At 42.2% G+C, this 72,089-nt stretch overlaps 2 protein-coding genes across 2 annotated transcripts; both read right to left on the bottom strand.

The window, feature by feature from the left end:
* Positions 1-41,660: 41,660 nt before the first annotated feature.
* LOC143363312 (uncharacterized) lies at positions 41,661-46,901 on the bottom strand. The gene has a single exon (XM_076803920.1). It carries the CDS (start codon positions 46,899-46,901, stop codon positions 41,661-41,663), a length of 5,241 nt encoding a protein of 1,746 aa, XP_076660035.1.
* Positions 46,902-47,808: 907 nt separating this feature from the next.
* LOC143363311 (uncharacterized) lies at positions 47,809-53,049 on the bottom strand. The gene has a single exon (XM_076803919.1). The coding sequence runs from the start codon at positions 53,047-53,049 to the stop codon at positions 47,809-47,811; it is 5,241 nt and encodes a 1,746-aa protein (XP_076660034.1).
* Positions 53,050-72,089: the final 19,040 nt, after the last annotated feature.

The following is a 72,089-nucleotide window of genomic DNA, read 5'->3' as shown; positions in this document are numbered from 1 at the left end:
ACTATCCTCTATCGTATCCTATCCTCTATCCGACCATATCCTCTATCCTATCCTATCCTCTATCCTATCCTATTCTCTATCCTATCCTCTACCCTATCCTATCGTCTATCCTATCGTATCCTCTATCCTATCCAATCCCCTATCCTATCCTCTATCCGAGCCTATTCTCTATCCTATCCTATCCTCTATCCTATCCAATCCCCTATCCTATCCTCTATCCTATCCTATCATCTATCCTATCCTATCCTCTATCCTATAATATCCTCTATCCTATCCAATCCTCTATCCTATCCTCTGCCCTATCCTATCCTCTATAATATCGTATCCTCTATCCTATCCTCTATCCTATACTATCATCGAACCTATCCTATTCTCTATCCAATCCTCTATCCGATCCTATCCTCTATCCTATCCTATCCTCTATCCTATCCTATTCTCTATCCTATCCTCTACCCTATCCTATCCTCTATCCTATCCAATTCCCTATCCTATCCTCTATCGTCTGTTCTATCCTATAATATCATCTATCCTATACTATTCTCTATCCTATCCTATCCTCTATCCTATACTATCCTCTATCGTATCCTATCCTCTATCCGACCATATCCTCTATAATATCGTATCCTCTATCCTATCCTATCCTCAATCCTATCCTATCCTCTACCCTATCCTATCCTCTATAATATCGTCTTCTCTATCCTATCCTCTATCCTATCCTATTCTGTATCCTATACTCTACCCTATCCTATCCTCTATCCGATCCTATCCTCTATCCTATCCTATCCTCTATCCTATCCTATCCTACATCCTATCCTATCTTCTATACTATCCAATCCCCTATCCTAACCTCTATCCGATCCTATCCACTATCCTATCCTATCCTCAATCCTCTCCTATCCTCTATCCTATTCTATCTTCTATCCTATCATATCCTCTATCCTATCCTATCCTACCCTCTACCCTATCCTATTCTCTATCCTATCCTATCCCCTATCCGATCCTATCCTCTATCCTATCCTATCCTCTATCCTATCCTATCCTACATCCTATCCTATCTTCTATACTATCCAATCCCCTATCCTAACCTCTATCCGATCCTATCCACTATCCTATCCTATCCTCAATCCTCTCCTATCCTCTATCCTATTCTATCTTCTATCCTATCATATCCTCTATCCTAACCTATCCTCTATCCTATCCTATCCTACATCCAATCCTATCTTCTATACTATCCAATCCCCTATCCTATCCGCTATCCTATCCTATCCTCTATCCTATCCAATCTTCTATCCTATCCTCTATCCTATCCTCTATCCTATCCAATCTTCTATCCTATCCTCTATCCTATCCTCTATCCTATCCTCTATCCTATCCTCTATCCTATCCTCTATCCTATCCTCTATCATATCCTATCCTGTGTCCTATCCTATCCTCTATCCTATCCAATCCCCTATCCTATCCTCTATCCAATCCTATCCTCTATCCGATCCTATCCTCTATCCTATCCTATCCTCTTCCCTATCCTATCCTCTATCCTATCCTATGCTCTATAATATCCAATCCCACATCCTATCCTCTATCCGATCCTATCCTCTATCCTATAATATCATCTATCCTATACTATTCTCTAACCTATGATATCCTCTATCCTATACTATCCTTCATCGTCTCCTATCGTCTCTCCTATCCAATCCCCTATATAATCCTCTATGCTATCCTATCCTCTATAATATCGTATTCTCTATCCTATCCTCTATCCTATACTATCATCTAACCTATCCTATTCTCTATCCTATCCTCTATCCTATACTATCATCTAACCTATCCTATTCTCTATCCTATCCTCTATCGTCTGTTCTATCCTATAATATCATCTATCCTATACTATTCTCTATCCTATCCTATCCTCTATCCTATACTATCCTCTATCGTATCCTATCCTCTATCCGACCATATCCTCTATCCTATCCTATCCTCTATCCTATCCTATTCTCTATCCTATCCTCTACCCTATCCTATCGTCTATCCTATCGTATCCTCTATCCTATCCAATCCCCTATCCTATCCTCTATCCGAGCCTATTCTCTATCCTATCCTATCCTCTATCCTATCCAATCCCCTATCCTATCCTCTATCCTATCCTATCATCTATCCTATCCTATCCTCTATCCTATAATATCCTCTATCCTATCCAATCCTCTATCCTATCCTCTGCCCTATCCTATCCTCTATAATATCGTATCCTCTATCCTATCCTCTATCCTATACTATCATCGAACCTATCCTATTCTCTATCCAATCCTCTATCCGATCCTATCCTCTATCCTCTCCTATGCTCTATCCTATCCTATTCTCTATCCTATCCTCTTCCCTATCCTATCCTCTATCCTATCCTATGCTCTATAATATCCAATCCCACATCCTATCCTCTATCCGATCCTATCCTCTATCCTATAATATCATCTATCCTATACTATTCTCTACCCTATGATATCCTCTATCCTATACTATCCTCTATCGTCTCCTATCGTCTCTCCTATCCAATCCCCTATATAATCCTCTATGCTATCCTATCCTCTATAATATCGTATTCTCTATCCTATCCTCTATCCTATACTATCATCTAACCTATCCTATTCTCTATCCTATCCTCTATCCTATACTATCATCTAACCTATCCTATTCTCTATCCTATCCTCTATCGTCTGTTCTATCCTATAATATCATCTATCCTATACTATTCCCTATCCTATCCTATCCTCTATCCTATACTATCCTCTATCGTATCCTATCCTCTATCCGATCCTATCCTCTATCCTATCCTATCCTCTATCCTATCCTATTCTCTATCCTATCCTCTACCCTATCCTATCGTCTATCCTATCGTATCCTCTATCCTATCCAATCCCCTATCCTATCGTCTATCCGAGCCTATTCTCTATCCTATCCTATCCTCTATCCTATCCTATTCTCTATCCTATCCTCTATCCTATCCTATCCTCCATCCTATACTATCATCTATCGTATCCTATTCTCTATCCTATCCTCTATCGTCTGCTGTGTCCTATCCTATCCACTATCCTATCCTATCCTCAATCCTATCCTATCCTCTATCCTATATTATCATCTATCCTATCCTATCCTATCCTCTATCCTATCCAATCCCCTATCCAATCCTCTATCCTATCCTATCCTCTATAATATCATGTCCTCTATCCTATCCTCTATCCTACAGTATCATCTAAACTATCCTATTCTCTATCCTATCCTCTACCCTATCCTATCCTCTATCCTATCCTATCCTCTACCTATAATATCATCTATCCTATACTATTCTCTATCCTATCCCATTCTCTATCCTATCCTCTACCCTATCCTATCCTCTATCCTATAATATCATTTATCCTATACTATTCTCTATCCTATCCTATCCTCTATCCTATCTTATCCTCTATCCGAGCCTATTCTCTATCCTATCCTATCCTCTATCCTATCCTATTCTCTATCCTATCCTCTATCCTATCCTATCCTCCATCCTATACTATCATCTATCGTATCCTATTCTCTATCCTATCCTCTATCGTCTGCTGTGTCCTATCCTATCCACTATCCTATCCTATCCTCAATCCTATCCTATCCTCTATCCTATATTATCATCTATCCTATCCTATCCTATCCTCTATCATATCCAATCCCCTATCCAATCCTCTATCCTATCCTATCCTCTATAATATCATGTCCTCTATCCTATCCTCTATCCTACAGTATCATCTAACCTATCCTATTCTCTATCCTATCCTCTATCGTATCCTATCCTCTATCCGATCCTATCCTCTATACTATCCTATCCTCTATCCTATCCTATTCTCTATCCTATCCTCTACCCTATCCTATCCTCTATCCTATCCTATCCTCTATCCTATAATATCATCTATCCTATACTATTCTCTATCCTATCCCATTCTCTATCCTATCCTCTACCCTATCCTATCCTCTATCCTATAATATCATTTATCCTATACTATTCTCTATCCTATCCTATCCTCTATCCTATCTTATCCTCTATCCTATCCTATTCTCTATCCTATCCTCTACCCTATCCTATCCTATTCTCTATCCTATCCCCTATCGTCTGCTCTATCCTATCCTATCCACTATCCCATCCTATCCTCAATCCTATCCTATCATCTATCCTATCCAATCACCTATCCTATCCTCTATACGATCCTATCCTCTATACTACCCAATCCTCTATCCGATCCTATCCTCTATCCCATCCTATCCTCTATCCCATCCTATTCTGTATCCTATACTCTACCCTATCCTATCCTCTATCCTATCCTATCCTCTATCGTATCCTATCCTCTACCCTATCCTATCCTCTATCCTATCCGATCCTCTATTCTATCCAATCCCCTATCCTATCCTCTATCCGAACCTATCCTCTATCCTATCCAATCACCTATTCTATCCTCTATACGATCCTATCCTCTATCGTATCCTATCCTCTATCCGATCGTATCCTCTATCGTATCCTATCCTCTTTCCTATCCTCTATCCGATCCTATCCTTTATCCTAACCTATCCTCTATCCTATAGTATCATATATCCTATACTATTCTCTATCCTATCCAATCTTCTATCCTATCCTCTATCCTATCCTCTATCCTATCCTCTATCCTATCCTCTATCCTATCCTCTATCCTATACTCTATCCTATCCTCTATCGTATCCTCTATCCTATCCAATCCCCTATTATATCCTCTATCCGATCCCATCCTCTATCCTATCCTATCCTCTATAATATCGTATCCTCTATCCTATCCAATCCTCAATCATATCCTCTATCCTATCCTATCCTATCCTCTATCCTATCCTCTATCCTATCCAATCCCCTATCCTATCCTCTATCCGATCCTATCCTCTATCCTATCCTATCCTCTATAATGTCGTATCCTCTATCCGATCCTATCCTCTATCCTATCCTATCCTCTATCCTATCCTATCATCTACCCTATCCAATCCCCTATCCTATCCTCTATCCGATCCTATCCTCTATCCTATCCTATCCTCAATGCTATCCTATCCTCTACCCTATCCTATCCTCTATCCTATCCTATCCTATCCTCTACCCTATCCTATCTTCTATCCTATCATATCCTCTATCCTATCCAATCCCCTATCCTATCCTCTATGCTATCCTATCCTCTATCCTATCCTATCCTCTACCCTATCCTATCCTCTACCCTATCCTATCCTCTATCCTATAATATCATCTATCCTATACTATTCTCTATCCTATCCTATCCTCTATCCTATACTATTCCTCTATCGTATCCTATCCTGTATCCTATCCTATCCTGAACCCTATCGTATCCTCAATCCTATCCTATACTCCATCCTATCCTATCCGCCATCCTATCCTATCCTCTATCCTATCCAATCTTCTATCCTATCCTCTATCCTATCCTCTATCCTATCCTCTATCCTATCCTCTATCCTATCCTCTATCCTATCCAATCCCCTATCCTATCCTCTATCCGATCCTATCCTCTATCCTATCCTATTCTCTATAATGTCGTATCCTCTATCCTATCCAATCCTCTATCCTATAATATCCTCTATCCTATCCTATCCTCTAACCTATCCAATCCCCTATCCTATCCTCTATCCGATCCTATCCTCTACCCTATCCTGTCGTCAATCCTTATCCTATCCTCTACCCTATCCTATCCTCTATCCTATCCTATCCTATCCTCTACCCTATCCTATCTTCTATCCTATCATATCCTCTATCCTATCCAATCCCCTATCCTATCCTCTATCCTATGCTATCCTCTATCCTATCCTATCCTCTATCCGATCCTATCCTCTATCCTATCCTATCCTCTATCCTGTCCTATTCTCTATCCTATCATCTACCCTATCCTATCATCTACCCTATCCTATCCTCTATCCTATCCAATCACCTATCCTATCCTCTATACGATCCTAGGCTCTACCCTATCCTATCCTCTATCCTATCCTATCCTCTTTCCTATCCTCTATCCGATCCTATCCTTTATCCTAACCTATCCTCTATCCTATAGTATCATCTATCCTATACTATTCTCTATCCTATCCAATCTTCTATCCTATCCTCTATCCTATCCTCTATCCTATCCTCTATCCTATCCTCTATCCTATCCTCTATCCTATCCTCTATCCTATCCTCCATCGTATCCTCTATCCTATCCAATCCCCTATTATATCCTCTATCCGATCCCATCCTCTATCCTATCCTATCCTCTATAATATCGTATCCTCTATCCTATCCAATCCTCAATCATATCCTCTATCCTATCCTATCCTATCCTCTATCCTATCCTCTATCCTATCCAATCCCCTATCCTATCCTCTATCCTATCCTATCCTCTATCCTGTCCTATTCTCTATCCTATCATCTACCCTATCCTATCATCTACCCTATCCTATCCTCTATCCTATCCAATCCCCTATCCTATCCTCTATCCGATCCTATCCTCTATCCTATCCTATTCTCTATAATGTCGTATCCTCTATCCTATCCAATCCTCTATCCTATAATATCCTCTATCCTATCCTATCCTCTAACCTATCCAATCCCCTATCCTATCCTCTATCCGATCCTATCCTCTATCCTATCCTGTCGTCAATCCTTATCCTATCCTCTACCCTATCCTATCCTCTATCCTATCCTATCCTATCCTCTACCCTATCCTATCTTCTATCCTATCATATCCTCTATCCTATCCAATCCCCTATCCTATCCTCTATCCTATGCTATCCTCTATCCTATCCTATCCTCTATCCGATCCTATCCTCTATCCTATCCTATCCTCTATCCTGTCCTATTCTCTATCCTATCATCTACCCTATCCTATCATCTACCCTATCCTATCCTCTATCCTATCCAATCACCTATCCTATCCTCTATACGATCCTAGGCTCTACCCTATCCTATCCTCTATCCTATCCTATCCTCTTTCCTATCCTCTATCCGATCCTATCCTTTATCCTAACCTATCCTCTATCCTATAGTATCATCTATCCTATACTATTCTCTATCCTATCCTCTATCCTATCCTCTATCCTATCCTCTATCCTATCCTCTATCCTATCCTCCATCGTATCCTCTATCCTATCCAATCCCCTATTATATCCTCTATCCGATCCCATCCTCTATCCTATCCTATCCTCTATAATATCGTATCCTCTATCCTATCCAATCCTCAATCATATCCTCTATCCTATCCTATCCTATCCTCTATCCTATCCTCTATCCTATCCAATCCCCTATCCTATCCTCTATCCGATCCTATCCTCTATCCTATCCTATCCTCTATAATGTCGTATCCTCTATCCGATCCTATCCTCTATCCTATCCTATCCTCTATCCTATCCTATCCTCTACCCTATCCAATCCCCTATCCTATCCTCTATCCGATCCTATCCTCTATCCTATCCTATCCTCAATGCTATCCTATCCTCTACCCTATCCTATCCTCTATCCTATCCTATCCTATCCTCTACCCTATCCTATCTTCTATCCTATCATATCCTCTATCCTATCCAATCCCCTATCCTATCCTCTATGCTATCCTATCCTCTATCCTATCCTATCCTCTACCCTATCCTATCCTCTACCCTATCCTATCCTCTATCCTATAATATCATCTATCCTATACTATTCTCTATCCTATCCTATCCTCTATCCTATACTATCCTCTATCGTATCCTATCCTCTATCCGATCCTATCCTCTATCCTATCCTATCCTCTATCCTATCCTATTCTGTATCCTATCCTCTACCCTATCCTATCCTCTATCCTATCCTATCCTATCCTATCCTCTACCCTATCCTATCCTCTATCCTATCCTATCCTCTATCCTATCCAATCCCCTATCCTATCCTCTATCCGATCCTATCCTCTATCCTATCCTAGTCTCTATCCTATCCTCTACCCTATCCTATCCTTTATCCTATCCTATCCCCTATACTACCCAATCACCTATCCTATCCTCTATCCGATCCTATCCTCTATCCTATCCTATCCTCTATCCTATCCTATCCTCTATCCGATCCTATCATCTACCCTATCCTATCCTCTATCCTATCCAATCACCTATCCTATCCTCTATACGATCCTATCCTCTATCCTATCCTATCCTCTATCCTATAATATCATCTATCCTATACTATTCTCTATCCTATCCTATCCTCTATCCTATACTATCCTCTATCCTATCCTACCCTCTATCCGATCCTATCCTCTATGCTATCCTATCCTCTATCCTCTACCCTATCCTATCCTCTATCCTATCCTATCCTACCCTCTACCCTATCCTATCCTCTATCCTATCCTATCCCGTATCCTATCCTATCCTCTATCGTATCCAATTCCCTATCCTATCCTCTATCCGTTCCTATCCTCTATCCTCTCCTATCCTCTATAATATCGTATCCTCTATCCTATCCTATCCTCAATCCTATCCTATCCTCTACCCTATCCTATCCTCTATCCTATCCTATCCTACCCTCTACCCTATCCTATCCCCTATCCTATCCTATCCTCTATCCTATCCTATCATCTATCCTATCCAATCCCCTATCCTAACCTCTATCCGATCCTATCCTCTATAATATCGTATCCTCTATCCTATCCTATCCTATATCCTATACTATTCTCTATCATATCCTATCCTCTATCCGATCCTATCCTCTATCCTATCCTATCCTATCCTGTATCCTATCCAATCCCCTATCCTATCCACTATCCTATCCTATCCTCAATCCTATCCTTTCCTCAACCCTATCCTATCCTCTATCCTATCCTATTCTATCCTCTATCCTATCCTATCCTCTATCCTATAATATCCTCTATCCTATCCTATCCTCTATAATATCGTATTCTCTATCCTATCCTCTATCCTATCCTATTCTGTATCCTATACTCTACCCTATCCTATCCTCTATCCGATCCTATCCTCTATCCTATCCTATCCTCTATTCTATACTATCCTACATCCTATCCTATCTTCTATACTATCCAATCCCCTATCCTAACCTCTATCCGATCCTATCCACTATCCTATCCTATCCTCAATCCTCTCCCATCCTCTATCCTATCCTATCTTCTATCCTATCATATCCTCTATCCTATCCAATCCCCTATCCTATCATCTATCCTATCCTATCCACTATCCTATAATATCCTCTATCCTATCCTATCCTGTATCCTATCCTATCCTCTATCCTAAAATATCCTCTATCCTATCCAATCCTCTATCCTATCCTTTTCTCTATCCTATCCTCTACCCTATCCTATCCTTTATCCTATAATATCATCTATCCTATACTATTCTCTATACTATCGTATCCTCTATCCTACACTATCCTCTATCGTATCCTATCCTCTATCCGATCCTATCCTCTATCCTATCCTATCCTCTACCCTATCATATCCTCTATCCTATCCTATCCTACCCTCTACCCTATCCTATCCTCTATCCTATCCTATCCTCTATGCTATCCTATCCTCTATCCTATCCTATTCTCTATCCTATCCTCTACCCTATCCTATCCTCTATCCTATAATATCATGTACCCTATACTAATCTCTATCCTATCCTATCCTCTATCCTATACTATCCTCTATCGTATCCTATCTTCTATCCGATCCTATCCTCTATCCTATACTATCCTCTATCCTATCCTATTCTTTATCCTACCCTGTACCCTATCCTATCCTCCATCCTATACTATCATCTATCGTATCCTATTCTCTATCCTATCCTCTATCGTCTGCTCTATCCTATCCTATCCACTATCCTATCCTATCCTCAATCCTATCCTATCCTCAACCCTACCCTATCCTCTATCCTATTCTATCCTATCCTCTATCCTATCCTATCCTCTATCCTATCCGTTCCTCTATCCTATCCTATCATCTATCCTATACTATCCTGTATCGTATCCTATCCTCTATCCTATACTATCCTGTATCGTATCCTATCCTCTATCCTATACTATCCTCTATCCTATACTATCCTGTATCGTATCCTATCCTCTATCCTATACTATCCTGTATCGTATCCTATCCTCTATCCTATACTATCCTCTATCGTATCCTATCCTCTATCCTATCCTATCCTCTATCCTATTCTATTCTCTATCCTATCCTCTACCCTATCCTATCCTCTATCCTATTCTATCCTCTATCCTATCCAATCCTCTATCCTATCCTCTATCCTATCCTCTATCGTATCCTATCCTCTATCCGATCCTATCCTCTATCCTATCCTATCCTCTATCCTATCCTATTCTCTATCCTACCCTGTACCCTATCCTATCCTCCATCCTATACTATCATCTATCGTATCCTATTCTCTATCCTATCCTCTATCGTCTGCTCTATCCTATCCTATCCACTATCCTATCCTATCCTCAATCCTATCCTATCCTCAACCCTACCCTATCCTCTATCCTATCCTATCCTATCCTCTATCCTATCCTATCCTCTAAAATATCGTATCCTCTATCCTATCCTATCCTCTATCCCATAATATCCTCTATCCTATCCAAGCCTCTATCCTATCCTCTATCCTATAATATCATTTATCCTATACTATTCTCTATCCTATCCTATTCTCTATTGTATCCTATCCTCTATCCTATCCTATTCTGTATCCTATACTCTACCCTATCCTATCCTCAATCCTATCCTATCCTCTATCCTATCCTATCCTCTACCCTATCCTATCCTCTATCCTATCCTATCCTCTATACTATCCAATCCCCTATCCTATAATCTATCCGATCCTATCCTCTATCCTATCCTATCCTCTATCCTATCCTATTCTCTATCCTATCCTCTACCCTATCCTATCGTCTATCCCATCCAATCACCTATCCTATCCTCTATACCATCCTATCCTCTATCCTATTCTATCCTCTATCCTATAATATCATCTATCCTATACTATTCTCTATCCTATCCTATCCTCTATCCTATACTATCCTGTATCGTATCCTATCCTCTATCCTATCCTATCCTCTATCCTATTCTATTCTCTATCCTATCCTCTACCCTATCCTATCCTCTATCCTATTCTATCCTCTATCCTATCCAATCCTCTATCCTATCCTCTATCCTATCCTCTATCGTATCCTATCCTCTATCCGATCCTATCCTCTATACTATCCTATCCTCTATCCTATCCTATTCTCTATCCTATCCTCTACCCTATCCTATCCTCCATCCTATAATATCATGTACCCTATACTAATCTCTATCCTATCCTATCCTCTATCCTATACTATCCTCTATCGTATCCTATCCTCTATCCGATCCTATCCTCTATCCTATCCTATCCTCTATCCTATCCTATTCTGTATCCTATACTCTACCCTATCCTATCCTCTATCCTATCCTATCCTCTATCCTATAATATCCTCTATCCTATCCTATCCTCTATCCTATCCGATCCCCTATCCTATCCTCTATCCTATCCGATCCCCTATCCTATCCTCTATCCGATCCTATCGTCTATCCTATCCTATCCTCTATCCTATCCTATTCTCTATCCTATCCTCTACCCTATCCTATCCTCCATCCTATACTATCATCTATCCTATCCAATTCTCTATCCTATCCTCTATCGTCTGCTCTATCCTATCCTATCCACTATCCTATCCTATCCTCAATAATATCCTATCCTATATCCTACCCCAACCACCTATCCTATCCTCCATCCTATCCTATCCTCTATCCTATCCTGTCCTCTATCCGATCCTATCCTCTATCCTATCCTATCCTCAATCCTATCCTATTATGTATCCTATACTCTACCCTATCCTATCCTCTATCCTATCCTATCCTCTATCCAATCCTATCCTCTACCCTATCCTATCCTCTATCCTATCCTATCCTCTATCCTATCCAATCCCCTATCCTATCCTCTATCCGATCCTATCCTCTATCCTATCCTATCCTCTATCCTATCCTATTCTCTATCCTATCCTATTCTCTATCCTATCCTCTATCGTCTGCTCTATCCTATCCTATCCACTATCCTATCCTATCCTCAAACCCATCCTATCCTCTATCGTATCCAATCACCTATCCTATCCTCTGTACGATCCTATCCTCTATGCTATCTTATCCTCTATCCGATCCTATCCTCTATCCTATCCTATCCTCTATCCTATCCTATTCTGTATCCTACACTCTACCCTATCCTGTCCTCTATCCTATCCAATCCCCTATCCTATCCTCTATCCTGTCCTATCCTCTATCCTATACTATTCTCTATCCTATCCTCTACTATATCCTATCCTCTATCCTATCCTCTCCTCTATACTACCCAATCCCCTATCCTATCCTCTATACGATCCCATCCTCTATGCTATCTTATCCTCTATCCGATCCTATCCTTTATCCTATCCTATCCTCTATCCTATCCTATTCTCTATCCTATCCTCTACCCTATCCTATCCTCTATCGTATCCTATTCTCTATCCTATCCTCTACCCTATCCTATCCTCTATCCTATAATATCATGTACCCTATACTAATCTCTATCCTATCCTATCCTCTATCCTATACTATCCTCTATCGTATCCTATCCTCTATCCGATCCTATCCTCTATCCTATACTATCCTCTATCCTATCCTATTCTCTATCCTACCCTGTACCCTATCCTATCCTCCATCCTATACTATCATCTATCGTATCCTATTCTCTATCCTATCCTCTATCGTGTGCTCTATCCTATCCTATCCACTATCCTATCCTATCCTCAATCCTATCCTATCCTCAACCCTACCCTATCCTCTATCCTATCCTATCCTATCCTCTATCCTATCCTATCCTCTATCCTATCCTATCCTCTATCCTATCCGATCCTCTATCCTATCCTATCATCTATCCTATCCTATCCTCTATACTATCCAATCCCCTATCCTATCCTCTATCCGATCCTATCCTCTATCCTATCCTATCCTCTATCCTATCGTATTCTCTATCCTATCCTCTACCCTATCCTATCGTCTATCCTATCCAATCACCTATCCTATCCTCTATACGATCCTATCCTCTATGCTATCTTATCCTCTATCCGATCCTATCCTCTATCCTATCCTATCCTCTATCCTATCCTATTCTGTATCCTACACTCTACCCTATCCTGTCCTCTATCCTATCCAGTCCCCTATCCTATCCTCTATCCTGTCCTATCCTCTATCCTATACTATTCTCTATCCTATCCTCTACTATATCCTATCCTCTATCCTATCCTCTCCTCTATACTACCCAATCCCCTATCCTATCCTCTATACGATCCTATCCTCTATGCTATCTTATCCTCAATCCTATCCTATCCTCAACCCTACCCTATCCTCTATCCTATCCTATCCTATCCTCTATCCTATCCTATCCTCTATCCTATCCTATCCTCTATCCTATCCGATCCTCTATCCTATCCTATCATCTATCCTATCCTATCCTCTATACTATCCAATCCCCTATCCTATCCTCTATCCGATCCTATCCTCTATCCTATCCTATCCTCTATCCTATCGTATTCTCTATCCTATCCTTTATCCTATCCTATCCCCTATACTACCCAATCACCTATCCTATCCTCTATCCGATCCTATCCTCTATCCTATCCTATCCTCTATCCTATCCTATCCTCTATCCGATCCTATCATCTACCCTATCCTATCCTCTATCCTATCCAATCACCTATCCTATCCTCTATACGATCCTATCCTCTATCCTATCCTATCCTCTATCCTATAATATCATCTATCCTATACTATTCTCTATCCTATCCTATCCTCTATCCTATACTATCCTCTATCCTATCCTACCCTCTATCCGATCCTATCCTCTATGCTATCCTATCCTCTATCCTCTACCCTATCCTATCCTCTATCCTATCCTATCCTACCCTCTACCCTATCCTATCCTCTATCCTATCCTATCCCGTATCCTATCCTATCCTCTATCGTATCCAATTCCCTATCCTATCCTCTATCCGTTCCTATCCTCTATCCTCTCCTATCCTCTATAATATCGTATCCTCTATCCTATCCTATCCTCAATCCTATCCTATCCTCTACCCTATCCTATCCTCTATCCTATCCTATCCTACCCTCTACCCTATCCTATCCCCTATCCTATCCTATCCTCTATCCTATCCTATCATCTATCCTATCCAATCCCCTATCCTAACCTCTATCCGATCCTATCCTCTATAATATCGTATCCTCTATCCTATCCTATCCTATATCCTATACTATTCTCTATCATATCCTATCCTCTATCCGATCCTATCCTCTATCCTATCCTATCCTATCCTGTATCCTATCCAATCCCCTATCCTATCCACTATCCTATCCTATCCTCAATCCTATCCTTTCCTCAACCCTATCCTATCCTCTATCCTATCCTATTCTATCCTCTATCCTATCCTATCCTCTATCCTATAATATCCTCTATCCTATCCTATCCTCTATAATATCGTATTCTCTATCCTATCCTCTATCCTATCCTATTCTGTATCCTATACTCTACCCTATCCTATCCTCTATCCGATCCTATCCTCTATCCTATCCTATCCTCTATTCTATACTATCCTACATCCTATCCTATCTTCTATACTATCCAATCCCCTATCCTAACCTCTATCCGATCCTATCCACTATCCTATCCTATCCTCAATCCTCTCCCATCCTCTATCCTATCCTATCTTCTATCCTATCATATCCTCTATCCTATCCAATCCCCTATCCTATCATCTATCCTATCCTATCCACTATCCTATAATATCCTCTATCCTATCCTATCCTGTATCCTATCCTATCCTGTATCCTATCCTATCCTCTATCCTAAAATATCCTCTATCCTATCCAATCCTCTATCCTATCCTTTTCTCTATCCTATCCTCTACCCTATCCTATCCTTTATCCTATAATATCATCTATCCTATACTATTCTCTATACTATCGTATCCTCTATCCTACACTATCCTCTATCGTATCCTATCCTCTATCCGATCCTATCCTCTATCCTATCCTATCCTCTACCCTATCATATCCTCTATCCTATCCTATCCTACCCTCTACCCCATCCTATCCTCTATCCTATCCTATCCTCTATGCTATCCTATCCTCTATCCTATCCTATTCTCTATCCTATCCTCTACCCTATCCTATCCTCTATCCTATAATATCATGTACCCTATACTAATCTCTATCCTATCCTATCCTCTATCCTATACTATCCTCTATCGTATCCTATCTTCTATCCGATCCTATCCTCTATCCTATACTATCCTCTATCCTATCCTATTCTTTATCCTACCCTGTACCCTATCCTATCCTCCATCCTATACTATCATCTATCGTATCCTATTCTCTATCCTATCCTCTATCGTCTGCTCTATCCTATCCTATCCACTATCCTATCCTATCCTCAATCCTATCCTATCCTCAACCCTACCCTATCCTCTATCCTATTCTATCCTATCCTCTATCCTATCCTATCCTCTATCCTATCCGTTCCTCTATCCTATCCTATCATCTATCCTATACTATCCTGTATCGTATCCTATCCTCTATCCTATACTATCCTGTATCGTATCCTATCCTCTATCCTATACTATCCTCTATCCTATACTATCCTGTATCGTATCCTATCCTCTATCCTATACTATCCTGTATCGTATCCTATCCTCTATCCTATACTATCCTCTATCGTATCCTATCCTCTATCCTATCCTATCCTCTATCCTATTCTATTCTCTATCCTATCCTCTACCCTATCCTATCCTCTATCCTATTCTATCCTCTATCCTATCCAATCCTCTATCCTATCCTCTATCCTATCCTCTATCGTATCCTATCCTCTATCCGATCCTATCCTCTATCCTATCCTATCCTCTATCCTATCCTATTCTCTATCCTACCCTGTACCCTATCCTATCCTCCATCCTATACTATCATCTATCGTATCCTATTCTCTATCCTATCCTCTATCGTCTGCTCTATCCTATCCTATCCACTATCCTATCCTATCCTCAATCCTATCCTATCCTCAACCCTACCCTATCCTCTATCCTATCCTATCCTATCCTCTATCCTATCCTATCCTCTAAAATATCGTATCCTCTATCCTATCCTATCCTCTATCCCATAATATCCTCTATCCTATCCAAGCCTCTATCCTATCCTCTATCCTATAATATCATTTATCCTATACTATTCTCTATCCTATCCTATTCTCTATTGTATCCTATCCTCTATCCTATCCTATTCTGTATCCTATACTCTACCCTATCCTATCCTCAATCCTATCCTATCCTCTATCCTATCCTATCCTCTACCCTATCCTATCCTCTATCCTATCCTATCCTCTATACTATCCAATCCCCTATCCTATAATCTATCCGATCCTATCCTCTATCCTATCCTATCCTCTATCCTATCCTATTCTCTATCCTATCCTCTACCCTATCCTATCGTCTATCCCATCCAATCACCTATCCTATCCTCTATACCATCCTATCCTCTATCCTATTCTATCCTCTATCCTATAATATCATCTATCCTATACTATTCTCTATCCTATCCTATCCTCTATCCTATACTATCCTGTATCGTATCCTATCCTCTATCCTATCCTATCCTCTATCCTATTCTATTCTCTATCCTATCCTCTACCCTATCCTATCCTCTATCCTATTCTATCCTCTATCCTATCCAATCCTCTATCCTATCCTCTATCCTATCCTCTATCGTATCCTATCCTCTATCCGATCCTATCCTCTATACTATCCTATCCTCTATCCTATCCTATTCTCTATCCTATCCTCTACCCTATCCTATCCTCCATCCTATAATATCATGTACCCTATACTAATCTCTATCCTATCCTATCCTCTATCCTATACTATCCTCTATCGTATCCTATCCTCTATCCGATCCTATCCTCTATCCTATCCTATCCTCTATCCTATCCTATTCTGTATCCTATACTCTACCCTATCCTATCCTCTATCCTATCCTATCCTCTATCCTATAATATCCTCTATCCTATCCTATCCTCTATCCTATCCGATCCCCTATCCTATCCTCTATCCTATCCGATCCCCTATCCTATCCTCTATCCGATCCTATCGTCTATCCTATCCTATCCTCTATCCTATCCTATTCTCTATCCTATCCTCTACCCTATCCTATCCTCCATCCTATACTATCATCTATCCTATCCAATTCTCTATCCTATCCTCTATCGTCTGCTCTATCCTATCCTATCCACTATCCTATCCTATCCTCAATAATATCCTATCCTATATCCTACCCCAACCACCTATCCTATCCTCCATCCTATCCTATCCTCTATCCTATCCTGTCCTCTATCCGATCCTATCCTCTATCCTATCCTATCCTCAATCCTATCCTATTATGTATCCTATACTCTACCCTATCCTATCCTCTATCCTATCCTATCCTCTATCCAATCCTATCCTCTACCCTATCCTATCCTCTATCCTATCCTATCCTCTATCCTATCCAATCCCCTATCCTATCCTCTATCCGATCCTATCCTCTATCCTATCCTATCCTCTATCCTATCCTATTCTCTATCCTATCCTATTCTCTATCCTATCCTCTATCGTCTGCTCTATCCTATCCTATCCACTATCCTATCCTATCCTCAAACCCATCCTATCCTCTATCGTATCCAATCACCTATCCTATCCTCTGTACGATCCTATCCTCTATGCTATCTTATCCTCTATCCGATCCTATCCTCTATCCTATCCTATCCTCTATCCTATCCTATTCTGTATCCTACACTCTACCCTATCCTGTCCTCTATCCTATCCAATCCCCTATCCTATCCTCTATCCTGTCCTATCCTCTATCCTATACTATTCTCTATCCTATCCTCTACTATATCCTATCCTCTATCCTATCCTCTCCTCTATACTACCCAATCCCCTATCCTATCCTCTATACGATCCCATCCTCTATGCTATCTTATCCTCTATCCGATCCTATCCTTTATCCTATCCTATCCTCTATCCTATCCTATTCTCTATCCTATCCTCTACCCTATCCTATCCTCTATCGTATCCTATTCTCTATCCTATCCTCTACCCTATCCTATCCTCTATCCTATAATATCATGTACCCTATACTAATCTCTATCCTATCCTATCCTCTATCCTATACTATCCTCTATCGTATCCTATCCTCTATCCGATCCTATCCTCTATCCTATACTATCCTCTATCCTATCCTATTCTCTATCCTACCCTGTACCCTATCCTATCCTCCATCCTATACTATCATCTATCGTATCCTATTCTCTATCCTATCCTCTATCGTGTGCTCTATCCTATCCTATCCACTATCCTATCCTATCCTCAATCCTATCCTATCCTCAACCCTACCCTATCCTCTATCCTATCCTATCCTATCCTCTATCCTATCCTATCCTCTATCCTATCCTATCCTCTATCCTATCCGATCCTCTATCCTATCCTATCATCTATCCTATCCTATCCTCTATACTATCCAATCCCCTATCCTATCCTCTATCCGATCCTATCCTCTATCCTATCCTATCCTCTATCCTATCGTATTCTCTATCCTATCCTCTACCCTATCCTATCGTCTATCCTATCCAATCACCTATCCTATCCTCTATACGATCCTATCCTCTATGCTATCTTATCCTCTATCCGATCCTATCCTCTATCCTATCCTATCCTCTATCCTATCCTATTCTGTATCCTACACTCTACCCTATCCTGTCAACTATCCTATCCAGTCCCCTATCCTATCCTCTATCCTGTCCTATCCTCTATCCTATACTATTCTCTATCCTATCCTCTACTATATCCTATCCTCTATCCTATCCTCTCCTCTATACTACCCAATCCCCTATCCTATCCTCTATACGATCCTATCCTCTATGCTATCTTATCCTCTATCCGATCCTATCCTTTATCCTATCCTATCCTCTATCCTATCCTATTCTGTATCCTATACTCTACCCTATCCTATCCTCTATCGTATCCTATCCTCTATCCGATCCTATCCTCTATCCTATCCTATCCTCTATCCTATCCTATTCTCTATCCTATCCTCTATCCTATCCTATCCTCTATCCTATCGTATTCTCTATCCTATCCTCTACCCTATCCTATCCTCTATCCTATCCTATCCTCTATCCTATCCTATCCTCTACCCTATCCTATCCTCCATCCTATACTATCATCTATCCTATCCTATCCTGTATCCTATCCTATTCTCTATCCTATCCTCTACCCTATCCTATCCTCCATCCTATACTATCATATATCCTATCATATTCTCTATCCTGTCCTCTATCGTCTGCTCTATCCTATCCTATCCACTATCCTATCCTATCCTCAAACCTATCCTATCCTCTATCCTATCCAATCACCTATCCTATCCTCTATACGATCCTATCCTCTATGCTATCTTATCCTCTATCCGATCATATCCGTTATCCTATCCTCTCCTCTACCCTATCCTATCCTCTATCCTATCCAATCACCTATACTATCCTCTATGCTATCTTATCCTCTATCCGATCCTATCCTCTATCCTATCCTATCCTCTATCCTATCCTATTCTGTATCCTACACTCTACCCTATCCTATCCTCTATCCTATCCAATCCCCTATCCTATCCTCTATCCTGTCCTATCCTCTATCCTATACTATTCTCTATCCTATCCGCTACTATATCCTATCCTCTATCCTATCCTCTCCTCTATACTACCCAATCCCCTATCCTATCCTCTATTCGATCCTATCCTCTATCCTATCCTATCCTCTATCCTATCCTATTCTCTATCCTATCCTCTACCCTATCCTATCCTCCATCCTATACTATCATCTATCCTATCCTATTCTCTATCCTATCCTCTATCGTCTGCTCTATCCTATCCTATCCACTATCCGATCCTATCCTCTATCCTATCCTATCCTCTATCCTATCCTATCATCTATCCTATACTATTCTCTATCCTATCCTATCCTCTATCCTATACTATCCTGTATCGTATCCTATCCTCTATCCTATCCTATCCTCTATCCAATTCTATTCTCTATCCTATCCTCTACCCTATCCTATCCTCTATCCTATAATATCATCTATCCTATCCCACTCTCTATCCTATCCTCTACCCTATCCTATCCTCTATCCTATAATATCATTTTTCCTATACTATCCTCTATCCTATCCTATCCTCTATCCTATACTATCCTCTACCCTATCCTATCCTCTATCCTATCCTATCCTCTATCGTATCCTATCCTCTATCCTATCCTATCCTGTATCCTATCCTATCCTCAATCCTATAATATCCTCTATCCTATCCTATCCTCTATCCTATACTATCCTCTATCGTATCCTATCCTCTATCCTATCCTACCCTCTATTCTATCCAATTCCCTATCCTATCATCTATCCGAACCTATCCTCGATCCTACCCTATCCTCTATCCTATACTATTCCCTATCCTATCCTCTACCCTATCCTATCCTCTATCCGATCCTATCCTCTATCCTATCCTATCGTCTATCCTATAATATCCTCTATCCTATAATATCATCTATCCTATACTATTCTCTATCCTATCCTATCGTCTATCCTATACTATCCTCTATCGTATCCTATCCTCTATCCTATCCTACCCTCTATTCTATCCAATCCCCTATCCTATCATCTATCCGAACCTATCCTCTATCCTATCCTATCCTCTATCCTATAATATCAGCTATCCTATACTATCCTATATCCTATCGTATCCTCTATCCTATACTATCCTCTACCCTATCCTATCCTCTATCATATCCTATCCTCTATCCTATCCAATCCCCTATCCTAACCTCTATCCTGTCCTATCCTCTATCGTATACTATTCTATATCCTATCCTCTACTATATCCTATCCTCTATCCTATCCTCTCCTCTATACTACCCAATCCCCTATCCTATCCTCTATACGATCCTATCCTCTATCCTATAATATCATTTACCCTATACTATTCTCTATCCTATCCTATCCTCTATCCTATACTATCCTCTATCGTATCCTATCCTCTATCCGATCCTATCCTCTATCCTATCCTATCCTCTATCCTATCCTATTCTGTATCCTATACTCTACCCTATCCTATCCTATATCCTATCCTATCCTCCATCCTATAATATCTTCTATCCTATCCTATCCTCTATCCTATCCAATCCCCTATCCTGTCCTCTATCCGATCCTATCCTCTATCCTATCCTCTCCTCAATCCTATCCTATTATGTATCCTATACTCTACCCTATCCTATCCTCTATCCTATCCTATCCTCTATCCTATCCAATCCTCTATCCTATCCTCTATCCTATCCTATCCTCTATCCTATCCTATTATGTATCCTACACTCTACCCTATCCTATCCTCTATCGTATCCTATCCTCTATCCGAACCTATCCTCTATCCTATCCTATCCTCTATCCTATCCTATTATGTATCCTACACTCTACCCTATCCTATCCTCTATCGTATCCTATCCTCTATCCGAACCTATCCTCTATCCTATCCTATCCTCTATCCTATCCTATTCTCTATCCTATCCTATCCTCTATCCTATCCTATTCTCTATCCTATCCGCTACCCTATCCTATCCTCTATCCTATCCTATCCTCTATCCTATCCAATCCTCTATCCTATCCTCTATCGTATCCTATCCTCTATCCGATCCTATCCTCTATACTATCCTATCCTCTACCCTATCCTATCCTCTATCCTATCCTATCCTCTATCCTATCCAATCCCCTAACCTATCCTCTATCCGATCCTATCCTCTACCCTATCCTGTCCTCTATCCTATCCGATCCTCTATCCTATCCTATCCTCTACCCTATCCTATCATCTATCCTATCCTATCCTCTATCCTATCCTATCCTCTATTCTATCCAATCCCCTATCCTATTATCTATCCGAGCCTATCCTCTATCCTATCCTATCCTCTATCCTATAATATCATCTATCCTATCCTATCCACTATCCTATCCGATCATCAATCCTATCCTATCATGAATCCTCTCCTATCCTCTATCCTATCCTATCCTGTATCCTATCCTATCCTCTATCCTATAATATCCTCTATCCTATCCTATCCTCTATCCTATCCTATCCTCTATCCTATCCAATCCCCTATCCTATCCTCTATCCTGTCCTATCCTCTATCCTATACTATTCTCTATCCTATCCTCTACCCTATCCTATCCTCTATCCTATCCTCTCCTCTATACTACCCAATCCCCTATCCTATCCTCTATCCGATCCTATCCTCTATCCTATCCTATCCTCTATCCTATACTATCCTCTGTCGTATCCTATCCTCTATCCTATCTACCCTCTATTCTATCCAATTCCCTATCCTATCATCTATCCGAACCTATCTTCAATCCTATCCTATCCTCTATCCTATACTATTCTCTATCCTATCCTCTACCCTATCCTATCCTCTATCCTATCCTCTGCTCTATACTACCCAATCCCCTATCCTATCCTCTATCCTATCCTACCCTCTATTCTATCCAATCCCCTATCCTATCATCTATCCGAACCTATCCTCTATCCTATCCTATCCTCTATCCTATAATATCAGCTATCCTATACTATTCTCTATCCTATCCTATCCTCTATCCTATACTATCCTCTATCGTATCTTATCCTCTATCCTATCCTATCCTCTATTCTATACAATCCCCTATCCTATCATCTATCCGAAACTATCCTCTATCCTATCCTATCCTCTATCCTATAATATCTTCTATTCTATACTATTCTCTATCCTATCCTATCCTCTATCCTATACTATCCTCTATCGTATCCTATCCTCTATCCTATCCAATCCTCTATCCTATCCTCTATCGTATCCTATCCTCTATCCGATCCTATCCTCTATCCTATCCTATCCTCCATCCTATCCTATTCTCTATCCTATCCTCTACCCTATCCTATCCTCTATCCTATAATATCATTTATCCTATACTATCCTCTATCCTATCCTATCCTCTATCCTATACTATCCTCTATCGTATCCTATCCTCTATCCGATCCTATCCTCTATCCTATCCTATCCTCTATCCTATCCTCTACCCTATCCTATCCTCTATCCTATAATATCATTTATCCTATACTATCCTCTATCCTATCCTATCCTCTATCCTATACTATCCTCTATCGTATCCTATCCTCTATCCGATCCTATCCTCTATCCTATCCTATCCTCTATCCTATCCTATTCTGTATCCTATACTCTACCCTATCCTATCCTCTATCCGATCCTATCCTCTATCCTATCCTATCCTCCATCCTATCCTATTCTCTATCCTATCCTCTACCCTATCCTATCCTGTATCCTATATCATTTATCCTATACTATTCTCTATCCTATCCTATCCTCTATCCTATACTATCCTCTATCGTATAATAACCTCTATCCGAACCTATCCTCTATCCTATCCTATCCTCTATGCTATCCAATCCTCTATCCTATCCTATCCTATCCTCTACCCTATCCTATCCTCTATCCTATCCTACCCTCTATTCTATCCAATTCCCTATCCTATCATCTATCCGAACCTATCTTCTATCCTATCCTATCCTCTATCCTATACTATTCTCTATCCTATCCTCTACCCTATCCTATCCTCTATCCTATCCTCTCCTCTATACTATCCAATCCCCTATCCTATCCTCTATCCTATCCTATTCTCTACCCTATCCTATCCTCATGTCCTATCGTATCATGTCCTCTATCCTATCCAATCGCCTAGCCTATCCTCTATTCTGTCCTATCCTCTATCCTATACTATTCTCTATCCTATCCTCTACCCTATCCTATCCTCTATCCTATCCTCTCCTCTATACCACCCAATCCCCTATCCTATCCTCTATCCGATCCTATCCTCTATCCTATCCTATCCTCTATCCTATAATATCCTCTATCCTATAATATCATCTATCCTATACTATTCTCTATCCTATCCTATCGTCTATCCTATACTATCCTCTATCGTATCCTATCCTCTATCCGATCCTATCCTCTATCCTATCCTGTCCTCTATCCTATCCTCTACCCTATCCTATCCTCTATCCTATAATATCATTTATCCTATACTATCCTCTATACTATCCTATCCTCTATCCTATACTATCCTCTATCGTATCCTATCCTCTATCCGATACTATCCTCTATCCTATCCTATTCTGTATCCTATACTCTACCCTATCCTATCCTCTATCCTATCCTATCCTCTATGCTATCCAATCCTCTATCCTATCCTATCCTATCCTCTACCCTATCCTATCCTCTATCCTATCCTACCCTCTATTCTATCCAATTCCCTATCCTATCATCTATCCGAACCTATCTTCTATCCTATCCTACCCTCTATTCTATCCAATCCCCTATCCTATCATCTATCCGAACCTATCCTCTATCCTATCCTATCCTCTATCCTATAATATCAGCTATCCTATGCTATTCTCTATCCTATCTTATCCTCTATCCTATACTATCCTCTATCGTATCTTATCCTCTATCCTATCCTATTCTCTATTCTATACAATCCCCTATCCTATCATCTATCCGAAACTATCCTCTATCCTATCCTATCCTCTATCCTATAATATCTTCTATTCTATACTATTCTCTATACTATCCTATCCTCTATCCTATACTATCCTCTATCGTATCCTATCCTCTATCCTATCCAATCCTCTATCCTATCCTCTATCGTATCCTATCCTCTATCCGATCCTATCCTCTATCCTATCCTATCCTCCATCCTATCCTATTCTCTATCCTATCCTCTACACTATCCTATCCTCTATCCTATAATATCATTTATCCTATACTATCCTCTATCCTATCCTATCCTCTATCCTATACTATCCTCTATCGTATCCTATCCTCTATCCGATCCTATCCTCTATCCTATCCTGTCCTCTATCCTATTCTCTATCCTATCCTATCCTCTATCCTATACTATCCTCTATCGTATAATAACCTCTATCCGAACCTATCCTCTATCCTATCCTATCCTCTATGCTATCCAATCCTCTATCCTATCCTATCCTATCCTCTACCCTATCCTATCCTCTATCCTATCCTATCCTCTATCCTATCCTATCCTCTATCCTATCCAATCCCCTATCCTGTCCTCTATCCGATCCTATCCTCTATCCTATCCTCTATCCTATCCTATTCTGTATCCTACACTCTACCCTATCCTATCCTCTATCGTATCCTATCCTCTATCCGAACCTATCCTCTATCCTATCCTATCCTCTATCCTATCCTATTCTCTATCCTATCCTATCCTCTATCCTATCCTATCCTCTATCCTATCCAATCCCCTATCCTATCCTCTATCCTGTCCTATCCTCTATCCTATACTACTCTCTATCCTATCCTCTACCCTATCCTATCCTCTATCCTATCCTCTCCTCTATACTACCAAATCCCCTATCCTATCCTCTATCCGATCCTATCCTGTATCCTATCCTATTCTGTATCCTACACTCTACCCTATCCTATCCTCTATCGTATCCTATCCTCTATCCGAACCTATCCTCTATCCTATCCTATCCTCTATCCTATCCTATTCTCTATCCTATCCTATCCTCTATCCTATCCTATCCTCTATCCTATCCAATCCCCTATCCTATCCTCTATCCTGTCCTATCCTCTATCCTATACTATTCTCTATCCTATCCTCTACCCTATCCTATCCTCTATCCTATCCTCTCCTCTATACTACCCAATCCCCTATCCTATCCTCTATCCGATCCTATCCTCTATCCTATCCTATCCTCTATGCTATCCAATCCTCTATCCTATCCTATCCTATCCTCTACCCTATCCTATCCTCTATCCTATCCTATCCTCTATCCTATCCTATCCTCTATCCTATCCAATCCCCTATCCTGTCCACTATCCGATCCTATCCTCTATCCTATTCTATTCTCTATCCTATCCTCTACCCTATCCTATCCTCTATCCGATCCTATCCTCTATCCTATCCTATTCTCTATCCTATCCTCTACCCTATCCTATCCTCTATCCTATAATATCATCTATCCTATACTATTCTCTATCCTATCCTATCCTCTATCCTATACTATCCTGTATCGTATCCTGTCCTCTATCCGATCCTATCCTCTATCCTATCCTATCCTCTATCCTATCCTATCCTCAATCCTATCCTATTATGTATCCTATACTCTACCCTATCCTATCCTCTATTCTATCCTACCCTCTATCCTATCCAATCCTCTATCCTATCCTCTATCCTATCCTATTCTGTATCCTACACTCTACCCTATCCTATCCTCTATCGTATCCTATCCTCTATCCGAACATATCCGCTATCCGATCCTATCCTCTATACTATCCTATCCTCTACCCTATCCTATCCTCTATCCTATCCTATCCTCTATCCTATCCTATCCTCTATCCTATCCTATCCTCTATCCTATCCAATCCCCTATCCTGTCCTCTATCCGATCCTATCCTCTATCCTATTCTATTCTCTATCCTATCCTCTACACTATCCTATCCTCTATCCGATCCTATCCTCTATCCTATCCTATTCTCTATCCTATCCTCTACCCTATCCTATCCTCTATCCTATAATATCATCTATCCTATACTATTCTCTATCCTATCCTATCCTCTATCCTATACTATCCTGTATCCTATCCTGTCCTCTATCCGATCCTATCCTCTATCCTATCCTATCCTCTATCCTATCCTATCCTCAATCCTATCCTATTATGTATCCTATACTCTACCATATCCTATCCTCTATTCTATCCTATCCTCTATCCTATCCAATCCTCTATCCTATCCTCTATCCTATCCTATTCTGTATCCTACACTCTACCCTATCCTATCCTCTATCGTATCCTATCCTCTATCCGAACCTATCCTCTATCCTATCCTATCCTCTATCCTATCCTATTCTCTATCCTATCCTATCCTCTATCCTATCCTATCCTCTATCCTATCCAATCCCCTATCCTATCCTCTATCCTGTCCTATCCTCTATCCTATACTACTCTCTATCCTATCCTCTACCCTATCCTATCCTCTATCCTATCCTCTCCTCTATACTACCCAATCCCCTATCCTATCCTCTATCCGATCCTATCCTCTATCCTATCCTATCCTCTATCCTATATAATCCTCTATCGTATCCTATCCTCTATCCTATCCTACCCTCTATTCTATCCAATTCATTATCCTATCATATATCCGAACCTATCTTCTATCCTATCCTATCCTCTATCCTATACTATTCTCTATCCTATACTATTCTCTATCCTATCCTATCCTCTATCCTATACTATCCTCTATCGTATCCTATCCTCTATCCGATCCTATCCTCTATCCTATCCTATCCTCCATCCTATCCTATTCTCTATCCTATCCTCTATCCTATAATATCATTTATCCTATACTATCCTCTATCCTATCCTATCCTCTATCCTATACTATCCTCTATCGTATCCTATCCTCTATCCGATCCTATCCTCTATCCTATCCTATCCTCTATCCTATCCTCTACCCTATCCTATCCTCTATCCTATTATATTCTCTATCCTATCCTATCCTCTATCCTATCCTATCCTCTATCCTATACTATCCTCTATCGTATCCTATCCTCTATCCTATCCTACCCTCTATTCTATCCAATTCCCTATCCTATCATATATCCGAACCTATCTTCTATCCTATCCTATCCTCTATCCTATACTATTCTCTATCCTATACTATTCTCTATCCTATCCTATCCTCTATCCTATACTATCCTCTATCGTATCCTATCCTCTATCCGATCCTATCCTCTATCCTATCCTATCCTCCATCCTATCCTATTCTCTATCCTATCCTCTATCCTATAATATCATTTATCCTATACTATCCTCTATCCTATCCTATCCTCTATCCTATACTATCCTCTATCGTATCCTATCCTCTATCCGATCCTATCCTCTATCCTATCCTATCCTCTATCCTATCCTATTCTGTATCCTATACTCTACCCTATCCTATCCTCTATCCGATCCTATCCTCTATCCTATCCTATCCTCCATCCTATCCTATTCTCTATCCTATCCTCTACCCTATCCTATCCTGTATCCTATAATATCATTTATCCTATACTATTCTCTATCCTATCCTATCCTCTATCCTATACTATCCTCTATCGTATCCTAACCTCTATCCGAACCTATCCTCTATCCTATCCTATTCTCTATCCTATCCTCTACCCTATCCTATCCTCTATCCTATAATATCATCTATCCTATACTATTCTCTATCCTATCCTATCCTCTATCCTATACTATCCTGTATCGTATCCTGTCCTCTATCCGATCCTATCCTCTATCCTATCCTATCCTCTATCCTATCCTATCCTCAATCCTATCCTATTATGTATCCTATACTCTACCATATCCTATCCTCTATTCTATCCTATCCTCTATCCTATCCAATCCTCTATCCTATCCGCTACCCTATCCTATCCTCTATCCTATCCTATCCTCTATCCTATCCAATCCTCTATCCTATCCTCTATCGTATCCTATCCTCTATCCGATCCTATCCTCTATACTATCCTATCCTCTACCCTATCCTATCCTCTATCCTATCCTATCCTCTATCCTATCCAATCCCCTAACCTATCCTCTATCCGATCCTATCCTCTACCCTATCCTGTCCTCTATCCTATCCGATCCTCTATCCTATCCTATCCTCTACCCTATCCTATCCTCTATCCTATCCTATCCTCTATCCTATCCTATCCTCTATTCTATCCAATCCCCTATCCTATTATCTATCCGAGCCTATCCTCTATCCTATCCTATCCTCTATCCTATAATATCATCTATCCTATCCTATCCACTATCCTATCCGATCATCAATCCTATCCTATCATGAATCCTCTCCTATCCTCTATCCTATCCTATCCTGTATCCTATCCTATCCTCTATCCTATAATATCCTTTATCCTATCCTATCCTCTATCCTATCCTATCCTCTATCCTATCCAATCCCCTATCCTATCCTCTATCCTGTCCTATCCTCTATCCTATACTATTCTCTATCCTATCCTCTACCCTATCCTATCCTCTATCCTATCCTCTCCTCTATACTACCCAATCCCCTATCCTATCCTCTATCCGATCCTATCCTCTATCCTATCCTATCCTCTATCCTATACTATCCTCTATCGTATCCTATCCTCTATCCTATCCTACCCTCTATTCTATCCAATTCCCTATCCTATCATCTATCCGAACCTATCTTCTATCCTATCCTATCCTCTATCCTATACTATTCTCTATCCTATCCTCTACCCTATCCTATCCTCTGTCCTATCCTCTCCTCTATACTACCCAATCCCCTATCCTATCCTCTATCCTATCCTATTCTCTACCGTATCCTATCCTCATGTCCTATCGTATCATGTCCTCTATCCTACCCAATCCCCTATCCTATCCTCTATCCGATCCTATCCTCTATCCTATCCTATCCTCTATCCTATAATATCCTCTATCCGATAATATCATCTATCCTATACTATTCTCTATCCTATCCTATCGTCTATCCTATACTATCCTCTATCGTATCCTATCCTCTATCCTATCCTACCCTCTATTCTATCCAATCCCCTATCCTATCATCTATCCGAACCTATCCTCTATCCTATCCTATCCTCTATCCTATAATATCAGCTATCCTATACTATTCTCTATCCTATCCTATCCTCTATCCTATACTATCCTCTATCGTATCTTATCCTCTATCCTATCCTATCCTCTATTCTATACAATCCCCTATCCTATCATCTATCCGAAACTATCCTCTATCCTATCCTATCCTCTATCCTATAATATCTTCTATTCTATACTATTCTCTATCCTATCCTATCCTCTATCCTATACTATCCTCTATCGTATCCTATCCTCTATCCTATCCAATCCTCTATCCTATCCTCTATCGTATCCTATCCTCTATCCGATCCTATCCTCTATCCTATCCTATCCTCCATCCTATCCTATTCTCTATCCTATCCTCTACCCTATCCTATCCTCTATCCTATAATATCATTTATCCTATACTATCCTCTATCCTATCCTATCCTCTATCCTATACTATCCTCTATCGTATCCTATCCTCTATCCGATCCTATCCTCTATCCTATCCTATCCTCTATCCTATCCTCTACCCTATCCTATCCTCTATCCTATAATATCATTTATCCTATACTATCCTCTATCCTATCCTATCCTCTATCCTATACTATCCGCTATCGTATCCTATCCTCTATCCGATCCTATCCTCTATCCTATCCTATCCTCTATCCTATCCTATTCTGTATCCTATACTCTACCCTATCCTATCCTCTATCCGATCCTATCCTCTATCCTATCCTATCCTCCATCCTATCCTATTCTCTATCCTATCCTCTACCCTATCCTATCCTGTATCCTATAATATCATTTATCCTATACTATTCTCTATCCTATCCTATCCTCTATCCTATACTATCCTCTATCGTATAATAACCTCTATCCGAACCTATCCTCTATCCTATCCTATCCTCTATGCTATCCAATCCTCTATCCTATCCTATCCTATCCTCTACCCTATCCTATCCTCTATCCTATCCTACCCTCTATTCTATCCAATTCCCTATCCTATCATCTATCCGAACCTATCTTCTATCCTATCCTATCCTCTATCCTATACTATTCTCTATCCTATCCTCTACCCTATCCTATCCTCTATCCTATCCTCTCCTCTATACTACCCAATCCCCTATCCTATCCTCTATCCTATCCTATTCTCTACCCTATCCTATCCTCATGTCCTATCGTATCATGTCCTCTATCCTGTCCAATCGCCTAGCCTATCCTCTATTCTGTCCTATCCTCTATCCTATACTATTCTCTATCCTATCCTCTACCCTATCCTATCCTCTATCCTATCCTCTCCTCTATACTACCCAATCCCCTATCCTATCCTCTATCCGATCCTATCCTCTATCCTATCCTATCCTCTATCCTATAATATCCTCTATCCTATAATATCATCTATCCTATACTATTCTCTATCCTATCCTATCGTCTATCCTATACTATCCTCTATCGTATCCTATCCTCTATCCGATACTATCCTCTATCCTATCCTATTCTGTATCCTATACTCTACCCTATCCTATCCTCTATCCTATCCTATCCTCTATGCTATCCAATCCTCTATCCTATCCTATCCTATCCTCTACCCTATCCTATCCTCTATCCTATCCTACCCTCTATTCTATCCAATTCCCTATCCTATCATCTATCCGAACCTATCTTCTATCCTATCCTATCCTCTATCCTATACTATTCTCTATCCTATCCTCTACCCTATCCTATCCTCTATCCTATCCTCTCCTCTATACTACCCAATCCCCTATCCTATCCTCTATCCTATCCTATTCTCTACCCTATCCTATCCTCATGTCCTATCGTATCATGTCCTCTATCCTGTCCAATCGCCTAGCCTATCCTCTATTCTGTCCTATCCTCTATCCTATACTATTCTCTATCCTATCCTCTACCCTATCCTATCCTCTATCCTATCCTCTCCTCTATACTACCCAATCCCCTATCCTATCCTCTATCCGATCCTATCCTCTATCCTATCCTATCCTCTATCCTATAATATCCTCTATCCTATAATATCATCTATCCTATACTATTCTCTATCCTATCCTATCGTCTATCCTATACTATCCTCTATCGTATCCTATCCTCTATCCGATCCTATCCTCTATCCTATCCTGTCCTCTATCCTAACCTCTACCCTATCCTATCCTCTATCCTATAATATCATTTATCCTATACTATCCTCTATACTATCCTATCCTCTATCCTATCCTATCCTCAATCCTATCCTATTATGTATCCTATACTCTACCATATCCTATCCTCTATTCTATCCTATCCTCTATCCTATCCAATCCTCTATCCTATCCTCTATCCTATCCTATTCTGTATCCTACACTCTACCCTATCCTATCCTCTATCGTATTCTATCCTCTATCCGAACCTATCCTCTATCCTATCCTATCCTCTATCCTATTATATTCTCTATCCTATCCTATCCTCTATCCTATCCTATCCTCTATCCTATACTATCCTCTATCGTATCCTATCCTCTATCCTATCCTACCCTCTATTCTATCCAATTCCCTATCCTATCATATATCCGAACCTATCTTCTATCCTATCCTATCCTCTATCCTATACTATTCTCTATCCTATACTATTCTCTATCCTATCCTATCCTCTATCCTATACTATCCTCTATCGTATCCTATCCTCTATCCGATCCTATCCTCTATCCTATCCTATCCTCCATCCTATCCTATTCTCTATCCTATCCTCTATCCTATAATATCATTTATCCTATACTATCCTCTATCCTATCCTATCCTCTATCCTATACTATCCTCTATCCTATACTATTCTCTATCCTATACTATTCTCTATCCTATCCTATCCTCTATCCTATACTATCCTCTATCGTATCCTATCCTCTATCCGATCCTATCCTCTATCCTATCCTATCCTCCATCCTATCCTATTCTCTATCCTATCCTCTATCCTATAATATCATTTATCCTATACTATCCTCTATCCTATCCTATCCTCTATCCTATACTATCCTCTATCGTATCCTATCCTCTATCCGATCCTATCCTCTATCCTATCCTATCCTCTATCCTATCCTCTACCCTATCCTATCCTCTATCCTATAATATCATTTATCCTATACTATCCTCTATCCTATCCTATCCTCTATCCTATACTATCCTCTATCGTATCCTATCCTCTATCCGATCCTATCCTCTATCCTATCCTATCCTCTATCCTATCCTATTCTGTATCCTATACTCTACCCTATCCTATCCTCTATCCGATCCTATCCTCTATCCTATCCTATCCTCCATCCTATCCTATTCTCTATCCTATCCTCTACCCTATCCTATCCTGTATCCTATAATATCATTTATCCTATACTATTCTCTATCATATCCTATCCTCTATCCTATACTATCCTCTATCGTATCCTAACCTCTATCCGAACCTATCCTCTATCCTATCCTATTCTCTATCCTATCCTCTACCCTATCCTATCCTCTATCCTATAATATCATCTATCCTATACTATTCTCTATCCTATCCTATCCTCTATCCTATACTATCCTGTATCGTATCCTGTCCTCTATCCGATCCTATCCTCTATCCTATCCTATCCTCTATCCTATCCTATCCTCAATCCTATCCTATTATGTATCCTATACTCTACCATATCCTATCCTCTATTCTATCCTATCCTCTATCCTATCCAATCCTCTATCCTATCCTCTATCCTATCCTATTCTGTATCCTACACTCTACCCTATCCTATCCTCTATCGTATTCTATCCTCTATCCGAACCTATCCTCTATCCTATCCTATCCTCTATCCTATTATATTCTCTATCCTATCCTATCCTCTATCCTATCCTATCCTCTATCCTATCCAATCCCCTATCCTATCCTCTATCCTGTCCTATCCTCTATCCTATACTATTCTCTATCCTATCCTCTACCCTATCCTATCCTCTATCCTATCCTCTCCTCTATACTACCCAATCCCCTATTATATCCTCTATCCGATCCTATCCTCTATCCTATCCTATCCTCTATCCTATACTATCCTCTATCGTATCCTATCCTCTATCCTATCCTACCCTCTATTCTATCCAATTCCCTATCCTATCATCTATCCGAACCTATCTTCTATCCTATCCTATCCTCTATCCTATACTATTCTCTATCCTATCCTCTACCCTATCCTATCCTCTATCCTATCCTCTCCTCTATACTACCCAATCCCCTATCCTATCCTCTATCCTATCCTATTCTCTACCCTATCCTATCCTCATGTCCTATCGTATCATGTCCTCTATCCTATCCAATCCCCTAGCCTATCCTCTATTCTGTCCTATCCTCTATCCTATACTATTCTCTATCCTATCCTCTACCCTATCCTATCCTCTATCCTATCCTCTCCTCTATACTACCCAATCCCCTATCCTATCCTCTATCCGATCCTATCCTCTATCCTATCCTATCCTCTATCCGATCCTATCCTCTATCCTATCCTATCCTCCATCCTATCCTATTCTCTATCCTATCCTCTACCCTATCCTATCCTGTATCCTATAATATCATTTATCCTATACTATTCTCTATCCTATCCTATCCTCTATCCTATACTATCCTCTATCGTATCCTAACCTCTATCCGAACCTATCCTCTATCCTATCCTATTCTCTATCCTATCCTCTACCCTATCCTATCCTCTATCCTATAATATCATCTATCCTATACTATTCTCTATCCTATCCTATCCTCTATCCTATACTATCCTGTATCGTATCCTGTCCTCTATCCGATCCTATCCTCTATCCTATCCTATCCTCTATCCTATCCTATCCTCAATCCTATCCTATTATGTATCCTATACTCTACCATATCCTATCCTCTATTCTATCCTATCCTCTATCCTATCCAATCCTCTATCCTATCCTCTATCCTATCCTATTCTGTATCCTACACTCTACCCTATCCTATCCTCTATCGTATTCTATCCTCTATCCGAACCTATCCTCTATCCTATCCTATCCTCTATCCTATTATATTCTCTATCCTATCCTATCCTCTATCCTATCCTATCCTCTATCCTATCCAATCCCCTATCCTATCCTCTATCCTGTCCTATCCTCTATCCTATACTATTCTCTATCCTATCCTCTACCCTATCCTATCCTCTATCCTATCCTCTCCTCTATACTACCCAATCCCCTATTATATCCTCTATCCGATCCTATCCTCTATCCTATCCTATCCTCTATCCTATACTATCCTCTATCGTATCCTATCCTCTATCCTATCCTACCCTCTATTCTATCCAATTCCCTATCCTATCATCTATCCGAACCTATCTTCTATCCTATCCTATCCTCTATCCTATACTATTCTCTATCCTATCCTCTACCCTATCCTATCCTCTATCCTATCCTCTCCTCTATACTACCCAATCCCCTATCCTATCCTCTATCCTATCCTATTCTCTACCCTATCCTATCCTCATGTCCTATCGTATCATGTCCTCTATCCTATCCAATCCCCTAGCCTATCCTCTATTCTGTCCTATCCTCTATCCTATACTATTCTCTATCCTATCCTCTACCCTATCCTATCCTCTATCCTATCCTCTCCTCTATACTACCCAATCCCCTATCCTATCCTCTATCCGATCCTATCCTCTATCCTATCCTATCCTCTATCCTATAATATCCTCTATCCTATAATATCATCTATCCTATACTATTCTCTATCCTATCCTATCGTCTATCCTATACTATCCTCTATCGTTTCCTATCCTCTATCCTATCCTACCCTCTATTCTATGCAATCCCCTATCCTATCATCTATCCGAACCTATCCTCTATCCTATCCTATCCTCTATCCTATAATATCAGCTATCCTATACTATTCTCTATCCTATCCTATCCTCTATCCTATACTATCCTCTATCGTATCTTATCCTCTATCCTATCCTATCCTCTATTCTATACAATCCCCTATCCTATCATCTATCCGAAACTATCCTCTATCCTATCCTATCCTCTATCCTATAATATCTTCTATTCTATACTATTCTCTATCCTATCCTATCCTCTATCCTATACTATCCTCTATCGTATCCTATCCTCTATCCTATCCAATCCTCTATCCTATCCTCTATCGTATCCTATCCTCTATCCGATCCTATCCTCTACCCTATCCTATCCTCCATCCTATCCTATTCTCTATCCTATCCTCTACCCTATCCTATCCTCTATCCTATAATATCATTTATCCTATACTATCCTCTATCCTATCCTATCCTCTATCCTATACTATCCTCTATCGTATCCTATCCTCTATCCTATACTATCCTCTATCGTATCCTATCCTCTATCCTATCCTATCCTCTATCCTATCCAATCCCCTATCCTATCATCTATCCGAAACTATCCTCTATCCTATTCTATTCTCTATCCTATCCTCTACCCTATCCTATCCTCTATCCGATCCTATCCTCTATCCTATCCTATTCTCTATCCTATCCTCTACCCTATCCTATCCTCTATCCTATAATATCATCTATCCTATACTATTCTCTATCCTATCCTATCCTCTATCCTATACTATCCTGTATCGTATCCTGTCCTCTACCCTATCCTATCCTCTATTCTATCCTATCCTCTATCCTATCCAATCCTCTATCCTATCCTCTATCCTATCCTATTCTGTATCCTACACTCTACCCTATCCTATCCTCTATCGTATCCTATCCTCTATCCGAACATATCCTCTATCCTATTCTAGCCTCTATCCTATCCTATTCTCTATCCTATCCTATCCTCTATCCTATCCTATTCTCTATCCTATCCGCTACCCTATCCTATCCTCTATCCTATCCTATCCTCTATCCTATCCAATCCTCTATCCTATCCTCTTTCGTATCCTATCCTCTATCCGATCCTATCATCTATACTATCCTATCCTCTACCCTATCCTATCCTCTATCCTATCCTATCCTCTACCCTATCCAATCCCCTATCCTATCCTCTATCTGATCCTATCCTCTATCCTATCCTATCCTCTATCCTATAATATCATCTATTCTATACTATTCTCTATCCTATCTTATCCTCTATTATATACTATCCTCTATCGTCTCCTATCTTCTATCCTATCCAATCCCCTATCCAATCCTGTATCCTATCCTATCAACTATAATATCGTATCCTCTTTCCTATCCTCTATCCTATACTATCATCTAACCTATCCTATTCTCTATCCTATCCTCTATCGTCTGTTCTATCCTATCCTATCCACTATCCTATCCTATCCTTAATCCTCTCCTACCCTCTATCCTATCCTATCCTGTATAGTATCCTATACTCTACCCTATCCTATCCTTTATCCTATCCTATCCTCTATACTACCCAATCCCCTATCCTATCCTCTATCCGATCCAATCCTCTATCCTATCCAATCCACTATCCGATCCTATCCTCTATCCTATCCTATCCTCTATAATATCGTATCCTCTATACTATCCTATCCTCTATCCTAAACTATTCTCTATCCTATCCTATCCTCTATCCTATACTATCCTCTATCGTATCCTATCCTCTATCCGATCCTATCCTCTACCCTATCCTATCCTTTATCCTATCCTATCCTCTATACTACCCAATCCCCTATCCTATCCTCTATCCGATCCTATCCTCTATCCTATCCTATCCTCTATCCGATCCTATCCTCTATCCGATCCTATCCTCTATAATATCGTATCCACTATCCTATCCTATCCTCTATCCTATACTATTCTCTATCCTATCCTATCCTCTATCCTATACTATCCTCTATCGTATCCTATCCTCTATCCGATCCTATCCTCTATCGTATCCTATCCTCTATCCTATCCTATTCTCTATCCTATCCTCTACCCTATCCTGTCCTCTATCCTATCCTATCCTCAATCCTCTCCTATCCTCTATCCTATCCTCTACCCTATCCTACCCTCTATCCTATAATATCATCTATCCTATACTATTCTCTATCCTATCCTATCCTCCATCCTATACTATCCTCTATCGTATCCTATCCTTTATCCGATCCTATCCTCTATAGTATCCTATCCTCTACCCTATCCTATCCTTTATCCTATCCTATCCTCTCTACTACCCAATCCCCTATCCTATCAACTATCCGATCCTATCCTCTATCCTATCCAATCCTCTACCCGATCCTATCCTCTATCCTATCCTATCCTCTATAATATCGTATCCTCTATCCTATCCTATCCTCTATCCTATACTATTCTCTATCCTATCCTATCCTCTATCCTATACTATCCTCTATCGTATCCTATCCTCTATCCGATCCTATCCTCTATCCTATCCTATCCTCTATCCTATCCTATCTTCTATCCTATCATATCCTCTATCCGATCCAATCCTCTATCCTATCTTATTCTCTATCCTATCCTCTACCCTATCCGATCCTCTATCCTATAATATCATCTATCCTATACTATTCTCTATCCTATCCTATCCTTTATCCTATACTATCCTCTATCGTATCCTATCCTCTATCCGATCCTATCCTCTATCCTATCCTATCCTCTATCCTATCCAATCCTCTATCCTATCTTATTCTCTATCCTATCCTCTACCCTTTCCTATCCTCTATCCTATAATATCATCTATCCTATACTATTCTCTATCCTATCATATCCTCTATCCTATACTATCCTCTATCGTATCCTATCCTCTATCCGATCCTATCCTCTATAATATCGTATCCACTATCGTATCCTATCCTCTATCCGATCCTATCCTGTATCCTATCCTATCCTCTATCCTATCCTATCCTCTACCCTACCCTATCCTATCCTCTATCCTATCCTATCCTCTATCCTATCTTATCCTCTATCCTATCCTATTCTCTATCCTATCCAATCCCCTATCCTATCCTCTATCCGATCCTATCCTCTATCCTATCCTATCCTCTATCCTATCCTATACATCTACCCTATCCTATCCTCCATCCTATAATATCATCTATCGTATCCTATTCTCTATCCTAACCTCTATCGTCTGCTCTATCCTATCCTATCCACTATCCTATCCTATCCTCAATCCTATCCTATCCTCCATCCTATAATATCATCTATCGTATCCTATTCTCTATCCTAACCTCTATCGTCTGCTCTATCCTATCCTATCCACTATCCTATCCTATCCTCAATCCTATCCTATCCTCTATCCTATACTATCATCTATCCTATCCTATCCTATCCTCTATCCTATCCAATCCCCTATCCTATCCACTATCCTATGCTATCCTCAATCCCATCATATCCTCAACCCTAACCTATCCTCTATCCTATCCTATCCTATCCTCTATCGAATCCTATCCTCTATCCTATCCTATCCTCTATCCTATCCTATCCTCTATCCTATCCTATCCTCTATCCTATCCTATCCTCTATCCTATCCTATCCTGTATCCTATACTATCCTCTATCGTATCCTATCCTCTATCCGATCCTATCCTGTATCGTATCCTGTCCTCTATCCGATCCTATCCTCTATCCTATCCTATCCTCTATCCTATCCTATCCTCAATCCTATCCTATTATGTATCCTATACTCTACCATATCCTATCCTCTATTCTATCCTATCCTCTATCCTATCCAATCCTCTATCCTATCCTCTATCCTATCCTATTCTGTATCCTACACTCTACCCTATCCTATCCTCTATCGTATCCTATCCTCCATCCGAACCTATCCTCTATCCTATCCTATCCTCTATCCTATCCTATTCTCTATCCTATCCTATCCTCTATCCTATCCTATCCTCTATCCTATCCAATCCCCTATCCTATCCTCTATCCTGTCCTATCCTCTATCCTATACTATTCTCTATCCTATCCTCTACCCTATCCTATCCTCTATCCTATCCTCTCCTCTATACTACCCAATCCCCTATCCTATCCTCTATCCGATCCTATCCTCTATCCTATCCTATCCTCTATGCTATCCAATCCTCTATCCTATCCTATCCTATCCTCTACCCTATCCTATCCTCTATCCTATCCTATCCTCTATCCTATCCTATCCTCTATCCTATCCAATCCCCTATCCTGTCCACTATCCGATCCTATCCTCTATCCTATTCTATTCTCTATCCTATCCTCTACCCTATCCTATCCTCTATCCGATCCTATCCTCTATCCTATCCTATTCTCTATCCTATCCTCTACCCTATCTTATCCTCTATCCTATAATATCATCTATCCTATACTATTCTCTATCCTATCCTATCCTCTATCCTATACTATCCTGTATCGTATCCTGTCCTCTATCCGATCCTATCCTCTATCCTATCCTATCCTCTATCCTATCCTATCCTCAATCCTATCCTATTATGTATCCTATACTCTACCCTATCCTATCCTCTATTCTATCCTATCCTCTATCCTATCCAATCCTCTATCCTATCCTCTATCCTATCCTATTCTGTATCCTACACTCTACCCTATCCTATCCTCTATCGTATCCTATCCTCTATCCGAACATATCCTCTATCGTATCCTATCCTCTATCCTATCCTATTCTCTATCCTATCCTATCCTCTATCCTATCCTATTCTCTATCCTATCCGCTACCCTATCCTATCCTCTATCCTATCCTATCCTCTATCCTATCCAATCCTCTATCCTATCCTCTATCGTATCCTATCCGCTATCCGATCCTATCCTCTATACTATCCTATCCTCTACCCTATCCTATCCTCTATCCTATCCTATCCTCTATCCTATCCTCTATCCGATCCTATCCTCTATCCTATCCTATTCTCTATCCTATCCTCTACCCTATCCTATCCTCTATCCTATAATATCATCTATCCTATACTATTCTCTATCATATCCTATCCTCTATCCTATACTATCCTGTATCGTATCCTGTCCTCTATCCGATCCTATCCTCTATCCTATCTGTTCGGCGAATTGCCGAGTGCCGGGACCGTCCAGCGGTGGACGCGGAATGAGAGCACCGGAAAGAAGGATGAAGTTCCGGAGGAGACGAATGGATTTCGCAAGAAACGAAAATGCACGGAACCAACGGTTATTTATTTTAAAAAGACAAAACTCATAGTACACTGACGTACACTGACGCTCGGACAAACACGGAGGAACGGCGAGAACGGAAATCTTGCTCGCGGCGCGACGGATGATCTTGACCGCGGAAGAACGGAAATCTTGCACGCGGGACGAGACGATTCGCGACGCGGATGAAAGAAGATTATAGAAAGGGACGAACAATAATGGTAGAAAACTGTGAACAGTCGTACTTGGACTTTCGAATGTACGGGAAGCTCGAGCTTGAATCCGTGCGGAGCGGCCGCGAAAACGTGATTGAAGCTAGAGTACCGAGAGCGTGAACGAGACGCGTACGAGCCGAAAGCGTATGGTCGAATGTCGATCAGACGAGAAACCGTTGTCTCCGTCGACGCGATCGGTGGATCTTGAAAAAACGGGTGGTTTGAAATTTGGGGAAACAATAGCAGAGAGACGAACGAAGGACGGAGAAGGAGCGACACAAAGAAAGGACGAAACAGAAGCGATCGCATCGACGAAGACAACATGTACGAGACCAGAACAACAACGGACTATTTATAGCTTGGTGTCGAACAGAAATCAGATCAAGCCGTTATCGTTCGAATCTCGAACATACCGCCAGCCCTGAAACCTCAGTTTCAGAAGTCTTAAAATTAACGCAGAAACTTAATTTTAATGCAAAACTTAGAACTAACTATATCGATATATGGACATTTTTTTTTTTTTTACATTGATGGAGAAGCGCTATCGATGGGAAGCGGACATAATTTTACAATCGGTCGCATCAATTCGGTAGACGAGGTCTTGACGGTGACCACGCGGACATGACCGTCGTCGCCGGGATGGAGTTGCTTGATCCGACCAAGCTCCCACTTGCACGGAGGGAGATTCGAGTTGCGCAGCAAAACTAATTGACCAGTCCGCAGAGGCGGTTGTTCACGACGCCATTTGCTTCGTTGTTGGAGGGTGTTTAGATAATCGCTCATCCAAATTTTCCAAAAGCGCTCCGTCGTATGCCGGACTAGCTGCCAACGAGCCAGACGATTTTCGGAAATCTCGAGAAGCGAAGGTTGTGGGGGGACCGAGAGCGCAGAGCCAATTAGAAAATGACCGGGGGTTAACACGTCAAAGTCATCGACAGAATCTCGCAGAGGCGCTATGGGTCGCGAATTTAAGCACGCCTCGATGGAGCACAGAAGGGTACTGAATTCTTCAAAGGTAAAGGTGCGAGGTCCGACGACTCGCTTTAAATGGTGTTTAAGACTCTTCACCCCGGCCTCCCACAACCCTCCGAAATGCGGAGCGGAAGGAGGAATAAAGTGCCAGGTGACACCATCGCTAGCGGCTTTGTTTAAGAACTCGGGATTTGTCAGGGACTCCCGAAACGCGCGCGTTAATTCCCGCGAAGCGCCGACGAACGTGGTCCCATTGTCCGAATAAATGGCAGAAGGGATTCCGCGTCGTGCACAAAATCGAACGTAGGCGTTAAGAAAGGCGCGGGTCGAATAGTCGGAAACCAACTCGAGGTGGATCGCTTTCGTAGCCAAGCAAACAAACAAGGAGATATAGGCTTTCCTTGATGTGATCCCACGACCGGCGGAAGCGCGAACTTGAATTGGTCCAGCATAGTCCACACCGCAGTGGGAAAAACATTTTGTTTGAGGAGAGACCCGGGATTCCGGTAGCCGTCCCATCAGCTGCTCGGGGACAGCAGCTCTTTCTCGCACGCATACAACACATGAATGAATTGCAGCTTTGACTAAACTGCGAGCGCGGAGAATCCAGAAAGTCTGACGTAGAGTGCTGAGAGTGAGTTGAAGGCCACCGTGCAACGAGCGCAAATGTGCCTGTTCAATTATCAACCGAACAAGCGGATGAGAAGATAAAATAATCGGATGCTTTGAATTGAACGGTAGTGGAGCGCGGTGTAGACGACCACCGACGCGAAGGAGCCCATCGCTATCGAGGAATGGGTCGAGAGATAAGATGGAACAGTTCCTTGAAAGATATCGTTTGCGGCGGAGTGCGTCTAGCTCTACAGGAAATAGAGTTGATTGGAGGTATTTGAGCCACCAAAGTTTCGCCGAATTACATTCCGCTGCGGTGAGAGCACGACCGACCGGAGATGGTCGAGGAGCCGACGGTCCTTTGCGACAAGCTTGAAGGAAGCGAAACATGTACGCGGTGACGCGGATGAGCTTCGGCCACGAAGAGAAGCGGCTCTCCAGATCCCACCGTGGAAAAGTGGTAACCACATGTGCCGACACGACTTTGGCTTCCGGTTGAACGTCGTCGGTGACCAAGAGTGGACGGTTCGGCCATTCGGAACGCTCGCGACGCAGCCAGGATGGACCATGCCACCAGAGATCGGAACCTAGAAGATCGTCGCTCAGGAGACCTCGAGAGGCACAATCGGCGGGATTGCATTCGGTGGGGACGTGCCGCCACTCAGCTTGAGGGAGGCGAGTCTGAATTGTAGCGACGCGGTTAGCGACGAAAGTCTTCCATCGCGAAGGATGCTGGGATATCCAGTTAAGCACGACCGTCGAGTCAGTCCAACACACGCAAGGTATTGGTCGAGAGTCGAATGACTCGAGAACAAATTCGATAAGGCGAATCATAAGACAAGCACCTTGCAGTTCTAACCGTGGTATCGTCAAAGGATTTAGCGGAGCGACCTTCGATTTGCCGGCGAGAAAGGAAATTGTGATTTCGCCGGAGGACGAGATGCATTTTGCATAAACCACGGCTGAATACGCAACTGTTGAGGCATCGGAGAAACCGTGAAGCTCCACTCGCGATGTAGTAGATATTAGACCAATCCATCGGGGAAGTTGCACTTTGTCAAGGTGAGCCAATTGAGAGTAAAGAGTTCGCCATTTGCTGAGTTTGTGAACCGGGATGGGTTCGTCCCAACCAACGCGGAGGCGCCAAAGTTCTTGAATGAAAACTTTCGCGAGAATAGTAGCAGGAGTGATCCATCCCAAAGGGTCATAAATTTTGGCAATGGTCGACAAAATAGAACGCTTGGTTGACGGACACGAGTCCGAGAGGGATGTCTTGAATTGAAAAGTATCCTGGGAAGGATTCCAGCAGATTCCAAGAACCTTTACTTGATCATCTTGAGCCAGATCTTTCGTGCATGCTAGACCATGATCGGAAGGGTCAATGTCAGAGAGGAGAGAAGGATGATTACTGGCCCATTTCCGGAGGTGAAATTTCCCACAATGGAGCAATTTGATGAGTTGATCTCGACAATGCCGAAGAGACGCGATATCATCGTGTCCGAAAAGAAGGTCGTCGATGTAAGTGTTTGATCGGAGAATCGGAGACGCTAAAAGGAAACGGTCGCCTTCATCCTCAACCAAACGTTGGAGTACCCGAAGAGCGAGATATGGGGCGCAAGTCATCCCATACGTGACGGTCAGCAATTCGTACTCTTGAATAGAGTCCGCCGAGTGAGGAGCCCACAGGATACGCTGGTAACTGACATCCCGAGGATCCACTAGGATCTGCCGGTACATCTTGGCAATATCCGCGGTGTACACAAAACGAAACGCGCGCCAGCGGAGAATGACCGAAGAGAGATTCGTTTGTAGTTTAGGACCAGGTAGAAGATGATCGTTTAACGATGATCCGTTCGTGGTAACACTCGAGGCGTTGAACACGACGCGCAGGTGCGTCGTGCTGCTACCTTCGCGGAGAACGGGATGATGAGGGATATAGACCGATTGAGAATCACTTGACGAAGACACAGCGGAGCGCATGTGGCCAAGCCGTTCATATTCTTGCATGAAGTCGCGATATTCTGAGGCAAGGTTCGGATTTGACTCAAATCTGCGGTTGAGATGGAGCATGATCCGTTCTGCAGTCGAACGCGAGTGCCCGATCCTCAGCGGAGGGTTTGAACGGAAGGGAAGACGAACAATATAACGACCGTTCGTTGTGCGAGTCGTAGAGTCTCGAAAATATTGCTCACACTGTTTCTCAGCGGGAGTTAGAAGAGAGGCATGTGGGATTTCCTCGATTTCCCAAAATCGGCGGAGGTCCGCATCGAGAGAATTATCGTGAACGCAGTGGTGCGTGGAGACCAGTTGCGTTGTATTTGAGACTGGTTCGGAACGACGGAAGAAACCGCGGTCCAATGAATTATGAAGGGGTCCAGAAATGACCCATCCAAAAATAGTATTTTGCGCGATCGGTTGCGCAGTTTGCCCTTTACGCAGCCCGTGTTGAATGATGCTAGGGTACACGTCGGCTCCGAGAATCATTTGTATGGGGTCAGAACTAGACGGGTCGTGATCAGCCCAAGAAAGATCGGCTAAATGCGCGAGAGTACGCCAATTTCGGACTCGCGAGGGTTTGTACGTGGACATTGACCCGAGCACCAACGCCGTGGTCGGAACACAAGGCGCGGAAGAAGTGCGATTCGACACCAGAAGATGGGTTGCGTGGCGTACAGTCCCAGCGTGAACGCCGCCGACGGCAGAAATCGACGCGACGACACGGTTACGTTTCGCTCGCAAAAGCTGGACAACCGACTCGGCCACAAAACTGGCTTCGGAGCCTTGGTCAATTAACGCACGAATTATCACGCTGCGACCGGAGGGAACGCTTACTTGAATTCGCGCGGTAGCTAAGAGTATGGACGACCCGGTAGCCGCTGAACCTGCGGTTGCTGAATGCGAATTGATTTCAGCGGAGACGGACTCGCGAGTACCGGACGACTCAGCGGAAGACCGAGCCCCAGGGGTCGACTCGTCGTGCAAGAGCGAGTGATGACGCTTCTGACACATGCGGCAAGTGTGTTTACTGGCACACGACGAAATCGCGTGATTATAACTGAGACAATTCGGGCAGCACGATAACCGCTTAACAATCTCAAGTCTTTGCCGGGGGCTCTTCGCGAGAAACGAGGAGCAATAGCCTAAATAATGATGAGCTTTACATAAGGGACAGGCTCCTTGCGAATTTTTCGACGCTGTCGCGAGGTGAGAGTGAGCGGGATTGCGCGAAGGGCGAGACGCAGAAAGTGACGAGGAGGCTCCTATCTTGCCGGACGCGCCGGAATCGAAGTCTTCGAGCGCGCGCACCCGCGTATCGATAAACGTCTGGAACTCTTCGAAGGAGGGAAACTTCGTGTCGTCGCCTGCCCGAAGAGTCCAGGCCTTTCGCGTCGCGGGATCGAGCTTTTGTACCGCAAGATGAAGAAGGAAGTCGTCCCAAAGCTCGGCAGCGCTTCTACCAAGATTTCGGAGCGACGAGACGGTCATAGCGAGGCGATCGCGCAAGTTTTGCAAGTCCGATGCAGATTCGCGATTGAGCGCATGTAGATCTAACAATGTGGTTAGGTATTTCGCGAGAAGGCGCCGAGGGTTATCGTACCGCGACGTGAGCGTTTTCCAAGCGATCGCAAAATTATCCTGAGTAACGGAAAGGTTACTGATGCACCCGAGTGCGCGTCCGGCGAGCGACGAAACGAGGTAATGCATACGCGAAAAATTATTTAAAGAAGAGTTAGCGATTATAAGCGACTGAAAGCGGTCCCGAAAGGCTTCCCATTCCTCGCACCGGCCATCGAACGGCTGGAGAGGAATCGGAGGAAGATGCGCGACGGGCGGAGCGAACGCACCTGGAGTGTCGGTCGACGCGGTGTGACTCACTTCTTTCGGAGTAAGATCGGCGAGGGCAGAGTTCATGAAGGTGAGAGTCTGCAGGAACGTCTCCTCCGTGGTCTCGAGATAGTTGTCCTTGAAGTAGGCCATGGAGGGTCGATCCTCTGGTGGGATGGCAGCGGAGATCTTCACATCGTTGGCTTCGAAAGTCGCCCACTGGGTTTTGAGATGGTTCATACGCGTGTGTATCCCAGCCACTGTCCAGTTCGTCTTGCCCAGCTTCTTCAGGTTGGAAAGAGACCGCTCGATGGCTCGTTTAAGAGTTTCTTGCGTGGCGATGAGTTCCGCCATAGTCACGTTCGTGTCCTTTCCACTCACTCACGATCCGGCTCGAAGGACCAAATTTATGTTCGGCGAATTGCCGAGTGCCGGGACCGTCCAGCGGTGGACGCGGAATGAGAGCACCGGAAAGAAGGATGAAGTTCCGGAGGAGACGAATGGATTTCGCAAGAAACGAAAATGCACGGAACCAACGGTTATTTATTTTAAAAAGACAAAACTCATAGTACACTGACGTACACTGACGCTCGGACAAACACGGAGGAACGGCGAGAACGGAAATCTTGCTCGCGGCGCGACGGATGATCTTGACCGCGGAAGAACGGAAATCTTGCACGCGGGACGAGACGATTCGCGACGCGGATGAAAGAAGATTATAGAAAGGGACGAACAATAATGGTAGAAAACTGTGAACAGTCGTACTTGGACTTTCGAATGTACGGGAAGCTCGAGCTTGAATCCGTGCGGAGCGGCCGCGAAAACGTGATTGAAGCTAGAGTACCGAGAGCGTGAACGAGACGCGTACGAGCCGAAAGCGTATGGTCGAATGTCGATCAGACGAGAAACCGTTGTCTCCGTCGACGCGATCGGTGGATCTTGAAAAAACGGGTGGTTTGAAATTTGGGGAAACAATAGCAGAGAGACGAACGAAGGACGGAGAAGGAGCGACACAAAGAAAGGACGAAACAGAAGCGATCGCATCGACGAAGACAACATGTACGAGACCAGAACAACAACGGACTATTTATAGCTTGGTGTCGAACAGAAATCAGATCAAGCCGTTATCGTTCGAATCTCGAACATACCGCCAGCCCTGAAACCTCAGTTTCAGAAGTCTTAAAATTAACGCAGAAACTTAATTTTAATGCAAAACTTAGAACTAACTATATCGATATATGGACATTTTTTTTTTTTTTTTTTACATTGATGGAGAAGCGCTATCGATGGGAAGCGGACATAATTTTACAATCGGTCGCATCAATTCGGTAGACGAGGTCTTGACGGTGACCACGCGGACATGACCGTCGTCGCCGGGATGGAGTTGCTTGATCCGACCAAGCTCCCACTTGCACGGAGGGAGATTCGAGTTGCGCAGCAAAACTAATTGACCAGTCCGCAGAGGCGGTTGTTCACGACGCCATTTGCTTCGTTGTTGGAGGGTGTTTAGATAATCGCTCATCCAAATTTTCCAAAAGCGCTCCGTCGTATGCCGGACTAGCTGCCAACGAGCCAGACGATTTTCGGAAATCTCGAGAAGCGAAGGTTGTGGGGGGACCGAGAGCGCAGAGCCAATTAGAAAATGACCGGGGGTTAACACGTCAAAGTCATCGACAGAATCTCGCAGAGGCGCTATGGGTCGCGAATTTAAGCACGCCTCGATGGAGCACAGAAGGGTACTGAATTCTTCAAAGGTAAAGGTGCGAGGTCCGACGACTCGCTTTAAATGGTGTTTAAGACTCTTCACCCCGGCCTCCCACAACCCTCCGAAATGCGGAGCGGAAGGAGGAATAAAGTGCCAGGTGACACCATCGCTAGCGGCTTTGTTTAAGAACTCGGGATTTGTCAGGGACTCCCGAAACGCGCGCGTTAATTCCCGCGAAGCGCCGACGAACGTGGTCCCATTGTCCGAATAAATGGCAGAAGGGATTCCGCGTCGTGCACAAAATCGAACGTAGGCGTTAAGAAAGGCGCGGGTCGAATAGTCGGAAACCAACTCGAGGTGGATCGCTTTCGTAGCCAAGCAAACAAACAAGGAGATATAGGCTTTCCTTGATGTGATCCCACGACCGGCGGAAGCGCGAACTTGAATTGGTCCAGCATAGTCCACACCGCAGTGGGAAAAACATTTTGTTTGAGGAGAGACCCGGGATTCCGGTAGCCGTCCCATCAGCTGCTCGGGGACAGCAGCTCTTTCTCGCACGCATACAACACATGAATGAATTGCAGCTTTGACTAAACTGCGAGCGCGGAGAATCCAGAAAGTCTGACGTAGAGTGCTGAGAGTGAGTTGAAGGCCACCGTGCAACGAGCGCAAATGTGCCTGTTCAATTATCAACCGAACAAGCGGATGAGAAGATAAAATAATCGGATGCTTTGAATTGAACGGTAGTGGAGCGCGGTGTAGACGACCACCGACGCGAAGGAGCCCATCGCTATCGAGGAATGGGTCGAGAGATAAGATGGAACAGTTCCTTGAAAGATATCGTTTGCGGCGGAGTGCGTCTAGCTCTACAGGAAATAGAGTTGATTGGAGGTATTTGAGCCACCAAAGTTTCGCCGAATTACATTCCGCTGCGGTGAGAGCACGACCGACCGGAGATGGTCGAGGAGCCGACGGTCCTTTGCGACAAGCTTGAAGGAAGCGAAACATGTACGCGGTGACGCGGATGAGCTTCGGCCACGAAGAGAAGCGGCTCTCCAGATCCCACCGTGGAAAAGTGGTAACCACATGTGCCGACACGACTTTGGCTTCCGGTTGAACGTCGTCGGTGACCAAGAGTGGACGGTTCGGCCATTCGGAACGCTCGCGACGCAGCCAGGATGGACCATGCCACCAGAGATCGGAACCTAGAAGATCGTCGCTCAGGAGACCTCGAGAGGCACAATCGGCGGGATTGCATTCGGTGGGGACGTGCCGCCACTCAGCTTGAGGGAGGCGAGTCTGAATTGTAGCGACGCGGTTAGCGACGAAAGTCTTCCATCGCGAAGGATGCTGGGATATCCAGTTAAGCACGACCGTCGAGTCAGTCCAACACACGCAAGGTATTGGTCGAGAGTCGAATGACTCGAGAACAAATTCGATAAGGCGAATCATAAGACAAGCACCTTGCAGTTCTAACCGTGGTATCGTCAAAGGATTTAGCGGAGCGACCTTCGATTTGCCGGCGAGAAAGGAAATTGTGATTTCGCCGGAGGACGAGATGCATTTTGCATAAACCACGGCTGAATACGCAACTGTTGAGGCATCGGAGAAACCGTGAAGCTCCACTCGCGATGTAGTAGATATTAGACCAATCCATCGGGGAAGTTGCACTTTGTCAAGGTGAGCCATTTGAGAGTAAAGAGTTCGCCATTTGCTGAGTTTGTGAACCGGGATGGGTTCGTCCCAACCAACGCGGAGGCGCCAAAGTTCTTGAATGAAAACTTTCGCGAGAATAGTAGCAGGAGTGATCCATCCCAAAGGGTCATAAATTTTGGCAATGGTCGACAAAATAGAACGCTTGGTTGACGGACACGAGTCCGAGAGGGATGTCTTGAATTGAAAAGTATCCTGGGAAGGATTCCAGCAGATTCCAAGAACCTTTACTTGATCATCTTGAGCCAGATCTTTCGTGCATGCTAGACCATGATCGGAAGGGTCAATGTCAGAGAGGAGAGAAGGATGATTACTGGCCCATTTCCGGAGGTGAAATTTCCCACAATGGAGCAATTTGATGAGTTGATCTCGACAATGCCGAAGAGACGCGATATCATCGTGTCCGAAAAGAAGGTCGTCGATGTAAGTGTTTGATCGGAGAATCGGAGACGCTAAAAGGAAACGGTCGCCTTCATCCTCAACCAAACGTTGGAGTACCCGAAGAGCGAGATATGGGGCGCAAGTCATCCCATACGTGACGGTCAGCAATTCGTACTCTTGAATAGAGTCCGCCGAGTGAGGAGCCCACAGGATACGCTGGTAACTGACATCCCGAGGATCCACTAGGATCTGCCGGTACATCTTGGCAATATCCGCGGTGTACACAAAACGAAACGCGCGCCAGCGGAGAATGACCGAAGAGAGATTCGTTTGTAGTTTAGGACCAGGTAGAAGATGATCGTTTAACGATGATCCGTTCGTGGTAACACTCGAGGCGTTGAACACGACGCGCAGGTGCGTCGTGCTGCTACCTTCGCGGAGAACGGGATGATGAGGGATATAGACCGATTGAGAATCACTTGACGAAGACACAGCGGAGCGCATGTGGCCAAGCCGTTCATATTCTTGCATGAAGTCGCGATATTCTGAGGCAAGGTTCGGATTTGACTCAAATCTGCGGTTGAGATGGAGCATGATCCGTTCTGCAGTCGAACGCGAGTGCCCGATCCTCAGCGGAGGGTTTGAACGGAAGGGAAGACGAACAATATAACGACCGTTCGTTGTGCGAGTCGTAGAGTCTCGAAAATATTGCTCACACTGTTTCTCAGCGGGAGTTAGAAGAGAGGCATGTGGGATTTCCTCGATTTCCCAAAATCGGCGGAGGTCCGCATCGAGAGAATTATCGTGAACGCAGTGGTGCGTGGAGACCAGTTGCGTTGTATTTGAGACTGGTTCGGAACGACGGAAGAAACCGCGGTCCAATGAATTATGAAGGGGTCCAGAAATGACCCATCCAAAAATAGTATTTTGCGCGATCGGTTGCGCAGTTTGCCCTTTACGCAGCCCGTGTTGAATGATGCTAGGGTACACGTCGGCTCCGAGAATCATTTGTATGGGGTCAGAACTAGACGGGTCGTGATCAGCCCAAGAAAGATCGGCTAAATGCGCGAGAGTACGCCAATTTCGGACTCGCGAGGGTTTGTACGTGGACATTGACCCGAGCACCAACGCCGTGGTCGGAACACAAGGCGCGGAAGAAGTGCGATTCGACACCAGAAGATGGGTTGCGTGGCGTACAGTCCCAGCGTGAACGCCGCCGACGGCAGAAATCGACGCGACGACACGGTTACGTTTCGCTCGCAAAAGCTGGACAACCGACTCGGCCACAAAACTGGCTTCGGAGCCTTGGTCAATTAACGCACGAATTATCACGCTGCGACCGGAGGGAACGCTTACTTGAATTCGCGCGGTAGCTAAGAGTATGGACGACCCGGTAGCCGCTGAACCTGCGGTTGCTGAATGCGAATTGATTTCAGCGGAGACGGACTCGCGAGTACCGGACGACTCAGCGGAAGACCGAGCCCCAGGGGTCGACTCGTCGTGCAAGAGCGAGTGATGACGCTTCTGACACATGCGGCAAGTGTGTTTACTGGCACACGACGAAATCGCGTGATTATAACTGAGACAATTCGGGCAGCACGATAACCGCTTAACAATCTCAAGTCTTTGCCGGGGGCTCTTCGCGAGAAACGAGGAGCAATAGCCTAAATAATGATGAGCTTTACATAAGGGACAGGCTCCTTGCGAATTTTTCGACGCTGTCGCGAGGTGAGAGTGAGCGGGATTGCGCGAAGGGCGAGACGCAGAAAGTGACGAGGAGGCTCCTATCTTGCCGGACGCGCCGGAATCGAAGTCTTCGAGCGCGCGCACCCGCGTATCGATAAACGTCTGGAACTCTTCGAAGGAGGGAAACTTCGTGTCGTCGCCTGCCCGAAGAGTCCAGGCCTTTCGCGTCGCGGGATCGAGCTTTTGTACCGCAAGATGAAGAAGGAAGTCGTCCCAAAGCTCGGCAGCGCTTCTACCAAGATTTCGGAGCGACGAGACGGTCATAGCGAGGCGATCGCGCAAGTTTTGCAAGTCCGATGCAGATTCGCGATTGAGCGCATGTAGATCTAACAATGTGGTTAGGTATTTCGCGAGAAGGCGCCGAGGGTTATCGTACCGCGACGTGAGCGTTTTCCAAGCGATCGCAAAATTATCCTGAGTAACGGAAAGGTTACTGATGCACCCGAGTGCGCGTCCGGCGAGCGACGAAACGAGGTAATGCATACGCGAAAAATTATTTAAAGAAGAGTTAGCGATTATAAGCGACTGAAAGCGGTCCCGAAAGGCTTCCCATTCCTCGCACCGGCCATCGAACGGCTGGAGAGGAATCGGAGGAAGATGCGCGACGGGCGGAGCGAACGCACCTGGAGTGTCGGTCGACGCGGTGTGACTCACTTCTTTCGGAGTAAGATCGGCGAGGGCAGAGTTCATGAAGGTGAGAGTCTGCAGGAACGTCTCCTCCGTGGTCTCGAGATAGTTGTCCTTGAAGTAGGCCATGGAGGGTCGATCCTCTGGTGGGATGGCAGCGGAGATCTTCACATCGTTGGCTTCGAAAGTCGCCCACTGGGTTTTGAGATGGTTCATACGCGTGTGTATCCCAGCCACTGTCCAGTTCGTCTTGCCCAGCTTCTTCAGGTTGGAAAGAGACCGCTCGATGGCTCGTTTAAGAGTTTCTTGCGTGGCGATGAGTTCCGCCATAGTCACGTTCGTGTCCTTTCCACTCACTCACGATCCGGCTCGAAGGACCAAATTTATGTTCGGCGAATTGCCGAGTGCCGGGACCGTCCAGCGGTGGACGCGGAATGAGAGCACCGGAAAGAAGGATGAAGTTCCGGAGGAGACGAATGGATTTCGCAAGAAACGAAAATGCACGGAACCAACGGTTATTTATTTTAAAAAGACAAAACTCATAGTACACTGACGTACACTGACGCTCGGACAAACACGGAGGAACGGCGAGAACGGAAATCTTGCTCGCGGCGCGACGGATGATCTTGACCGCGGAAGAACGGAAATCTTGCACGCGGGACGAGACGATTCGCGACGCGGATGAAAGAAGATTATAGAAAGGGACGAACAATAATGGTAGAAAACTGTGAACAGTCGTACTTGGACTTTCGAATGTACGGGAAGCTCGAGCTTGAATCCGTGCGGAGCGGCCGCGAAAACGTGATTGAAGCTAGAGTACCGAGAGCGTGAACGAGACGCGTACGAGCCGAAAGCGTATGGTCGAATGTCGATCAGACGAGAAACCGTTGTCTCCGTCGACGCGATCGGTGGATCTTGAAAAAACGGGTGGTTTGAAATTTGGGGAAACAATAGCAGAGAGACGAACGAAGGACGGAGAAGGAGCGACACAAAGAAAGGACGAAACAGAAGCGATCGCATCGACGAAGACAACATGTACGAGACCAGAACAACAACGGACTATTTATAGCTTGGTGTCGAACAGAAATCAGATCAAGCCGTTATCGTTCGAATCTCGAACACTATCCTATCCTCTATCCTATCCTATCCTCAATCCTATCATATTATGTATCCTATACTCTACCATATCCTATCCTATATTCTATCCTATCCTCTATCCTATCCAATCCTCTATCCTATCCTCTATCCTATCCTATTCTGTATCCTACACTCTACCCTATCCTATCCTCTATCGTATCCTATCCTCTATCCGAACCTATCCTCTATCCTATCCTATCCTCTATCCTATCCTATTCTCTATCCTATCCTATCCTCTATCCTATCCTATCCTCTATCCTAACCAATCCCCTATCCTATCCTCTATCCTGTCCTATCCTCTATCCTATACTACTCTCTATCCTATCCTCTACCCTATCCTATCCTCTATCCTATCCTCTCCTCTATACTACCCAATCCCCTATCCTATCCTCTATCCGATCCTATCCTCTATCCTATCCTATCCTCTATCCTATACAATCCTCTATCGTATCCTATCCTCTATCCTATCCTACCCTCTATTCTATCCAATTCCCTATCCTATCATATATCCGAACCTATCTTCTATCCTATCCTATCCTCTATCCTATACTATTCTCTATCCTATACTATTCTCTATCCTATCCTATCCTCTATCCTATACTATCCTCTATCGTATCCTATCCTCTATCCGATCCTATCCTCTATCCTATCCTATCCTCCATCCTATCCTATTCTCTATCCTATCCTCTATCCTATAATATCATTTATCCTATACTATCCTCTATCCTATCCTATCCTCTATCCTATACTATCCTCTATCGTATCCTATCCTCTATCCGATCCTATCCTCTATCCTATCCTATCCTCTATCCTATCCTCTACCCTATCCTATCCTCTATCGTATCCTATCCTCTATCCGAACCTATCCTCTATCCTATCCTATCCTCTATCCTATCCTATTCTCTATCCTATCCTATCCTCTATCCTATCCTATCCTCTATCCTATCCAATCCCCTATCCTATCCTCTATCCTGTCCTATCCTCTATCCTATACTACTCTCTATCCTATCCTCTACCCTATCCTATCCTCTATCCTATCCTCTCCTCTATACTACCCAATCCCCTATCCTATCCTCTATCCGATCCTATCCTCTATCCTATCCTATCCTCTATCCTATACAATCCTCTATCGTATCCTATCCTCTATCCTATCCTACCCTCTATTCTATCCAATTCCCTATCCTATCATATATCCGAACCTATCTTCTATCCTATCCTATCCTCTATCCTATACTATTCTCTATCCTATACTATTCTCTATCCTATCCTATCCTCTATCCTATACTATCCTCTATCGTATCCTATCCTCTATCCGATCCTATCCTCTATCCTATCCTATCCTCCATCCTATCCTATTCTCTATCCTATCCTCTATCCTATAATATCATTTATCCTATACTATCCTCTATCCTATCCTATCCTCTATCCTATACTATCCTCTATCGTATCCTATCCTCTATCCGATCCTATCCTCTATCCTATCCTATCCTCTATCCTATCCTCTACCCTATCCTATCCTCTATCCTATAATATCATCTATCCTATACTATTCTCTATCCTATCCTATCCTCTATCCTATACTATCCTGTATCGTATCCTGTCCTCTATCCGATCCTATCCTCTATCCTATCCTATCCTCTATCCTATCCTATCCTCAATCCTATCCTATTATGTATCCTATACTCTACCATATCCTATCCTCTATTCTATCCTATCCTCTATCCTATCCAATCCTCTATCCTATCCTCTATCCTATCCTATTCTGTATCCTACACTCTACCCTATCCTATCCTCTATCGTATTCTATCCTCTATCCGAACCTATCCTCTATCCTATCCTATCCTCTATCCTATTATATTCTCTATCCTATCCTATCCTCTATCCTATCCTATCCTCTATCCTATACTATCCTCTATCGTATCCTATCCTCTATCCTATCCTACCCTCTATTCTATCCAATTCCCTATCCTATCATATATCCGAACCTATCTTCTATCCTATCCTATCCTCTATCCTATACTATTCTCTATCCTATACTATTCTCTATCCTATCCTATCCTCTATCCTATACTATCCTCTATCGTATCCTATCCTCTATCCGATCCAATCCTCTATCCTATCCTATCCTCCATCCTATCCTATTCTCTATCCTATCCTCTATCCTATAATATCATTTATCCTATACTATCCTCTATCCTATCCTATCCTCTATCCTATACTATCCTCTATCGTATCCTATCCTCTATCCGATCCTATCCTCTATCCTATCCTATCCTCTATCCTATCCTCTACCCTATCCTATCCTCTATCCTATAATATCATTTATCCTATACTATCCTCTATCCTATCCTATCCTCTATCCTATACTATCCTCTATCGTATCCTATCCTCTATCCGATCCTATCCTCTATCCTATCCTATCCTCTATCCTATCCTATTCTGTATCCTATACTCTACCCTATCCTATCCTCTATCCGATCCTATCCTCTATCCTATCCTATCCTCCATCCTATCCTATTCTCTATCCTATCCTCTACCCTATCCTATCCTGTATCCTATAATATCATTTATCCTATACTATTCTCTATCCTATCCTATCCTCTATCCTATACTATCCTCTATCGTATCCTAACCTCTATCCGAACCTATCCTCTATCCTATCCTATTCTCTATCCTATCCTCTACCCTATCCTATCCTCTATCCTATAATATCATCTATCCTATACTATTCTCTATCCTATCCTATCCTCTATCCTATACTATCCTGTATCGTATCCTGTCCTCTATCCGATCCTATCCTCTATCCTATCCTATCCTCTATCCTATCCTATCCTCAATCCTATCCTATTATGTATCCTATACTCTACCATATCCTATCCTCTATTCTATCCTATCCTCTATCCTATCCAATCCTCTATCCTATCCTCTATCCTATCCTATTCTGTATCCTACACTCTACCCTATCCTATCCTCTATCGTATTCTATCCTCTATCCGAACCTATCCTCTATCCTATCCTATCCTCTATCCTATTATATTCTCTATCCTATCCTATCCTCTATCCCATCCTATCCTCTATCCTATCCAATCCCCTATCCTATCCTCTATCCTGTCCTATCCTCTATCCTATACTATTCTCTATCCTATCCTCTACCCTATCCTATCCTCTATCCTATCCTCTCCTCTATACTACCCAATCCCCTATTATATCCTCTATCCGATCCTATCCTCTATCCTATCCTATCCTCTATCCTATACTATCCTCTATCGTATCCTATCCTCTATCCTATCCTACCCTCTATTCTATCCAATTCCCTATCCTATCATCTATCCGAACCTATCTTCTATCCTATCCTATCCTCTATCCTATACTATCCTCTATCGTATCCTATCCTCTATCCGATCCTATCCTCTATCCTATCCTATCCTCTATCCTATCCTATTCTGTATCCTATACTCTACCCTATCCTATCCTCTATCCGATCCTATCCTCTATCCTATCCTATCCTCCATCCTATCCTATTCTCTATCCTATCCTCTACCCTATCCTATCCTGTATCCTATAATATCATTTATCCTATACTATTCTCTATCCTATCCTATCCTCTATCCTATACTATCCTCTATCGTATCCTAACCTCTATCCGAACCTATCCTCTATCCTATCCTATTCTCTATCCTATCCTCTACCCTATCCTATCCTCTATCCTATAATATCATCTATCCTATACTATTCTCTATCCTATCCTATCCTCTATCCTATACTATCCTGTATCGTATCCTGTCCTCTATCCGATCCTATCCTCTATCCTATCCTATCCTCTATCCTATCCTATCCTCAATCCTATCCTATTATGTATCCTATACTCTACCATATCCTATCCTCTATTCTATCCTATCCTCTATCCTATCCAATCCTCTATCCTATCCTCTATCCTATCCTATTCTGTATCCTACACTCTACCCTATCCTATCCTCTATCGTATTCTATCCTCTATCCGAACCTATCCTCTATCCTATCCTATCCTCTATCCTATTATATTCTCTATCCTATCCTATCCTCTATCCCATCCTATCCTCTATCCTATCCAATCCCCTATCCTATCCTCTATCCTGTCCTATCCTCTATCCTATACTATTCTCTATCCTATCCTCTACCCTATCCTATCCTCTATCCTATCCTCTCCTCTATACTACCCAATCCCCTATTATATCCTCTATCCGATCCTATCCTCTATCCTATCCTATCCTCTATCCTATACTATCCTCTATCGTATCCTATCCTCTATCCTATCCTACCCTCTATTCTATCCAATTCCCTATCCTATCATCTATCCGAACCTATCTTCTATCCTATCCTATCCTCTATCCTATACTATTCTCTATCCTATCCTCTACCCTATCCTATCCTCTATCCTATCCTCTCCTCTATACTACCCAATCCCCTATCCTATCCTCTATCCTATCCTATTCTCTACCCTATCCTATCCTCATGTCCTATCGTATCATGTCCTCTATCCTATCCAATCCCCTAGCCTATCCTCTATTCTGTCCTATCCTCTATCCTATACTATTCTCTATCCTATCCTCTACCCTATCCTATCCTCTATCCTATCCTCTCCTCTATACTACCCAATCCCCTATCCTATCCTCTATCCGATCCTATCCTCTATCCTATCCTATACTCTATCCTATAATATCCTCTATCCTATAATATCATCTATCCTATACTATTCTCTATCCTATCCTATCCTCTATCCTATACTATCCTGTATCGTATCCTGTCCTCTATCCGATCCTATCCTCTATCCTATCCTATCCTCTATCCTATCCTATCCTCAATCCTATCCTATTATGTATCCTATACTCTACCATATCCTATCCTCTATTCTATCCTATCCTCTATCCTATCCAATCCTCTATCCTATCCTCTATCCTATCCTATTCTGTATCCTACACTCTACCCTATCCTATCCTCTATCGTATTCTATCCTCTATCCGAACCTATCCTCTATCCTATCCTATCCTCTATCCTATTATATTCTCTATCCTATCCTATCCTCTATCCTATCCTATCCTCTATCCTATCCAATCCCCTATCCTATCCTCTATCCTGTCCTATCCTCTATCCTATACTATTCTCTATCCTATCCTCTACCCTATCCTATCCTCTATCCTATCCTATCCTCTATCCTATACTATCCTCTATCGTATCCTATCCTCTATCCTATCCTACCCTCTATTCTATCCAATTCCCTATCCTATCATCTATCCGAACCTATCTTCTATCCTATCCTATCCTCTATCCTATACTATTCTCTATCCTATCCTCTACCCTATCCTATCCTCTATCCTATCCTCTCCTCTATACTACCCAATCCCCTATCCTATCCTCTATCCTATCCTATTCTCTACCCTATCCTATCCTCATGTCCTATCGTATCATGTCCTCTATCCTATCCAATCCCCTAGCCTATCCTCTATTCTGTCCTATCCTCTATCCTATACTATTCTCTATCCTATCCTCTACCCTATCCTATCCTCTATCCTATCCTCTCCTCTATACTACCCAATCCCCTATCCTATCCTCTATCCGATCCTATCCTCTATCCTATCCTATCCTCTATCCTATAATATCCTCTATCCTATAATATCATCTATCCTATACTATTCTCTATCCTATCCTATCGTCTATCCTATACTATCCTCTATCGTTTCCTATCCTCTATCCTATCCTACCCTCTATTCTATGCAATCCCCTATCCTATCATCTATCCGAACCTATCCTCTATCCTATCCTATCCTCTATCCTATAATATCAGCTATCCTATACTATTCTCTATCCTATCCTATCCTCTATCCTATACTATCCTCTATCGTATCTTATCCTCTATCCTATCCTATCCTCTATTCTATACAGTCCCCTATCCTATCATCTATCCGAAACTATCCTCTATCCTATCCTATCCTCTATCCTATAATATCTTCTATTCTATACTATTCTCTATCCTATCCTATCCTCTATCCTATACTATCCTCTATCGTATCCTATCCTCTATCCTATCCAATCCTCTATCCTATCCTCTATCGTATCCTATCCTCTATCCGATCCTATCCTCTATCCTATCCTATCCTCCATCCTATCCTATTCTCTATCCTATCCTCTACCCTATCCTATCCTCTATCCTATAATATCATTTATCCTATACTATCCTCTATCCTATCCTATCCTCTATCCTATACTATCCTCTATCGTATCCTATCCTCTATCCTATACTATCCTCTATCGTATCCTATCCTCTATCCTATCCTATCCTCTATCCTATCCAATCCCCTATCCTATCATCTATCCGAAACTATCCTCTATCCTATTCTATTCTCTATCCTATCCTCTACCCTATCCTATCCTCTATCCGATCCTATCCTCTATCCTATCCTATTCTCTATCCTATCCTCTACCCTATCCTATCCTCTATCCTATAATATCATCTATCCTATACTATTCTCTATCCTATCCTATCCTCTATCCTATACTATCCTGTATCGTATCCTGTCCTCTACCCTATCCTATCCTCTATTCTATCCTATCCTCTATCCTATCCAATCCTCTATCCTATCCTCTATCCTATCCTATTCTGTATCCTACACTCTACCCTATCCTATCCTCTATCGTATCCTATCCTCTATCCGAACATATCCTCTATCCTATTCTATCCTCTATCCTATCCTATTCTCTATCCTATCCTATCCTCTATCCTATCCTATTCTCTATCCTATCCGCTACCCTATCCTACCCTCTATCCTATCCTATCCTCTATCCTATCCAATCCTCTATCCTATCCTCTTTCGTATCCTATCCTCTATCCGATCCTATCATCTATACTATCCTATCCTCTACCCTATCCTATCCTCTATCCTATCCTATCCTCTACCCTATCCAATCCCCTATCCTATCCTCTATCTGATCCTATCCTCTATCCTATCCTATCCTCTATCCTATAATATCATCTATTCTATACTATTCTCTATCCTATCTTATCCTCTATTATATACTATCCTCTATCGTCTCCTATCTTCTATCCTATCCAATCCCCTATCCAATCCTGTATCCTATCCTATCAACTATAATATCGTATCCTCTTTCCTATCCTCTATCCTATACTATCATCTAACCTATCCTATTCTCTATCCTATCCTCTATCGTCTGTTCTATCCTATCCTATCCACTATCCTATCCTATCCTTAATCCTCTCCTACCCTCTATCCTATCCTATCCTGTATAGTATCCTATACTCTACCCTATCCTATCCTTTATCCTATCCTATCCTCTATACTACCCAATCCCCTATCCTATCCTCTATCCGATCCAATCCTCTATCCTATCCAATCCACTATCCGATCCTATCCTCTATCCTATCCTATCCTCTATAATATCGTATCCTCTATACTATCCTATCCACTATCCTAAACTATTCTCTATCCTATCCTATCCTCTATCCTATACTATCCTCTATCGTATCCTATCCTCTATCCGATCCTATCCTCTACCCTATCCTATCCTTTATCCTATCCTATCCTCTATACTACCCAATCCCCTATCCTATCCTCTATCCGATCCTATCCTCTATCCTATCCAATCCTCTATCCGATCCTATCCTCTATCCTATCCTGTCCTCTATAATATCGTATCCTCTTTCCTATCCTATCCTCTATCCTATACTATTCTCTATCCTATCCTATCCTCTATCCTATACTATCCTCTATCGTATCCTATCCTCTATCCGATCCTATCCTCTATCCTATCCTATCCTCTATCCTATCCAATCCTCTATCCTATCTTATTCTCTATCCTATCCTCTACCCTTTCCTATCCTCTATCCTATAATATCATCTATCCCATACTATTCTCTATCCTATCCTATCCTCTATCCTATACTATCCTCTATCGTATCCTATCCTCTATCCGATCCTATCCTCTATCCGATCCTATCCTCTATAATATCGTATCCACTATCCTATCCTATCCTCTATCCTATACTATTCTCTATCCTATCCTATCCTCTATCCTATACTATCCTCTATCGTATCCTATCCTCTATCCGATCCTATCCTCTATCGTATCCTATCCTCTATCCTATACTATTCTCTATCCTATCCTCTACCCTATCCTATCCTCTATCCTATCCTATCCTCTATCCTATACTATCCTCTATCGTATCCTATCCTCTATCCTATCCTACCCTCTATTCTATCCAATTCCCTATCCTATCATCTATCCGAACCTATCTTCTATCCTATCCTATCCTCTATCCTATACTATTCTCTATCCTATCCTCTACCCTATCCTATCCTCTATCCTATCCTCTCCTCTATACTACCCAATCCCCTATCCTATCCTCTATCCTATCCTATTCTCTACCCTATCCTATCCTCATGTCCTATCGTATCATGTCCTCTATCCTATCCAATCCCCTAGCCTATCCTCTATTCTGTCCTATCCTCTATCCTATACTATTCTCTATCCTATCCTCTACCCTATCCTATCCTCTATCCTATCCTCTCCTCTATACTACCCAATCCCCTATCCTATCCTCTATCCGATCCTATCCTCTATCCTATCCTATCCTCTATCCTATAATATCCTCTATCCTATAATATCATCTATCCTATACTATTCTCTATCCTATCCTATCGTCTATCCTATACTATCCTCTATCGTTTCCTATCCTCTATCCTATCCTACCCTCTATTCTATGCAATCCCCTATCCTATCATCTATCCGAACCTATCCTCTATCCTATCCTATCCTCTATCCTATAATATCAGCTATCCTATACTATTCTCTATCCTATCCTATCCTCTATCCTATACTATCCTCTATCGTATCTTATCCTCTATCCTATCCTATCCTCTATTCTATACAGTCCCCTATCCTATCATCTATCCGAAACTATCCTCTATCCTATCCTATCCTCTATCCTATAATATCTTCTATTCTATACTATTCTCTATCCTATCCTATCCTCTATCCTATACTATCCTCTATCGTATCCTATCCTCTATCCTATCCAATCCTCTATCCTATCCTCTATCGTATCCTATCCTCTATCCGATCCTATCCTCTATCCTATCCTATCCTCCATCCTATCCTATTCTCTATCCTATCCTCTACCCTATCCTATCCTCTATCCTATAATATCATTTATCCTATACTATCCTCTATCCTATCCTATCCTCTATCCTATACTATCCTCTATCGTATCCTATCCTCTATCCTATACTATCCTCTATCGTATCCTATCCTCTATCCTATCCTATCCTCTATCCTATCCAATCCCCTATCCTATCATCTATCCGAAACTATCCTCTATCCTATTCTATTCTCTATCCTATCCTCTACCCTATCCTATCCTCTATCCGATCCTATCCTCTATCCTATCCTATTCTCTATCCTATCCTCTACCCTATCCTATCCTCTATCCTATAATATCATCTATCCTATACTATTCTCTATCCTATCCTATCCTCTATCCTATACTATCCTGTATCGTATCCTGTCCTCTACCCTATCCTATCCTCTATTCTATCCTATCCTCTATCCTATCCAATCCTCTATCCTATCCTCTATCCTATCCTATTCTGTATCCTACACTCTACCCTATCCTATCCTCTATCGTATCCTATCCTCTATCCGAACATATCCTCTATCCTATTCTATCCTCTATCCTATCCTATTCTCTATCCTATCCTATCCTCTATCCTATCCTATTCTCTATCCTATCCGCTACCCTATCCTACCCTCTATCCTATCCTATCCTCTATCCTATCCAATCCTCTATCCTATCCTCTTTCGTATCCTATCCTCTATCCGATCCTATCATCTATACTATCCTATCCTCTACCCTATCCTATCCTCTATCCTATCCTATCCTCTACCCTATCCAATCCCCTATCCTATCCTCTATCTGATCCTATCCTCTATCCTATCCTATCCTCTATCCTATAATATCATCTATTCTATACTATTCTCTATCCTATCTTATCCTCTATTATATACTATCCTCTATCGTCTCCTATCTTCTATCCTATCCAATCCCCTATCCAATCCTGTATCCTATCCTATCAACTATAATATCGTATCCTCTTTCCTATCCTCTATCCTATACTATCATCTAACCTATCCTATTCTCTATCCTATCCTCTATCGTCTGTTCTATCCTATCCTATCCACTATCCTATCCTATCCTTAATCCTCTCCTACCCTCTATCCTATCCTATCCTGTATAGTATCCTATACTCTACCCTATCCTATCCTTTATCCTATCCTATCCTCTATACTACCCAATCCCCTATCCTATCCTCTATCCGATCCAATCCTCTATCCTATCCAATCCACTATCCGATCCTATCCTCTATCCTATCCTATCCTCTATAATATCGTATCCTCTATACTATCCTATCCTCTATCCTAAACTATTCTCTATCCTATCCTATCCTCTATCCTATACTATCCTCTATCGTATCCTATCCTCTATCCGATCCTATCCTCTACCCTATCCTATCCTTTATCCTATCCTATCCTCTATACTACCCAATCCCCTATCCTATCCTCTATCCGATCCTATCCTCTATCCTATCCAATCCTCTATCCGATCCTATCCTCTATCCTATCCTGTCCTCTATAATATCGTATCCTCTTTCCTATCCTATCCTCTATCCTATACTATTCTCTATCCTATCCTATCCTCTATCCTATACTATCCTCTATCGTATCCTATCCTCTATCCGATCCTATCCTCTATCCTATTCTATCCTCTATCCTATCCAATCCTCTATCCTATCTTATTCTCTATCCTATCCTCTACCCTTTCCTATCCTCTATCCTATAATATCATCTATCCCATACTATTCTCTATCCTATCCTATCCTCTATCCTATACTATCCTCTATCGTATCCTATCCTCTATCCGATCCTATCCTCTATCCGATCCTATCCTCTATAATATCGTATCCACTATCCTATCCTATCCTCTATCCTATACTATTCTCTATCCTATCCTATCCTCTATCCTATACTATCCTCTATCGTATCCTATCCTCTATCCGATCCTATCCTCTATCGTATCCTATCCTCTATCCTATCCTATTCTCTATCCTATCCTCTACCCTATCCTGTCCTCTATCCTATCCTATCCTCAATCCTCTCCTATCCTCTATCCTATCCTCTACCCTATCCTACCCTCTATCCTATAATATCATCTATCCTATACTATTCTCTATCCTATCCTATCCTCCATCCTATACTATCCTCTATCGTGTCCTATCCTTTATCCGATCCTATCCTCTATAGTATCCTATCCTCTACCCTATCCTATCCTTTATCCTATCCTATCCTCTCTACTACCCAATCCCCTATCCTATCAACTATCCGATCCTATCCTCTATCCTATCCAATCCTCTACCCGATCCTATCCTCTATCCTATCCTATCCTCTATAATATCGTATCCTCTATCCTATCCTATCCTCTATCCTATACTATTCTCTATCCTATCCTATCCTCTATCCTATACTATCCTCTATCGTATCCTATCCTCTATCCGATCCAATCCTCTATCCTATCTTATTCTCTATCCTATCCTCTACCCTATACGATCCTCTATCCTATAATATCATCTATCCTATACTATTCTCTATCCTATCCTATCCTTTATCCTATACTATCCTCTATCGTATCCTATCCTCTATCCGATCCTATCCTCTATCCTATCCTATCCTCTATCCTATCCAATCCTCTATCCTATCTTATTCTCTATCCTATCCTCTACCCTTTCCTATCCTCTATCCTATAATATCATCTATCCTATACTATTCTCTATCCTATCATATCCTCTATCCTATACTATCCTCTATCGTATCCTATCCTCTATCCGATCCTATCCTCTATAATATCGTATCCACTATCGTATCCTATCCTCTATCCGATCCTATCCTGTATCCTATCCTATCCTCTATCCTATCCTATCCTCTACCCTACCCTATCCTATCCTCTATCCTATCCTATCCTCTATCCTATCTTATCCTCTATCCTATCCTATTCTCTATCCTATCCAATCCCCTATCCTATCCTCTATCCGATCCTATCCTCTATCCTATCCTATCCTCTATCCTATCCTATACTTCTACCCTATCCTATCCTCCATCCTATAATATCATCTATCGTATCCTATTCTCTATCCTAACCTCTATCGTCTGCTCTATCCTATCCTATCCACTATCCTATCCTATCCTCAATCCTATCCTATCCTCCATCCTATAATATCATCTATCGTATCCTATTCTCTATCCTAACCTCTATCGTCTGCCCTATCCTATCCTATCCACTATCCTATCCTATCCTCAATCCTATCCTATCCTCTATCCTATACTATCATCTATCCTATCCTATCCTATCCTCTATCCTATCCAATCCCCTATCCTATCCACTATCCTATGCTATCCTCAATCCCATCATATCCTCAACCCTAACCTATCCTATCCTCTATCCAATCCTATCCTCTATCCTATCCTATCCTCTATCCTATCCTATCCTCTATCCTATCCTATCCTCTATCCTATCCTATCCTCTATCCTATCGAATCCCCGATCCTCTATCCTATCCTATCCTCTATACTATCCAATCCCCTATCCTATCCTCTATCCGATCCTATCCTCTATCCTATCCTATCCTCTATCCTATCCTATTCTCTATTATATCATCTACCCTATCCTATCCTCTATCCTATAATATCAGCTATCCTATACTATTCTCTATCCTATCCTATCCTCTATCCTATACTATCCTCTATCGTATCTTATCCTCTATCCTATCCTATCCTCTATTCTATACAATCCCCTATCCTATCATCTATCCGAAACTATCCTCTATCCTATCCTATCCTCTATCCTATAATATCTTCTATTCTATACTATTCTCTATCCTATCCTATCCTCTATCCTATACTATCCTCTATCGTATCCTATCCTCTATCCTATCCAATCCTCTATCCTATCCTCTATCGTATCCTATCCTCTATCCGATCCTATCCTCTATCCTATCCTATCCTCCATCCTATCCTATTCTCTATCCTATCCTCTACCCTATCCTATCCTCTATCCTATAATATCATTTATCCTATACTATCCTCTATCCTATCCTATCCTCTATCCTATACTATCCTCTATCGTATCCTATCCTCTATCCGATCCTATCCTCTATCCTATCCTATCCTCTATCCTATCCTCTACCCTATCCTATCCTCTATCCTATAATATCATTTATCCTATCCTATCCTCTATCCTATCCTATTCTGTATCCTATACTCTACCCTATCCTATCCTCTATCCGATCCTATCCTCTATCCTATTCTATTCTCTATCCTATCCTCTACCCTATCCTATCCTCTATCCGATCCTATCCTCTACCCTATCCTATTCTCTATCCTATCCTCTACCCTATCCTATCCTCTATCCTATAATATCATCTATCCTATACTATTCTCTATCCTATCCTATCCTCTATCCTATACTATCCTGTATCGTATCCTGTCCTCTATCCGATCCTATCCTCTATCCTATCCTATCCTCTATCCTATCCTATCCTCAATCCTATCCTATTATGTATCCTATACTCTACCCTATCCTATCCTCTATTCTATCCTATCCTCTATCCTATCCAATCCTCTATCCTATCCTCTATCCTATCCTATTCTGTATCCTACACTCTACCCTATCCTATCCTCTATCGTATCCTATCCTCTATCCGAACCTATCCTCTATCCTATCCTATCCTCTATCCTATCCTATTCTCTATCCTATCCTATCCTCTATCCTATCCTATTCTCTATCCTATCCGCTACCCTATCCTATCCTCTATCCTATCCTATCCTCTATCCTATCCAATCCTCTATCCTATCCTCTATCGTATCCTATCCTCTATCCGATCCTATCCTCTATCCTATCCAATCCCCTATCCTAACCTCTATCCTGTCCTATCCTCTATCGTATACTATTCTCTATCCTATCCTCTACTATATCCTATCCTCTATCCTATCCTCTACTATATCCTATCCTCTATCCTATCCTCTCCTCTATACTACCCAATCCCCTATCCTATCCTCTATCGTATCCTATCCTCTATCCGATCCTATCCTCTATCCTATCCTATCCTCCATCCTATCCTATTCTCTATCCTATCCTCTACCCTATCCTATCCTCTATCCTATAATATCATTTATCCTATACTATCCTCTATCCTATCCTATCCTCTATCCTATACTATCCTCTATCGTATCCTATCCTCTATCCGATCCTATCCTCTATCCTATCCTATCCTCTATCCTATCCTCTACCCTATCCTATCCTCTATCCTATAATATCATTTATCCTATCCTATCCTCTATCCTATCCTATTCTGTATCCTATACTCTACCCTATCCTATCCTCTATCCGATCCTATCCTCTATCCTATTCTATTCTCTATCCTATCCTCTACCCTATCCTATCCTCTATCCGATCCTATCCTCTACCCTATCCTATTCTCTATCCTATCCTCTACCCTATCCTATCCTCTATCCTATAATATCATCTATCCTATACTATTCTCTATCCTATCCTATCCTCTATCCTATACTATCCTGTATCGTATCCTGTCCTCTATCCGATCCTATCCTCTATCCTATCCTATCCTCTATCCTATCCTATCCTCAATCCTATCCTATTATGTATCCTATACTCTACCCTATCCTATCCTCTATTCTATCCTATCCTCTATCCTATCCAATCCTCTATCCTATCCTCTATCCTATCCTATTCTGTATCCTACACTCTACCCTATCCTATCCTCTATCGTATCCTATCCTCTATCCGAACCTATCCTCTATCCTATCCTATCCTCTATCCTATCCTATTCTCTATCCTATCCTATCCTCTATCCTATCCTATTCTCTATCCTATCCGCTACCCTATCCTATCCTCTATCCTATCCTATCCTCTATCCTATCCAATCCTCTATCCTATCCTCTATCCTATCCTATCCTCCATCCTATCCTATTCTCTATCCTATCCTCTACCCTATCCTATCCTCTATCCTATAATATCATTTTTCCTATACTATCCTCTATCCTATCCTATCCTCTATCCTATACTATCCTCTACCCTATCCTATCCTCTATCATATCCTATCCTCTATCCTATCCAATCCCCTATCCTAACCTCTATCCTATCCTATCCTGTATCCTATCCTATCCTCTATCCTATAATATCCTCTATCCTATCCTATCCTCTATCCTATCCTATTCTGTATCCTATACTCTACCCTATCCTATCCTCTATCCTATCCTATCCTCTATCGTATCCTATCCTCTATCCTATCCTATCCTCTATCCTATCCAATCCCCTATCCTATCCTCTATCCTGTTCTATCCTCTATCCTATACTATTCTATATCCTATCCTCTACCCTATCCTATCCTCCATCCTATCCTCTCCTCTATACTACCCAATCCCCTATCCTATCCTCTATCCGATCCTATCCTCTATCCTATCCTATCCTCTATCCTATAATATCATCTATCCTATACTATTCTCTATCCTATCCTATCCTCTATCCTATACTATCCTCTATCGTATCCTATCCTCTATCCTATCCTATCCTCTATTCTATCCAATCCCCTATCCTATCATCTATCCGAGCCTATCCTTTATCCTATCCTATCCTCTATCCTATAATATCATCTATCCTATCCTATCCACTATCCTATCCGATCCTCAATCCTATCCTATCATGAATCCTCTCCTATCCTCTATCCTATCCTATCCTGTATCCTATCCTATCCTCTATCCTATAATATCCTCTATCCTATCCTATCCTCTATCCTATACTATCCTCTATCGTATCCTATCCTCTATCCTATCCTACCCTCTATTCTATCCAATTCCCTATCCTATCATCTATCCGAACCTATCCTCTATCCTACCCTATCCTCTATCCTATACTATTCCCTATCCTATCCTCTACCCTATCCTATCCTCTATCCTATCCTCTCCTCTATACTACCCAATCCCCTATCCTATCCTCTATCCTATCCTATCCTCTACCCTATATTATCCTCATGTCCTATCGTATCATGTCCTCTATCCTATCCAATCCCCTAGCCTATCCTCTATTCTGTCCTATCCTCTATCCTATACTATTCTCTATCCTATCCTCTACCCTATCCTATCCTCTATCCTATCCTCTCCTCTATACTACCCAATCCCCTATCCTATCCTCTATCCGATCCTATCCTCTATCCTATCCTATCCTCTATCCTATAATATCCTCTATCCTATAATATCATCTATCCTATACTATTCTCTATCCTATCCTATCGTCTATCCTATACTATCCTCTATCGTTTCCTATCCCCTATCCTATCCTACCCTCTATTCTATCCAATCCCCTATCCTATCATCTATCCGAACCTATCCTCTATCCTATCCTATCCTCTATCCTATAATATCAGCTATCCTATACTATTCTCTATCCTATCCTATCCTCTATCCTATACTATCCTCTATCGTATCTTATCCTCTATCCTATCCTATCCTCTATTCTATACAATCCCCTATCCTATCATCTATCCGAAACTATCCTCTATCCTATCCTATCCTCTATCCTATAATATCTTCTATTCTATACTATTCTCTATCCTATCCTATCCTCTATCCTATACTATCCTCTATCGTATCCTATCCTCTATCCTATCCAATCCTCTATCCTATCCTCTATCGTATCCTATCCTCTATCCGATCCTATCCTCTATCCTATCCTATCTTCCATCCTATCCTATTCTCTATCCTATCCTCTACCCTATCCTATCCTCTATCCTATAATATCATTTATCCTATACTATCCTCTATCCTATCCTATCCTCTATCCTATACTATCCTCTATCGTATCCTATCCTCTATCCGATCCTATCATCTATCCTATCCTATCCTCTATCCTATCCTCTACCCTATCCTATCCTCTATCCTATAATATCATTTATCCTATACTATCCTCTATCCTATCCTATCGTCTATCCTATACTATCCTCTATCGTTTCCTATCCTCTATCCTATCCTACCCTCTATTCTATCCAATCCCCTATCCTATCATCTATCCGAACCTATCCTCTATCCTATCCTATCCTCTATCCTATAATATCAGCTATCCTATACTATTCTCTATCCTATCCTATCCTCTATCCTATACTATCCTCTATCGTATCTTATCCTCTATCCTATCCTATCCTCTATTCTATACAATCCCCTATCCTATCATCTATCCGAAACTATCCTCTATCCTATCCTATCCTCTATCCTATAATATCTTCTATTCTATACTATTCTCTATCCTATCCTATCCTCTATCCTATACTATCCTCTATCGTATCCTATCCTCTATCCTATCCAATCCTCTATCCTATCCTCTATCGTATCCTATCCTCTATCCGATCCTATCCTCTATCCTATCCTATCCTCCATCCTATCCTATTCTCTATCCTATCCTCTACCCTATCCTATCCTCTATCCTATAATATCATTTATCCTATACTATCCTATCTTCTATCCTATACTATCCTCTATCGTATCCTATCCTCTATCCGATCCTATCCTCTATCCTATCCTATCCTCTATCCTATCCTCTATCCTATCCTCTCCTCTATACTACCCAATCCCCTATCCTATCCTCTATCCGATCCTATCCTCTATCCTATCCTATCCTCTATCCTATACTATCCTCTATCGTATCCTATCCTCTATCCTATCCTACCCTCTATTCTATCCAATTCCCTATCCTATCATCTATCCGAACCTATCTTCTATCCTATCCTATCCTCTATCCTATACTATTCTCTATCCTATCCTCTACCCTATCCTATCCTCTATCCTATCCTCTCCTCTATACTACCCAATCCCCTATCCTATCCTCTATCCTATCCTATTCTCTACCCTATCCTATCCTCATGTCCTATCGTATCATGTCCTCTATCCTATCCAATCCCCTAGCCTATCCTATATTCTGTCCTATCCTCTATCCTATCCTATCGTCTATCCTATACTATCCTCTATCGTTTCCTATCCTCTATCCTATCCTACCCTCTATTCTATCCAATCCCCTATCCTATCATCTATCCGAACCTATCCTCTATCCTATCCTATCCTCTATCC

The sequence above is a fragment of the Halictus rubicundus genome, unplaced genomic scaffold, assembly GCF_050948215.1.
Source record: "Halictus rubicundus isolate RS-2024b unplaced genomic scaffold, iyHalRubi1_principal scaffold0031, whole genome shotgun sequence".
Classification (NCBI taxonomy): domain Eukaryota; kingdom Metazoa; phylum Arthropoda; class Insecta; order Hymenoptera; family Halictidae; genus Halictus; species Halictus rubicundus.
This window is presented reverse-complemented; position numbering and strand designations above follow the sequence as displayed.

What these genes read in the sequence shown, in the direction of transcription:
- LOC143363312 (XM_076803920.1), bottom strand. Translation starts at nt 46,901, where the DNA reads ATGGCGGAACTCATCGCCACGCAAGAAACTCTTAAACGAGCCATCGAG.
- LOC143363311 (XM_076803919.1), bottom strand. Translation starts at nt 53,049, where the DNA reads ATGGCGGAACTCATCGCCACGCAAGAAACTCTTAAACGAGCCATCGAG.